At 41.4% G+C, this 72,089-nt stretch overlaps 1 protein-coding gene across 1 annotated transcript; it reads right to left on the bottom strand.

The window, feature by feature from the left end:
* Window positions 1–43,958: 43,958 nt before the first annotated feature.
* HTR1B (5-hydroxytryptamine receptor 1B) lies at window positions 43,959–46,599 on the bottom strand (the record flags this gene model as incomplete). Its single annotated transcript, XM_082302405.1, has 2 exons — window positions 43,959–44,498; window positions 45,404–46,599. The coding sequence occupies one exon, from the start codon at window positions 46,597–46,599 to the stop codon at window positions 45,466–45,468; it is 1,134 nt and encodes a 377-aa protein (XP_082158531.1). The 3' UTR covers window positions 43,959–44,498; window positions 45,404–45,465.
* Between the last annotated feature and the right edge of the window lie 25,490 nt (window positions 46,600–72,089).

The raw sequence follows: 72,089 nt of genomic DNA, 5'->3' as shown, positions 1-72,089 counted from the left end.
CAGATCATCCATAGATTGGAAGGAAATGAGAATCCAATTAAAGCCAAAATAAACAGACTGATACTTTGTTCAGTAGGTTTCTGTGGTTTCTGTTGTGTTTTGTTCTTGTTTATATCCTATCCCACCATCGCCCTTCTGGAAACTTTATTTTTTTTTTGTACACTGATAAGCAAGTTTTAAAATTCTCTCAAGTAAGTACAACTCTGCAGCGATCGAATCTATAGGACCATAAGTCTCCCTGGATAGCAGAAACAAATTTCTCTCCACCTTTGTAGACATCTACCACATTTTATTACTACTGTGGCTATTTTTACAAAACCCTTGCTTCCTGAGCAGCAACCACATTCCCAGGGACTGTATGCACATGCCAGCAACAGATAAAGTTAACAAAACTGAGGCAACTAAGGAATGGCAGTAATGCACTGGATGGTGCTTGCTCTCTCATTTTTATTTTTGGTTGTTTTTTTAAGTTTTCCTACCCAGTCCTGACAAAAACAAACTAACAAAACCTGAACTAAAACAGAAAATGAAAGCGTGTGATGCTTGCTGGGAGATAAAACACCTGATTATTTTCTGCTGCAGCTGACAATGGGCTGAGAAGGTAGTGATCATCATGAATTCATCACAGCCACAGAAGGGAAGCACTACACTTCATCACATGATCTCACGAGCTCTCAGGATCTACTGTGAAACCATTACCTGGTAGCCAACAGCAACAAGTGATTTTCTTAATGCATTTTTTGCCTTGTCTAGTGTAGAATGTGCAAGTACAGTACAGTCAATAGCAGCCAAAATGCCTGGAGCTTCTTGAAACCCAGCAATTGTTTGGACACTGTTAGACAAGGCATCCTAGAAGCAAAGGATACAGAACAATGATGAAAGGAGAAGCCGGGATGACCTTGCCAACAGTGTCTGCTCTCAGGTCAATGTTGAACAGAGCAGGAAAGGTGCTCGCATTCTCTACAATGGCAGCACTGTTCAAGTGCTAAGAGAATAGAAACCAACTAGAAATATGCTGCAGACCAGCTGAGTGAGCTGGATACTGCATCCTTAAGGGTGTCCGGGAGTATGTTTTAAATATTCCTCTACCCTATCTCTAACCAACAGGATCCTGCAATTTCCAACCACTTCCCTGCTTGCCTGTCACTGAATGTCAACAGTAGGTACAGCTGGCAAACACAGAAGCTGAAGCATTTAAAGGATGTGCCATATTTCATTGGAAGTTTATTATAATTTGCGGTTGAACTTGATTACTTAAAGGTCACCTCTCTTCTGTACATAATCAGTTTTCCTTGCTCCCAATTTTACTTTAACAATTGTCAAACTAAAATAAATAAGGAGGAATTACATATGGGGAAAGAAATTGTTTTCATGCACCAAAGAGCACAGAATTATTAAACAGTTGAGGTTGGAAGGCAACTCTGGAGTTCATCTTGTCCAACCCCCTTCTCAAGCAGGTTCACTTAGAGCAGGTTGCCCAATACCATGAGCAGATGGCTTTTGAATAACTCCAAGGATAGAGACTCTAAAACCTCTCTTGGCAACTTGTGCCAGTGATCAGTCACTCTCACAGTGAAAAATAATTTCCCAATATTTAGATGAAACCTCCTGTATTGTAGTTTGCGCCCATCGCTTCTTGTCCTGTCAATTAAAGATAACATGATATCCTGCAGTGAACAAGCTAATCCATGTATTTCATTGTAGTGTCCAACTGAAGTATGTAGTGATGCCTAAAGATGAGAGTCTCTGTCAAAAACATTTGGTCATTTCTGGGAAAGAAATTAAATTGCATGATGAAACCTCCTCAGCAGTGTCATCCTCTCATAGATGCAGGTTTGTTGTTGGACATGCCTTTAATTTGAAAACTGTAAAATATTACCTTCAGTCAACTTGACAAGCATCATTCTTCCAACATTAATCTTCAAACCTACAAATCTCAGCAGCAAGTACCCCATAAATCTTAAAAAGTGAACAGTAGGTAGGGCCTTCTTCTTTTAATTCTCTTTCAACCTTTGCTGACCTGCAGTCCTTTACATTGCTGCTACAGCTACTTAATTTTCCTCCCTAGAATTACTAGTTGCCCAGATTTTACTATAGTGATTATTCATCTTTTTTTTTTTTTTCCCTCTCTTGGACGGTGAAAAATAATAGCCATGTTACAGTGATGCAGCACCAACTCCAGAGACCAACCCTTTTGATGCCATAGCTGAGTCACTGCAGGTAGAATGCAGGTGATGGCTGTGTCACAAGGGGCATGGGTGCAGGATGGCTGCCTGGGCTGGCAGGGGACGATGTCCACTGCAATGGGGAGTGGCTGCTTCTCCTTTGTTAATTCTCCTCTCTAATACAGCTGGGTGCCTGGACAGGGATGAAACCAGACCATGTCACTCTCCTACCCCTTATCTCCTCTGACACTCAGTTGGAGAATGTTGCAAGTTTCTGAAAGGATATTGACCTAAGGATAAGAAAACACACACAGTCCCGGTCTGTACACTATCAGGGTTCCACAGGCATCTGGAAAGTCTTTACAACCTTGGAAAAAGGGAGCTCCACCCCATTCTACCTCTCTGTACCCATCCTGGTCTTACAAGGAGCTGGAAGGTCCCCAGACCCATGGATAAATGAAAGTCCTCAGCACCCACCTTCTCTGAGTGCAACTTGCTGTAAAGTTTCTCATTCAGGAACTCACTGGCTGCCTTTGGTTTGTGCTGTCTTTTTATTGGAAAACTTCTGAGCCTTTTCCTTTTGCATAGCAATTGCATAAGCCTAAATTTCTTAAGAAAATATCCCCCACTGTCAGGCTTTCCTATACAGACCAGACCCTCTCGGGTAAGGACTCACCTTTCAATATCTTTCACCTCAATTTCTATTTTCCTTTTTAGTCATATCTTTCCAGTTGGATAGAGCAACTCGTTACTTGACAGCAAAATTCCTTTTTTTTCCCCAATAAGGTGAGAGTCTCTTGCCATTCCCTTTTGTTTCATGCTCTTTGTTTAGTGAGAAAGGGCAGGTTAGGGACTCTGACCTGAGTAACTCAAAGCTATTTTCAGAAAATCTGCCAAAGATAGAAAATAGGCAGGCTATTTTGTTCCTCTTTTATAAATGCAGACCAAAAATTATTTTCTTGTATGAGAAATCACTGTAGTGGAACTGAAGATCCCTTAGAATATAGCTGTGCCATGTGGAACTTTTTTCCCCTTTGTTAAAGAAGGGTATTCAATAAATAGCATAAGGTAGGTAGCATAACTGAAAAATTATGCTGTAACAGAGACAGGGATCTAACACTTCCTTGGAGACCTACAGTAGGGCACAGCAACGTGCCCTAATTGCTACTGTACTTTTATCATCCTTACTTTTTTTATGCTATTCCAATATTATCTGGGGGTTCCAACCAAGGTTAGGGTTTCAAAACTTTCTATATACAAAATGTATAAAATAAGATTGTCCCTTCTCACTCATTGCAAGTTTATGTGGGAGTTAAACACAGCACTGCACTGACATTAATCACAACGTCATAGAAAGGTGTTCACAGTGATCGTTATAACCAATCCCTATCTAAGGGATACTGCACTTTGCAGTCTTAAATTTAGTGGAAGAAGTTGGCTCCAAAGAATAAACAGTCTTTATCTAAGCCTATCATTGCACTAAATTAAGCAAGATTCCTGTCTTTAAACACGGAGGTCTTTGCCTGCTTCTTTCTTTGGCACGCTACCGCCACAAGTAATATGAAGTTAAACATATAAAATTAGAAGAAATACATCAATAAAAATATTTGAAATATAAGAGCTTCATTTCACCAAAACTGATAAACCCCTCTGTCTTTATGTTTTATGCAAAGAACAGTTTTTCAAGATAAATAATTTCATCTTATTCAGATGGTGTTAGGAAGATAATAATTGCCTTTTTAGGGAAGAAAAGGAATGAAGTTAATTTAGGTAGACTAAATCTGTTCTCATCTTTTGCCCTCGTAGTTCTGCTTCTTTGAAGCCAAAGCAGTAAAAATCTGTGCACAAAAAGAGAGGAAAAAATACCTGCAAAGGAAGAAAACGTAGCCCTACTTTTATAATGTCTCAGAGAGAATATCTGTGTTGAAAAAATTCTCAGGCTACCTCTAAGCAACCAGCACAGATGCTAGAAGTGCTTTAATTGTGTTAGCATGGTACTCCCCTAGGTCTGTTCTCCTGCCTGAGCAGTTCCATTAGCCCAGGGAAAGCACCTTATTAACACAACTGCACTTCTCCAGGGGCTGAGCCAGCCTGTTCACCTTTAGCTGATATTTTACACAGTCTGGTGTTGGGGTTCCTCCCCTCTGCTATGGGGACCCTGGGGTAGAGGCACAGGGTTTCCCTGCTCCCTGGTCCCATGTACCCTAATCCTGTTCCCCATTGGTTATTTTGTGTTCCCCTGCCTGGGGGAGGACCCTGGTTGTCCCATGATTGCTCAGTTCTTGGGCTGGACCCTGGGCATGTGGCTGAAGAATAACGATCTCTGAAAAGCATCTCTCAAGAATCAGTCCCTATTTCTTTCCGCAGGCTTTGCTGTCTATGTATGTTGCAGAAATCCCTGCTGCAGCAGTCTAGGCTTAGACTGACTTTGACTTGCTGTTGGAGAAGAAGTGCAGAGAAGCATAGACACTGATGGATTTTGGCATAGGGTGGGGAAAACAAATTTCATAAACAAGCAGGCTAGTTGCAGTTTGGGTGGTAATGAGAGTCTCTGTTGCAAGGGTTCTTCCAGCAGCCCCTCCAACTGGATCACGAGACACTCCCCAAAGTGCTGCTCTGTTCAGTTGTTATAGACAGCTGAACCATGGTCCTGAGTGACTGCTCCAGCATGGGTATGATCCACCACTGAGTATCTTTAAATAAGAAGCATATCCTAGATATTCTAACTATCTGCATGAGATTGCCCTACACAATCATTTCAACAGCTGAAGGAACACCTTCTACTGACTATTTTCAAGTATCTTATCTTGTATAGTTTGATAATTCTGCAGCAAGAACCACCCAGGGAGTCTTTGGGATGGCCAGATTCTTCACACAGGATATTAATCTGCACACTGAAGATGTGTGCAGACTAAGAAAATTATTAATACAAATAGCTGCTACCATCTCAGTATTTTAGCTTTCAGTTTGTCTCTTGATACTCTCATACTACTCTCAGTTTCATCATATCTTACCCCAAACATGTCTTGATCCTACAGGCACTGCCAGAAGTCAGGGTTTTTTTCAGATGGCTTTAGAAAATCACATTTTCTTAAAAATATTTTTTTAAATCCCAAATTTGGATAGTACTGCATACGTGTCTTAAATTTCTTTTGATTTTGACAATTTCACATAGCAAGCTGTGCTATGGTCTATCTATGACAATAAAGCCCAGGCCTCTTCTTAACAGTATTGACTGTTTCTTACCCTGACTCCTGTGTGATAGAAGTGATCTATCCACTTGAATATGAGCATTTGGTTCAGAAAGTATTTTAGTTTTATTAGTATTTAGTAGCCAAACCAGGAAGTTGGAAAACAGATCTCAACACTTCCTTTCCTTGAGTTACTCAATAGAGCAACAAGGTTATCTTGTTCAAAAATTGGTTGTCTGTCAACTTTCACTGTTTCGCTTGCACCTAGTACGAAGGAATCTGGTCAATTGCTAAATTCTCATTTTCTGTTACTTCTGGCTTATCAAATTTAAATTCAGATATTTACTTCTTAGTTTTGATATGGATTTATGATATCTTCATTGTGGAAAAATTTGTAGGGAAATAATTTTTCTCTTACCAAGTTGGTTGATACATATTTGATGCAAGCATGTTGACAAGCCACAGTGCATTAGATTGAAATGGCTTTAGAAATGCTGAAGTTCTTCAAAACATGCACATTAATGTGCTCTTCCCCATATCCCTCTACCTGGGACATACTCAGTATGTCATTTTAAAGAAAGCACATTAGCATAATTAAATGTCTAATCTGAATGCCAAATGCATATCACACCCTGAATCACAGGATTGGTAAGGTTGGAAAGGACCGCTGGAGGTCACCTAGTCCAACATCCCTGCTCAAGCAGGGTCCCCCAGAGCACCTTACTCAGAAATGTGTCCAGATGGCTTTTGAATATCTCCAGAGAAGAAGACTCCACAATTTCTCTGGGCAATCTGTTCTAGTGCTCAGTCACCTACACAGTAAAGCTCTTCCTCGTGTTAGGGTGTTCCAGTTTCTGCCCATTGCCTCTCACTCTTATTGCTGGGACCACTGAGAAGAGCCTGCCTACATCCTCTTGGCACCCTCCCTTCAAATACTTGTATACATTGACAAGATCCCCTCTCAGTCTTCTCGTCTTCAGGCTAAAAATATATGGAGTGCTTCATAACCTTGCATATCATATTATATCACTAATGTTACTTTTTTCTTCTGATTTATTGTGGCCTTGTCCGGGAAGAACAAGATGGTTACAGTCTCTTTGTAACTGGCATTTTGGTAGAGAAGTCCCAGCTGGATCCTCCCTAGCCTTTTCATTTTTTCTGTCACATGACAGTAGATGTGGTTGGTATCCAGCTGATTAAAATTACACTTACTTGTATAGTGAACCAATCAGTACCTCTATTTAATGTAGAGAATTGTCATTAAAGAATATTAACTATACAATACTATACAATACACCTATGCAGAATTTCAGAAGATAATGTACCTCCTGTGAGCTCTGAAAATGAAAAGAAAATCCGATACTTCTGTTTCCACTGTTTTACTAACCTATATCAGTAAAGCTACTTAGCAGCTTTGTATGGTAGAAATCAGACATGAACAGATACACAGAAGAGCTTTATCTGTAGTTGCCTTTCAAATGTAATCCTAGACAGAAGGGGTGAAATTTAGTAGTCAAAATTATATTTAGCATCATTTTAAGACATCCTTCCTACTTCCTTGTTCCAGAAAGATGGAAGTCTCACACAGGTCCTATATTATCTGGTAAACTACATGCAGGTGTCTCAGATACTCCAGGATGTCTAAAATGCCATTAAAGGCCTATGAATTCAACTCCAAGTACTCCTTGTAACTCTTGGTATTATACTACAACACAGTTAAATTTCAATTGAAATATAAATTTAAAATAATGCCATTGTATATATTTTATTCTTTGTCTTAATTTTCACATATATTGTTATTTTCAACTTCTTGAGATACAACATTTTAGAAAAAAATTGGATTTGTATGCTGCTGAGGCAGAAGAGACTGGTGTGTAAAGCGCACAAAGCCTGGGCAGAATACTGGCAGCACTTTCAGCAGATCATGCATGTCTAGCTTTCTGCAGTAGTCATTCTTGAACTTTGTTTTGTTCAGCAAAGTTCAAACCTCAAAATATGTTTGAAAAGCCTATTCCAAAGTTTTTCAGGAAACTTCAAACATTTTTATCATACCCTTTTGGATTTCCTTCCTTGAACTTCCTGTGTTTTTTCCCAAGAAGGTAAATGAGGACATAGGATCCTACTTGTTCCTGGTGTACCCAGTCTACTGACTTGGAGTCACTTTCTTTACAAAATGACATTGATACCAAACAGTGAAGTCTTAATAATAACCTCCAAGACTTCTGTCCACAAATCCAAATGAGCAAGCACTTATCTTTCCTTGGCTTGCCCATAGTGGATCAGTGTTTGGAGGAAGAGGTGATATCCAGCTGCCTAGAATTTCTTTAACTCCCTATCACTGTTGAGCAGCTTCCTGTGGTTCTTGAGGAAGAATGAAATGAGGCATCTAATTGCAGTGTAGAATTCATTATCCACTCTTTCTTCAGGGCACCACAAATTAGCCAGGAAAGGCCAATGTCAAATCATCTGGGGAACTTAGCAGAATACCAAGAGTAGGAACAATTATCTGACTCAAAGCAATCATTAAGAAGTTTGCTGAATGAAGAATGTGTTACCTTAAATCAATTTCAACACTCCTTTTTGTAGACACAATTTTAGGTAGTAGTACTGACTGCATATAGTCTCAAAATAATGATTTTCGAGTTAATTTCAGTCATTTGTATTTGAGGTTTTGCACAAACTGCCAAGGAAAGAGCATTTTCCTGCAGGATTTTTTAGTTGCATCTGAAGTGTGGGTAAGCTCTGGTGTGTGCAAGTCCTGCATATAAATTAGCAATCACATTTAAAAGCAGTGGAGTGAAAGAGGTATATATCTTTTTAAAAGGTATATTTATATTATCAGCAAAATATTATCTCAGTTGTCAATAAGTTCATGTTTTTTACTACAAAATTTATCTTTGATGTATTTTTCTCATCTTTCTTGTGGAGGAAAATTGAAATAACGTTTTTTTCCATACAGCCAAGCTGGATGCATTATAAATAGAAACAAGGCTAAAAGCACAAATTTTTCACCAAAAGCTTGTTTCTCTTTTACTGACTTCACCCCCACCCCCCCGGACAATCAAAGAAGAAAGAAGAGTGCTGGAACTCACAAATGAAAATGTATTTGGGATTGTCCAGGAGAACAAACTCACAAGTGTGGTTTCATTGTTGGCTCATTTGGCACTTACTGTTGATATGGTCAGAGTGCTTGGTGGCTACACGGGTGAATGTGGAGAGATCCTGAGCTTGGTGCTGGCTTATTCAGAGCACCCTTATCCAAAACGTGTATCTGCAATTACCACTGTGTCTTCTGATAGCACCTCACTCATCTGTGTGCCATATGGACAAGTTGGTGATAGCCCAGCTATCAGAGTGGTGGGAAAGTGTGAAGGTGTGTCTGGAACACAGGCTTGACACACTGGAGCGGAGGATTGTCTGTGGTTCTTGTCTTCTTCATGAGGCTCAGGAGAAAAAACAGGCATGCCCTCAGCAGAGAGTGCAGGCAGCCTGAGTTAGTACAGACCAAGGAACAAATGACAAGACATGAATTTGCCTGTCAGCACATGCATAGTTTGGGCAGGAAATTCAGCCTTCCTGAACATCATCCTGCTAAGCACATAGCAAATCAAAATCATGCCCCAGGATGTGGCATGCAGAAATGGCAAAAGAGTGAATAAAAGGGCTACATTTAAATTTCTTCTATGTTGTACAGTTTCTTCTCTTCTATGTTGTACAGTTCTGTATTTTACAAGCTGTCCCTTTCTATGGGAATCTTATTTTCAGTTCATATATAAGCACTACATGAGCAAGCAGTAGGCACAGTTAAACATGTAAATCTATTTAAATTTGAATAACATTGTAGAACATCAAAGGAAATATTTCATGAGTAAAGTTTGTCTTGGTTTAAAGTAGGAAAAGCAATCTACATTAAGATTTCCAGTTTGATTTTTTTGCTTTTGGTCATCAGAATATACACGAGTTTTTCAACTTGTAGAGCGGTCTTAATGTGTTATGAAAGTAAAATGACTCTGCTGCACTTTGCATCCTTTTCTTCTTATCCAAGAGCCTTCTGACAGCCACCTAATACCAGCTAGATTTTCAAGTGTCCCTTCTCCTTATTGCAGATAATTGGAAGCATCTGCTCCATTGTCAAAATGTGCACTCCTGTGCTTACAGCTGAAAACTGTGATCTCAGCATATCCAAACATCTCTTCATCTTTCCAGCTTTAACATAATTTTCTTGTTCTGATCATGTCCTGGAGTAAGGAGTTGGTTATTCTAAGTAGTTATTCCTTGATTTATGTCAATTTGAAGAAATTGCTGTAATTTTCAAGTCAATTGTTTCTCCTCATGACACCTGTGAACTAAAAAGGATGTGCTTTCCAAAATATATTCAGTGCCTGATGCTCAGTTGTAGGTTCCTTGGCCATTCCTGAAATTTTTTAAGTGTTGCATCTTGGTGATACACCAGCAGCAGTTCAGTGGTACAGAAGAGGCCGCATATTGGAGGTTATGGAAACTGTTAGTATGGGCATGCCATTCTCTTTGGTTTGTGAGAATCCTCTCAGGCTGACTGCCCTACACACAATCCAAGAAAAAGAGATTCTTATACATTGGAAGGACCCAGCAGGTTTATCTCTGGTACTTCTTTTTTCAGCTCTTGCTGGTTACAAGGGCCAAGAGCCTGACTACAGGGACTGTCTCCATGAGTGTGTTCAGCTTGTGACAGGTTTTGTAAAAGTGGTAAAGAGGGGAAGGGGGTCTGAAAATCTTCAGCAGAAGTCAGTATTCCTGTCTCTGGAGGAGAGTTCTTTTGCCTATAATTGGTAGTTCCTGTTCAGAAAAGTTCAGAATCAAAATATGGATTGATGGTGCAGGGCAGCATTTTAACACAGTTAAAAGAACTTGGAGACTACTGTAGCTCTTGTTTTCCGGCATTTGATAAGTATTACAGACATTCTAACAGATTTCAACATCTCCCCAAAAATAGATATCCTAAGTACTACTTGATAATCCAATGCATTTTTTTACATTGAGAATCATTAAGATTTTTGATTTATGTCTACAAGCAAATTAAGTGTCCAGTGCCCCATACAAAACCAGTGTCCTAGAAAACCAACTCGTCTAGAAAGTGACTCAGCTCAACTTGAGGTAGAGTCTCAGTCCCTAGGCTCTCTCTACTGACTGAAGAGAGCTCAGACATCTGTGTCTGAAATCATAACAACCATAAGTAAATGGCTGGGATGGGTTGTCTTCGGTTGCAAACTGAAGGACTCCCTGAAACTCCTGATATCATTGCACTGAAAGACATATGCTTTTTTAGGAGTTAAGGGTGGTGCACATGAGTGCTTGGGGTATTCTTGTCAAAAGTAGGGGACACTGGAATTTCTTAATCTTTCTTCCCACTACTGGTCACTTATTTATGAAGCAAAGATAAAATGCCTTTTCCTTTTGCTTTCCCATGATCCTGTTACAAAACATAACCCTTTCTACCATCCTCTCTTTCTGTTTAAATCACCATCATTTTGAAGCTGCTAGCACATAGAGAGTTGTTTTCACTAGTTTGCTTATGGACTTCTGTGTTGCAAATGGAAGTTTAAAGGGTGACTGTAAACACAGTGATATTGTAGCCTGAACCACAACCAGACCCCTTTTTGGCAAGTATCCAAGCTTGGCCTCCCATCCCTCTACAATCTTGGAGGTCCCCACTACTTCCCACACAACTTTTGTGCTATCTCCCTTTAACTTTCTCTTTCAGCTTAAACACTTCCACCATTCCTTTCATGAGTAACACAACACTTCTTTGAATCCAATACCCCTTAGAGCCCTTCCCCTGTAACCAGCATTTTTATTTTTATTGAAAATAACATGACCCCTTTTGTGAACTTTTTCCTGCAAAGAACATTTCTGCAAAATAAGATTTGTTAAAAGCTTCAACCCTCTGACAGATGGTAGCAAGTAGTTCTTTTTCCTGGATGCTTTTGCCAACAGTCATTCCTGGTGCTGGGCAAGGCTGGCTCAATGATTGCTGTACATAACCAAAAACTGCACAAATCATGTAAATCATGAGAGACAAAATGCTTTCTGGTGAGAAAGGGTATGTCTACACAAGCAGATGGCTGCAGGTGCAGTCTGAAAGCTTTGTCTGATACATTCTGCTTCTTAGAAAGGTGTGACATCATAGGAGCTTGGCTATTTGATGTCCACTAACATAAAGAGTTTCTGTCAAAAGAAATTACATCAGTCTGCACAACAAACAGAAAACTACATTCATCTATCAGTTTTATTTCATTTTCCTTTTGTATTACCTAACTGTGCTGTTGTCCCTCTCCAGCTCTTGTTTTTCTCCTGGACATGCAATAAAATTTTCTATTCTGAATTTTCCCTGCTATTTGATGATTTTTTTTTTTTTTACAAAATGCATAGGCAGGTCTAGCAGCCACTCTTCTGAGAAGCAGGCTAGTACTTATTTAAGGTACTTTAAATTTCAGTGCACCAGACTTTCCAATAGCCTCTGCAATTTGAATACAGAAGTCATTAAGACACCAGGCTGATGGGCACTCGGTATCAGATCTGTTCAAATGTGATAAAAAAATGTAAAAGTGAAGACTTAGAAGGCCCATAATTGCAGTCCTTACCTATCCTCAAGCCTGCTAGTCACTCCCAATTTCTTTTTTCACAGCTTGTCTTCACTAATGGTTGGCAATATCAGACCACCGGTCTTAGTTTGAAGAAAATGTCAGCCTAACCCAAGCAGAGTGTTTAATAGCTAAGTGGCTTTTCTTGAGTAACAATGCACACTTGTAAATTAATCATGCTGCAACTGTCTCACTCTAGGCTAACTTCACATACCAATTTAACTCATTTTTCGTGTTCTGAATGTGGAAACATTAAATCTAGGTCAATATTTTCAGTAAATTCAATAAATTATTCACGGAGTCAATTATTTTCTCGAGATATTTTGTACCACAAATTTTCTACCTGATGCCATGGAACTATTTTAGCATTCAAGGAAAGAAACCATTCTTATCTGCAAAGGAACTGTGCAGTCATGCATCTTAATTCAGGATTTAACATCACTAGGTATAGCATAGCAGGAGGGAAGCAAATTTCACCCCACCACGCACTTGATTATCTTCAGACTGAGATGTACTTGTGTCTATATCTGCTTATTCATGAAGTCAAGAAGGTGAAAATTCTCCATTAATGCAATAAAAATTGTATATTCCTAGAAGCAAGTCATTAAGCAATTTGTCTGACATTGGCTGGAAAGTGTAATATAGCTTCAGATCACTTGCCTGACCCTGTAAATCAGAATGTACTCATGATTGAACAAATCCTATATTTTAGCTTATTTCCATTTTGATTTTTACAGTTTACATGTAGTATTAGTAAAATCACACTGAAGCAAAATTTGGAAGTAAAAAGAAGTAAAAAAAGGATAACAGTCTCCTGTTGTCTAAATAAAGGCTTCTGACAGGAGTTCTGACTGTCAGAAAAAGTCGAATGAAAGTATGGACATTTGACACACAAAAGTGAATAAGCATTCCTGAAAATAAGGGCTGGGCAGATGAAAGAAGGACAAAAAGGCATGCAGGACACAAAGAGATGGTTTGCAGGGAGCACTGGCAATCCCACAAACATGGGGAGAGGTGGATTTAGACACACCGTCATAAAAAACTCACAGGGCTCACCCATAGTCGATCAAAAGTTAAAAGGAAATCTTCCAGTGAAATCCTGTCAAAACTGACATGCTCAACACTGTACTCCTTACAAAGCCAACCCCAGCAGCTGTACTGATAACGAATGGCTTGAACCGAGATAGTGCCACAGAAGTTTCTGTCGCGTTGGCCGAATGATGCTCATCAGCTGTGGCAGGCGGTGTGGAAACTGGCAAAGACGTCCCACTGTGTCTGTCAAATGCACCTTCCCTTCTTCCTTAAGGGTTCCTTTTGCTTTTCATCACTGTCATGGCCATGCTCCAAAACAGGTCCTCTTCCTCAGTCGCACTCGCAGAGAAAACTCAAGAGTGTCATGCATTGCAGGACCACACAGTCAGAACCTTCACTCCCACTCACTTCCAAAAATTAAACCTTTCTCCCTCTCTGCAGCCTTGACCTGATAATTGTGCTGGTGGGAGGAATAAACTGTTAGTGCTGCTCCACTGAATTTGGATTTTAAATGTTCAGCACGCCATTCATTAAAACTGTAATTATTAATAGGTATTTTTTAAAAAGGCATTGGTGTCACACTTTTTTTTTTTTCACAGCTTAAGTCCTGATGACTAAGGAACTGCCAGAAAGAAGAGGGACTCTTCGCAGTGGAAAGAATTTGGATGTGTTTAACCACAATTTTTTATCTTCAGGCTGAACAAACAATTCCAAAGAGCCTTGCTTTTAATGGGTTTTCCAGTTATATTGACTAATGTACAGAAAAGAGAGGTCAAATAACAACTGTATCCAAATAAAATTAGATTCTGCTGAAATCAGAATCTATGACTTTCTCAGCTCGAAGTCTTTTTCCCCAGGCCATTCACTATCAGCGATTATCAATTATATAGTATTTTATACAACAAATGCAAGCATTGTGCTTTTTTGGTGTCTTTTATATCTCTATTAGAAGAAGCTAATTAGACCATATTTTTCATGTGCAGGATGAATATGCACTATATGTACCCAGATACATGGTGTTGAATGTTAGGGTGATTAACAGTGGTTCAATATACAATTAGATATTTTGGATTTGAATATCATTGGTAACAACACTAATAGTGTCCAAGGTTTTCCATTAACCCACTGAGATTTTGGGACACTGAAGTATTAACTCAAAGGTGTTTTTCCCTTCTGAGGACCAAAGGCCATACACAGATGCTAGTGTGGCCTCATTCTTGATTGTCACCTTGTGCTTCTCTAACACAAATATTAATCTCTGAAACAAGTCATCATATGCATCATGTTCTGATTCTTCCTGAAGCATGGACACATCATGAGCCACATGGCAAACACTTAATAGGATTTCAAGTACACTTGCAAACCAGGCTGCTAAAAGCAGCTGGTTGCATTTAAATGGCATAAAAGGTTGTGTTTATTCTAAGCTCTATACTATGTATGACATTTGGAATTTAAACACAAAAGAAGAGGAGCAAACTGGAAAATAGTTCTGGTACCTATTTTTAGCTGAAAGTAGTCCTTAACACATTGAAGCTTACATGACAGGGCCATTTTCTGTTGCAGGACACTCCCATCAATAACGAGAGAGAGAGACTGGGAAAGCCAAAGATGAGAAATTAAATCCCTGAAACACTTCTTTCAGAGAGCAGGACAGGAAGTGGTGAGAACAGACATTTATTTTTATACTGAGTGTCTCGGTTCTAGGGAAATGAGAAAACGCAGTGTGAGTTGTATTGGCAAGCAGTGAGTCATTGATCCACTTTGTTGATAAAAGTATGGAAAAAGTATCCCTCAAGGAGGAAACTAACTTGAATTTGGAGCTTTGCCGGCAGCAGGGGCAAAATTCTTTTTCTGCAGCTCTATTGTTGCACCAATCCACATGAAACACTGTAAAAATTATTAATTAAAATACATAATGGAAAAGACATAATCAAGGAATGACAGCTAATCAGCTCTATTTACCTATAACCCTTTTTATTTTATCTTTGTGATGCCTGGTTTGGTGTTTTTACTCAAGGCAGTACCCAATATCCCAGTTTCACAGAGTCATTCTACTGAGTGATGAAAATATTTGCTGGATATGTTATCTTTTAGAAAAATATATAAAAGCTGTAGGCGCCGTTCCCCAATGGCATAACTTGCATGTAAAGATGCCTCTTATGTGCTTTTTCTTGTCATTACTTGAATCCCCTACAGCTCCTTACAACCCTAATGTGGTGCTTCCTACTCAAGAAGCTCAGCTGTGGGCCTGCTGATTAACAAGTTTGTGGGCAAAAGAAGAAACATCGGGATGCAATCTGCTCCCTAATGCCACGAGTTTGCACCAAGGAGCCCTGGTAAGGGAGAGGCACTGCTGCAGCTGGCATTTCCCAGAAAACTGGGGAAAGGGGAGTATCAAATTGCACCGATGACTGACCGCCTCTTGGAACCTGTGTCTATCCATTCTCCCATGTGGCTGAAATGTGGCTGTGATAACTCTGTCACCACAGCTTGGGGTCCCACTAGCATTTCCTTAACCTTATTTGCAGCCTTGAAATCCAGAACACACCATTAGACTACACAGTTTGAACTTTCTCAGGGGATTGAACCAAGAGAGAAAAATAATTGGCTTCTGCCCCACCTCAAGCTTAGTTGGGTGGTATTTTTCTACATCATTTCAGAGCTGTCTAAGCCATTTAGGACTCAGAATTTGACATACAGGTTATTTTGTCCTCAAAAATTATTTACTGTTGATGCTTATGCCTTTCTTTACCACACAAAAACAGTGGAAAAGTAGTTAGAAATAAAAACAAATCCCAGAGAGATAGAGAGAGAGAAGGAGCAGAGAGGGGAAGGGAATTATCAATGCTGCAGAGATGGAGCTGTTCCAAGCCGTATCAAGGCAACTGGTCATTCAGCTTGAATTTGGATTTGTCAGGAGCACAGAGCTTAACCCATCATTCACTGAGAATACACTGTTCCTCCTCCATTGACTGCATTTTTAGAAAAGTCAGCATTTTCCATAAGAAAACTTTTACAGATGCTCTTGGGTATTGAAGAATACCAGCCTTGCCCAAAGAGGAGCCTTAGGTTTCTTGTTATTCCCCGCCTCTGACTCCTCAGAGTATCATCTTTCATCTTTCAAATAATTTTCTTGTCAGAATGTGACTTTTTGAGTAGGACTTTTTCCCCTTCTGTCCGGTTGCTTTTACATTTTTATCCTTCATATTGAAGGAAAAAGTTTTATCTTGGATCAGCACAGGTCCCTTTATGTTTTGCTTTCTATTTCAGCAGCATGTTGCATTTAATAGGAGACATTTCCAAAAAAGGCTGAGGGTCAGACTTTCAAGTTTGCACTTAACGGCTGCATGTGTTTGAACTGAAATCCACTCAGACAGCTCTAAAGGTTCCCTTCAGCAGACTGAGCATGGCCACGCAACCCAATCCTGCCTTGCAGATTCCCAAAGAAAATCCTAGTGAGCAGGATTTTCTTTGGCAAATGGCAAACGAGCCATTTGAGATTCAAAATCAGGATTTCTGTGCCAGTGTCTGGAATATATCGTCGTGCCTCTGCCACATCAATTCAGGTCAGCATTGCACTGACACCATGGCATTGTCCCTTGCAGGTGAGGAACTTATGTGCTGACTTAAGGCCGGCATGGAAGGGGCACTTTTCCTTCAAGCTTCCTGCACCTTTTGAAAGAGTGTGACTTTTGTAACAAAGCTCACATTCTAATCTCTCGTTCTGGTCTTGAAGGTTGCATGGCAGCTATGGTCTTTAAACAAGCCTGATCAGCATTTTAGGCACAATCTTTCTTAGATATGACTGGAGTATCTGTTAAGGTCAATGTGCTTCACCAGCAGCCTAACTCGAAATTTCCAGTTCATAGTTGTTGGATACTTTTATTATTGTTTTGCTTAAGACTGAAAGTGAAAATTCTACTGGCAGACCAGAATCAAACTCATCACTTATAAAGAAAGTAAACAGAGATTTTGAGTCCCAAATTACTGAATGAAGTTCTCCTTTGGGAAGTTTTCTTTTCCATTTCCTGAAAAATATGCCAAGTATCTTGTATGTTTTGTGGTGGACTCCCTGTCTGTGACAGATTTGTTACTGCCTGTTTTGAATTTTTCTGCATTTTTACTGCTATCCATGTAAAATGATCAACTTATTTTGCACAATGTATCCACAAATAAAAGCAAAACCTATGCATTTTATAAATCATCTGACATTCCAACAGTGTGCTGTTTTCTGACTTCGGATGACTCATTGTCATATTCATTTGTTAGCTTGTTCATCTATTAAATGTAACACGCTCTGTGACAAGTGACCCATTTAATTTTCAATTCTAATTATGCCTTTTTGGACCCTCCTAGTTCACTTTTTTCTTTTCTGAGTGCCAAAGGTTAATATCTTAAAATTAGATCTCTAAACAGAAGTGGGACATAGGCACTACTAAATGAATAAAGCAATTATAATTGTGCAGCTTTAAGCATTTCTTCTACTAACTTTCTATAAATAAAACTTTCCTCAAAGGTTTGAACAAAGATCAATTCTGAGCTAATACTAGCTATAAAAGTTACTGCCAAATCCAACTAATTCTGGAGTTATGAGTAACAAGACAATTACCATGGAATTCTATAGAAATGCAAATTTTTTAGATATTTTGTTCAAGTGTACCTGACCCAGGTATTCTGCGCATACAGACACAGAACACAAGCACAATGAACATTTTTATATCATATATTCTTGCTGATTAGTACATCTTGAATAGCACATATTGATGGAATGTGATCATTGATGCAGTTACAAAACACACTTTAATAGTGTTCAAGACTGTTGATGTTTGGCAAGCTCTATAATTGCTTTAATGTTTTATAGTAATAGTATTGCATTGATTTCTTTTTGGTATCTTTCTCTTCATTATCAAGCTTGTGGATCTACTACAGCTTCTTTACTATTTGTCTCCAACACCTTTCAAGATCTGTGTGCCTTTCCTCTCATTCTACACATTTGGTTTTCAGCTCTTCCACCTCTCTCCCCAGGCCAGTGTAAACAAACGATTTCTGAGGCCATGGAGGCTGTGTAAAATGTCTGAATGACAAAGTAATGAACACTCTTTGTGACTGGAGTCGGCACAAGTATTTATTGCTAAGCAACAAAGACTGATGTCAACGAGTTTTGCCAAATGCAGATGGTGAGTAGGTTTGTTGAAAAAATGAAATCACTCTAACATAACTCTTTACAGCAGATACTAATATAATAGAAATAAAATGCACTCAACTGGTCTGAGTGAAGCGCTCCACAGAGAGGAATTAGGTTAATTTAATAATACTTTCTGATGGCTTGGCCTGTATATTATGGAGAATCTCACATGTGAAAATATTCCTAACCTATCTCAGCAAGATTAAGGAAGGAAAAACATCTGCAAAACTTTCCTAAAGTGCCTACCATCTCCGAAGTTGTGGTTCAGAATGTTGTGAAGAAAGGAAGGACACAATACACTGTACCTGGCTGGTGGGGAGGTGGTGTTTGGAATATGCAAATACAGCATTACTGGATGCTTGAGACTCTCACAGCATAAACAACTTTTAGTCCTGCTCAGAAAATGCCTTTGTGTTGTCTCTCTGAACAACTTGTCAGGTATGACTGGTGGGCTGAGATTGATGATTATGTCACTGTAAAGCTGAATCTCTTCCCTGTGGGGAATGTCCACCAAATTCCTTTTATCCTTGTTTGAGACCAGATCTGTCACAGTGAAGAACACACTCTTTTATGTGCTTTGAGCACCTTCATGAAAACACAGTAATCTTTACGTGCATCCTTTAGGCAGAGCTCAGTGTCAAGATCACGTGCAATTTTCCTTCTTCCCATAGACAGTGGACAAAAGCAGAACATGAAAAGGAACAGGTGTTAGTTAGCATTTAAAGAATATGCAGGGCATTCTGTTCTGGTTCATCCAAACTGATAAAATCATTTACTATAACTCATCCCTGTTGCAAACTGCACCAGAAAGCAGCTACTACTCCCTTCACCTGGAAGTCCGCGTACCTTGCTCACCCTCCCAGAAACAACCTGCTTGAGCTCAGCTTGGAAGATCAGTTCTGCTGCCCTACTGCCAGTCATGTTCTGTATAAAGAGACCCAATGTTCAGCCTAGAATTCCTGCTAGTTCCCTAAACTGGATGATACGGAAAGACAGGCACATTCCCATGTTCTCAGCCTCCACAGCGAGTGAGTCACCCTTGTTGGCCTGTACCAATCCTTACGTTGGTGCAGAGCCTGGAATAGTAGCCTGTAGTAGGATAAGTACACACAACAGTGTGGTGATGGCAATAAAGTAAACACACACACACACACACAAAACCAACCCTACATCTTGTTATAGAAAGCAGCTTAATTTGCTTCAAAGTAAAGATGTTGCACCTCAGGCAACACATTAAACAAGTCTCTTGTGTCTAAAGGAAAAATGTAACGTGCATGAAAATTACTGTCATAACTTGAGTGAAAGAAAGATCAGCCAGAGCTCATGTGGGACTCAGCTGGGAAAAATTATTTTACTTGAAGCTATTTTTATTTCTTTTACCTGTGTTGGACAACCAGTCGTATTGTACTGTACAGTTACAACAGAAAGACATGAGTGGCTGCTTAGAATTAGGCAAATTCACCTAAAAAAGACATTGACCCATTTTGAACAGTGATTGTCTTTGGAAAAGATTTTAGGAAATACTGCATGTTTTATCAACTGCTTTACTGCTTTTATGTGTTGCAAGTATCTTGGGTTTTCTCAGGGGTTTGGATCTACTTATTCAAGGTTGGTTGCTCTGCTTGTAAATGTTCATAAGCTGGAGAGAATAAGTGATTTTTCAGGACTTGAGTTATTCAAAAATTGTTCACTTTTGCAGCTCACTACTGAACATTTGACCACATGGTAGGCTTCTGGTGTCCCATCAGGCAAGCAAAAATGGTGAAGTGGTGAAAGTGGTGGTGACAAATGCATACTAACTCAAACAACCTCTGAATTGACTTCTTGGTTTTAGGGGCTTTGAAGATATTTTCAGGAATACTGAGTCATTCCAGTATTCAGGATATTGTGAGAAATATCAGCTGACCAACGCAAATTTAATTTAATTTCAGGTCTTTAATCACAAATTTCTTTATGAATTTGTTTGGACTGGGGGGAAAACCCCTATTTTTAAAACAATCCTAGCCATTTTGCTTTTTCTCTTGATCACCAGGCATGTACACAAAGCCATAAAATTCTGTTTTCTCCATCTCTAATGCACTGCTGAAATATCTAGCACTCATGTCATTTAGCCTTAAAAGCTATTAATGCACTTGGTAAAGATGAAAAGTGAAATATGAAATCTTGTCAAGCCTACTGAAAGCTGTAGTTAGTCTTTTTTAATAAATGTTTTTCAGAAACTCAGTTTTGTCTATGATAAATGCACTTTTTCAAGTACAGCACCATAGATTTAGTATTGAGAAAAATCTGTTCACAGCTGCTGAATTCTGAACTTTTTATTTAACTGCAAAACAGCCAGAGTACACACAAAGATGGCATAAACTTTCTAAGATCATCAAAGTTTTTTGCCCATGAATTGATCAGACACATCAATGTAGATGTGAGAGGACACTGCCTTTTCCATGTCCATTCTGCTGAGCCTGGCAACAAGGGCTTGAATTAGTGTCAAAATATGACAGTGGGTCTTCAACATTTACCATTGCGGGCTTGGATGTTGAGTCCCCACATGCCACCTGAGAGCCTAGACTGTAGAGTGTCCTTTGACCTTACAAATAGGTGCTGGTTCATAAGTAAAGGAGTGACTCCACCAAGGGTCTGGAGAGCCCCATGGCCCAGCCACCACCAACCCTGGGTGTCTGCATTTGCCAGGGCTGGGGGGCATGTGCTCACAGCCCTGAAACAGGCCTGAGCCTCAGCTTCCTAAACCCCAGACAATTTCTGCAGCCATGGGGCTCCTTGAAATGGTTTCTCACCCAGCATGCCCAAAGCAGTCTCTGGTTTCAGCTCCCTGTCACTGTGAGAGGGCTGCAAGCTAAAGGGATGCTCAGCATGGGGCAAACTCTTTGAAGCTAAGGACTTAGGAAGTCTGTTGTCACACAGGGTGCCCCATAATGTCCCACTGACTGCAATCCTTCTCTAAAATAAGTTTATTGAAATAAGTGCAGAGTGTTTTAAGCTACCTTTTTTTCCCAGGCGCATTCTCCTATAATTTGAAGCCTGTACCTCATTCATATTGGTTGTAAGATTCTTATCAGAGGACCTTAACAACTTTATGGAATATAGAAATTCGTTGTCATTGTGCTCTGAATTCTGAAAAAATGGACTGCATTTCAGCTTTTTAAAAGGCAGACCTTGCAGTCCTTGGTAAAAATTCAAAATTTAAATTACTATATTATTTATTATTATTATTATTACTATTGCTACTAGTGCTACTTCTGTTATTTTAAATAGACTTCAGGAATCAAGAGGTAAGTGGAGATGAATAACCAGTCTCAATTTACTAACTTTCCAAACCTAACACAGAACCAAAGTCTTTTTAATTGCAACTACCCATAGGATTAGTTGCAGTTTGAACTACACCACAGATCAGGCAACACTTGTCTAATCAGATCCTTTTGAATTTGTGTGGTAATATGTCCCCACAGCTAATGATGTCTCAGCAGACACTACAGCTCTCTTTCAACCAAAAGCAAACATTGCAAAGGCCATTTGAAAATCAAATCTCCCCCTCAGTGTAAGGGAAAGTCTGGAAAATGCCACTAAGTACAGAAAGAGTAAGTTGCAAGGAATATCTTTCTTAGGTGTTAATTGAGAACAATGTTCGTATATTATAGTACCCTTAGAATAATCTAATATATTAAAAGACATCAAAATGTTATGAGCTATTAAAGCTCTGACACTGATTTGGTGAAAGTATGTTTTAGCTGCTAGCCAGTATTGTTGAAAAACTGCAAAATTATCCTGTTCTGGTGTGAAGATGGAAAAGTTTAAAAGCTTTATTTTATTCTGATTCTTTTGACATGTCTTACCCCCTATAACATTAATAAGGGGCTGCAATACAAACTGTATGTCTGCAAAACATGAATACATCTTCCTTGGAGAAAACAGAGAAGATAATTTGAGAATAAAGCTGTTAGCTGCTCCTGACCATGGCCCCAGAAGCCTTCTGGTAAATCTGAATTTAAAATTCAAACTTTCAGCTATGTCAGGATGTATCAAATGAAGTGCATTTATTTGGCTCCTTGGATGTGCTGTATATTGAAATGTCTGGTAACTCACCAACAAATTCATATCTTGTCTTTTTAGAGAGATGTAGGAAAATAATGGGCCTCAAAGGAACTACCTTTCAGACAAACATGTTCTCTAGTTGTTTACTTAGATAAGGAAACAAGGAAAATTAAGTAAAAGCAGATGGCATTTTATGTCAGAAAACCATCTCACAGAATCACATCATCTAAAAACTCAATAACTCAGTTACGTGTCTGCTACAGAATTTATGTTTGCTCTTAGGCCCATGAGCTCCTGTACCTATTGCTGCTGGAGGTTTGAGGGAAATGAAGTCAGGATGGCACACAAAATGGCTGATATTTAATAATCTGTCACAACAAATATTTTCCACCATTTCTTATTGAAACCTTGCTTGGCAGAGATCTAGAGATCCTCTTTGACACTCAAGTCAACTTCTGAAGGAAATAAAATACCATAAACAGAGAAGGATGGAGTATTGATCTTTATGGTGATGAAAATTAGGATACCGAAATGCCAGATATACTGAAATGCCAAAATTTTGATTGACTTTAAAAAACTAATTCTAGGGCTTACAAACTTTTTATTTCCATCACATAAAAAGGTCAACAGAATTTAGCTGCTCTTCTAAAAAAAAAAGACAAAAAATGTCAATGGGTCTTTCATATCTCCCCAAGATTCAGCCTTTAAAAATATGCACCTTGTTTAATAATTATACACCCATATCATAGTTTATAAATTGTTTGTAAGCTGACAGGCACAATTGGGTTTAAAGTTGATCTGTGTGTGTGTGCATGATTTTTCTGTGTGTCTTCTCTACTTTTTCTGCACCCAGAATTTGGTCCCTCTGAAGGTGGGACACAGGTCTACCCTTGCTGCAAGAAGCAGAGAGCGAGGAGCCAGATTTCCCACTGCTGCAGGAAGGAGGTTCCATGAAGTCACCACCAGCCCTTCCCTGGTGCAGCAACCAGTTGGATTTGCACAGCTTAAGGACAGATGAAAGGGGCAGATGGACCATGGCTGTTTACCTAATCTGGCACTGCCTGTTTTGCCCATAGTTGGAGTGGTCCCTGCTACCAGATGGGGACTCCAGGTAGCTTGCTACTTTTTGCAGAAATTGCCTCAGAACTTCATGAAGAACAAAGACAAATAATCTAGTGCTGTACTACTTACATTGCAGTAGTTGGTAAGACAATAAAGAAACAATCTCAGAAGCTTCAGCTCAGGAAAGATCCAGAGAACACTGAGGTGATGGTAGGTTTTTATCCAAAAACAGTGTGAAGAGTGATGTGCTAGGGTGCACAGTTTGTTCAGAAAAGATCTATTTTTTCCATTTACGTTAAAAAAAAATCTGGAGAAAAAAAACCCAGAATCTTAATACTCCTTTAATAATCTGAACTTTGGTATGACAATAGAACAGCACACAGACAATGGTACAAAGCTCTTAACAATGTCACGAAACTACCACCGCAAAAAACGCCCAAGCAACTCTATTAACAAGAAGCACTATTCACTGCAATAGTTCCAGTAACACATTTACTGAATTGCATGCCTGATAATTTTGAAAAACATCTCCATATGAGACGAGAATAAGACATGACATAAAGTACACAGTTTATACCAAAAAGAGAGGACTAGGTGCTTCTATGCTTGCCTGAAATTGTCTCAGCAAACAAAGCTCAGCAAGATGCTATAATGTCCTGAAGCAGGTTATGGCTTACATAATGATATAAACTTACTTCTGAATTTTCCACTCTGTTTATGGTGTCACAGTAGCTAGTTACCTGCCTTCACAGAGTCACTGGAATATCAAAACCTCTGGAGCCCGTCATCACTCTCTATCCCCCTTGGAAGTAACTGCCATGGGAGACTGCCACACATGCTTAGTAAGGAGCTTGTTGGGATCACATCAGCCCAAAGTGATTAATCACCACTGTGTCTGCTTTCAGTCAAGACCCATTTTTCATGGTTAGGTATTTGTATTGGACATTTTTGACATATACCTAATGTTAGAGAATATAAAGTAAGTTTACTATAATTTCACCATGTCAGAGTCAAAAAGGGAGGAGGAAGAGGGAGAGCTTTCCCAGCTCATAGAAGTTATTAATTAGCTAGTCAAGGACTTTGTTCTAGCAAGAGACATTTGCATCTCCAAGGAGCTGAGGTAAAAATACTTATTTTAATTGAGAAGAATGATCAGATGGTTTCTTAGATAATGAAGCAAAAGAATAAGTTTCAGGAAGATTAGATTTATCTGGGCTTCCTAGAATATTTCAGAGAAATTTCTTATGAGACAAAATTTTGTCCAAAGGGAGTGAAAATATAAGTATACACCACTAGCTAGGTGTATACACACTAGGACTAGCTCACTCCTCAGGGTATGCTGCAGGCCTGCTCTGCTAGATATGCTCTGACCATATTCCAGCTCTGTTTTGGGAGACCTGAGCACCATTCTGGTCCCCTTGGAAGCTGTGGGGATGTCCCCTTAGGCTCAGACAGATTACATTGTTTCTGAGGGCAGTACAGAAAAGGTCACCAAAAAGGCAATAGCATCACAGACGTTAGCATGCACATGTCTAGGACCATGTAAAACCACCAGATTTATGCCTCTCCTGAGAAAAAAATAAAATTAGTTGGTGGGATAGAAAATACTGTTGGGGTGAGGAAAAGCCTGCTTCCTGAGAGCAGTCACCAGCCCCATTTTCCTTGTCTCCCAGGAGCAGGAGCAGCAGCATGCCCAAACCCCAGCAGTGTCTTGCTACCACTGCTCAGGCTCCATCTCACTTCCACAGTGGAAGAAACCAGGCTCCACTCGCCCAGCCTTAGGATGTCAAAATTAACATCTGCCTGCTCCACTAATGAGCCTTGAGCTGGTGATTGAAAATGTATCGGCATCCCTAGTTTCTCATTAAAAAGGCTGCTTTTGCAGATATTAAATGCCTTATGCAGCTATTGTCTGAATTTCCTTCAGTTCTGCATCGTGCTTTCAAACTGCAGCCAGTCTTCCAGTAGCAACATCACTAATTCTGCAGACAGGGTCCTTACTGCCCCTCCGTCCCTCGTCTGCTCATATAACCAAGGAGACTTTGCCTTCACCTTAAAAGAATATTAACCCCATTTTGTTTGGATTTAGGCAGGGCAATCATGCTTATTTTGGTAATTTATTGATATATGGCTTTCTTAAGTACCTCCTCAATCTGTGTGTGGATGTGTCCTATTTAAAAAGTCTTTTTGTATTTGTTTTGTTCTGGTGAGCCTGATGCTGCCAATCCCTTCTACCAGAGAGACAAAGAAGCAGCTTGCAGAGGGCAGACCAAAGCAGTGCAAAGGCTCAGCAGCTTCAAAGTGGGGCTGGCTGGCTCCACAACATATATACGTCACAGAGATTGTTGAAGGGTCCATGAGAATAACAGCTCCAGCCACTGTAGTGCTGCTTGCTAACTACAGTATGGTCAAGAACTGCATCCCATCTAAACAAAAATGCAACCATTTATAGTGGGGGCAAGAATATAAACTGTGTCAGGAATCCTCTTTATTTGTAGTTACATCAACAGCTAAGAGATAACATACCAGGAGACAGAGTTTGAGAATATGGTTCTTATGGTTAAGATCAATAAAGCATGTACACTGCAAATGGTGATGTCTGTGGAGATCTTTGTATCAGCTTCAATGCTTCCTCTGAGAGCTGAGAGGCGCTCCAGAACATCTCGGGAATCAAAAGCAGAGAAAAGGTAACAAAGCAGAGGGGAGGACAGAGATGGTTTAAAGCAATTAGGAACTTCCCCACTATTCAGGAACCTGACAAAAGTTTCTTGGAGCACAGCAAAACTCCCAGTAGGAACTGCTTTTTTCTAGCTGGGAAAGAATTTCTAAAAAGTTGAATAGCTCTCTAAAGGTGGCTTCACAAGGTCAGAGGAATAAGAGATATCTCTAAGGAGGGCCCTGATGTTCTGTCTTATCTTTACTTACCATACTTTGTGCTCAGGCAGTGTCTTCCCAAAACACTGCATGACAACCCAGAAAAGCAGCTCTGAAGACTACAGGAAGGATGTGCTTTTGGAGCTCTACTGACACATGCTGAACTCAGCATCTGCAGGTAGCTTTTCCCCTCCTCCCACCCCCCCCCCCCCCAGCTAATTATCCATGAATTCTAAATTTAATCACCATCAAATATTTTCATATTTTGATTAGCTCGCCCTCAAAATAATTTAAATTAAAAATGAACATGTACCCCTGGGGCCTAAGCAGGTGTCCTCCTACAGAAATGGTTTAAGAATAACCTACCTTGCTGATTTAAGCTGACCCAGATGACTTTCTGCTGAAATAGGCACTCAGATTGTCTGTTCTGGCATCTTGACTTTAGGGAAGTCAACTTCTCCTGAGGGCAGTACTTCCTACAGTGCTTCAAAACGATCCCCAAGAGAGTTGCCTCACCGAGTGCTCTGACACAGGACATAGCCTTTTCACAAACAGCCACAGCTTAAGCAAAAAATCAATTAAAAAAAAATCAAGCAAACAAAAAACCCTGAAAAGTCAGAAGAACACATTCAATTGGACAACCCAGTAACTCAAAACCTTTACTTGTAAAATACTTGGACTGAAAGGTGGGTTCCTCAAAAACAGTATTTTAATCTCTTTAAATGTTTTAAAGCTCTACTGTCTTTGTTAGGGGTGCTTTAAATATTATCAATTTATGCCATAAACTTGATTTGTTACAGTGGAAACAGACATGCTCTTGTTCCTTTAAATCAGAAACAGGATTTGGCCATTTATATCTCTATAGACATGATTCTATCGAGGAAATTGGTTATTAAATGGTAACATTGATTTAGGATGCCAGGGGTTCTTTGTGGTTTGTGTTGGGTCATGTATCATATGGAGTTGACGTCCAGTTTCCAATCCACTTGACTGTCCTCCTTATGCACTTGCAGCACATTTGGATGTCAGACAGGGTGCCAGAGACTGTTTAGAAATAGTGGTGAAGAAGGTGTGTGAGGAACCCTGCTCTCCCCCCCATTACCAGTCAAACAAAGCAGCAGTCCAAGTTGCAATCCTCCACAAAGACTGGACAGGCCCTTTTCATCTTTCTTGAGTCCCCAGATGCTGTGGTTCAGATGATCACGTTGCAGATCTGTGTTGCCCACCCCAGCACGTGCAATGCAAGTCATCCCCAAAGAGAAAGCATAACAGTATGTTCACCTCCTCGGTAGGCAGAGGCTGCAAGGGGAACACTACCTCTTTGCAGTGCCGAGCCACTAAGCTGTAGATCTCTGTAGCTGTGGTGATTATTTCTAAGGATTTCACAAAACAATATTTAAGAAGGGCAAACTTGTTGACAATACATTTAAACTCAGTAAACACAAACCAGAAAAATGGTAGCGTCTCCACTCAGAAAAAAACCCCAACAAAAAAACGTCCCTGAGAATCACTGAACTAGGACTCCTCTCAGAGCAGAAAAGCATTTCATTCTTTCATGACTTCAATTCAAAAAGAAGAAAAGGTATTGCAACTTTCCTGACACTATTGAACTTTCTGAACAAGCGATCAATAGGATTTCAGACAGCTTCCCTGCGAATCTGACGCCACTGGGGAAGGGGGAAGAATTGCTGTTCCCACAGGCCTTTGACCCTACACTGAAGTTCAGGAGCACAAGGGCTGAGTTTGCTTTTCCCATTCCCAGAGGACTCTCTGCTCCAGCACAAGATGGTCCCTTTCTGTGCACTGCTCCTCTGTAACCCCTCTGGCTCTCCACAGGGGAGAGGTGAGTGTGCAATCAGGGAGCAAAGGGAAGCATGGCCAGTTTGCAGCCTTTGTTCACAGCCTCATGGAGCAGAGAGGCCTTGCAGATACTGCTGACCTGGCTCTGTCAGTGTAGGAGAGTGGCAGTGATTGCAAAACATTCTGTCCGTGCAGAACAGGGCACAAGTCTGACATTGCAGACACCAAAATCACAGCAGTGTTGCTGCACAGCTCTGCTGTTGTTTGAAGTTCCATGCCTTTGACATTATGGTGCTACTACACATCCATTGCCCATCATTGAGGCCACATCTGGAAGATGACACTGACATAATGATACAATAGAACTTGAGAGATTAAACATTTATTTAAAAAATGTTTCATTTTTAAGCTACTCTGAGCAGATGACAGCGCATATGGATGTAAGGTAGACAGTTTCTTGAGGTATGAAAGATCTTTGGTGCCTCACTATTAGGTATATTAAAGCAGTATCTAAGATCTCCATTTAAGAGACATACATGCATAAGGAAAGAGACCTTTGCCAAATGAGCATACGTGCAACAGAGACAGGACAGATTAAAAAATGTGCTGTTGCCTCTAATGCTTTAATCTCTTTCATCTTAGGAAAACTCACTCTTTACTCCAGCGTTTTCATCACTAGTGCACTATTATCTTTCGGTGCTGTCTCCAATATCTAGATGAGATTCCTCTTCCATACAAATTAATTTGTGCCTTTTGTACTCCTTTCAAAATCCTTTTAAGACAACCTCTAATCATTTTCTTGATCAAATGGCAAAACTGGTGTTTAACTCATCCTCTTACTGTCTTCCTCTTAGCAGCAGAATATTCTCACTTGATGTCTGTAACTTAATCTTCACACAGTTAACCTTCTCCCTCTGCAATTGCTCCTGTAGTAGAGCTCTGAAGGTGCTTATTCATCTTCTCCATGACCCAGCACTCAGCAAAAACTTTGCAGTCTTATTCCTTCTATGCTTTTTGCCCATAAATAAGCCATACTGGTAAATAAAAAATCATCTATCATTTTTAGGTCAGTGACCAACAGATTTATTACCCATCCGTAGACGTGTCTCACTTAACTTAAACTAAACTAATAGTCTGCTTCACTGACATTTCCTCTTAGAGCTCTGACTTAAGACTTTAAGATTAAGTGCAAAATGTTCAAAGCCAAATCCTGTCTTTCTTCCCATTACCTTTAGCCTTACCACTGGAAAATACCACAAAGACTTATGATTGTGAATAATCTTAGATGTGACCTCCTTATCCATGTCTACCTTTCAATTCTCACTGCATAACACTTCTTCACAGCAGAAACTTACAACCACATCACTCACGATCTCATTACTTGCTTCCCACAATATTCATTTCTCTGGCTTTGACAAATACCATCTTGCCTTGCTTCTAGCCTGTCAGCAGCAAAGTTAGTTTTCTTAGCTCATTGTTTTGACTGTACCATTCTTCTCCTTGTATTCTGTAACAACAAACATAAGCTGCTCAGAGTGCTTTCAAGGCTTTTTGACTGATCCATCCTCTCCCATTTACTGTTTTATCATATTTAAAGGCCACATCCCTGTAATCAACCTTCCCGCAGATTCTCTCCCCTCCCCTACACCTAAATAGATCGATTTCAATTATCCATTGGTAACCGCAGCCAGATTGCTGGCAGCCAAAGTCAAGGCCCAGCTTGCTTCCTTGGTCTTTTTGGCAGGCTGAAGTGTGGAACCACTTTTTCCACCTGAACTACAAGCCACTTCATATGAGACTGGTCAAGCCAAAGGCTGCAATGAGGATTATTAATGAATTATGTGAATGCTTCAGTAGGTCAGTCACGGTACAAATTTGCTGACCTCAAAAAACCCCCAACAAAACCACCCCAAACCCAAACTACACATATTCCTAACATTTCCAGCTATGTTCATTGGCACAAATTCATTCCAGTCATTAGAATTTCACTCGTCTCCACTAGCTATCACTTTCCAGTATTTCCCGTGGTTTAAGCACATGGCATCTTTCCAGTGATACAAATCAAGCCTTCCATTGACTCTGTGGGAACAGCAGTTTCTCTAGCTGATAATCCCAAAACCAAAGGGTGAATGCAAACATGAGACAAAAAGTTAAAATAATCTTATTTTTAGGTGGAAAAAAATATAAGAAAATCAAGAGCCCAGCTGAAACAGAGTTATTTATTAATAGTTATGGTTTAGAACAAATTTGAAGGAAAGATTTAATTTAAGGACTGTATAAAGATAGAAAGAAAGGACGGGCTAGGGCTAAATGCAATCAAAGAAAGACCAGAAAAAAAGTAAACTGTAGGTACTGATACTGAAAAAAAACCCCAAGAAAATTATATAAGCCACCTGTTGCTTGCACCTACTCAGAGTTTGACTCATGGGCAGAGGTACATTCAGGCAAATGTTACTCTTTCCTCTCTGTATCATGTTCTTCTAAACACTATATATTTTTTGTCTTTCATAGATCTTCTATAGTAGCTTTTGAGGGAAGTGTAGCAGCTAGAAAAATCTGAGTGCTTTTAGCTGGTAGCACCAAAACAAGATGTTTTATTCACTGACAAATACTTCCTCTTTGGTTTATGCGCGTGTCTGCAGTCTGGCTGCAATATGTTGTTGTCCAAGTAGTTATTTTCAGATGACATCCTGAATGATTTTTAAACTCTCATTTATTCTTTTTTCTTTACCAAAAGATAGTATGTATCTTCTTTTTTATTTCTTTTAACCTTCATAATCTGCACAAATTGTTACCAGCACTGCTCTTCTATTGATGAAAAGGTAAGGCCCTCTTGACTTTTTCTGTGGCTCCAGGTTCATGAGTTTGGCTCTTTCCAAGAATGCACAGTGTGCACCCAGCTGACAACAGACATGTAGCCATGCAAGTTGTGTATTCAGGGGATCTAAGCATGATTCTGGCATAACACTGTGACATCCCTACTCACTGGAAAACAGGCACACCAGTTCAACATCTCGGTCAATTGTATACAGACCTTATACTGTTTTGGCCCTTAAAATCTCCACTTGAAATTCAGTCCTCAGATGGGGTAATCTCTGTGATAATGTACAGAAGAGGACATTTCAAAAGACTTTGCAGTGATAATAAATAAAGTGTAGGAGAGAAAGAAGACATACAGAGATCAAAACCAACATTATGACTTAGAGTATTCTCAGAGGTGAGAGAGATTGGGTGTTCAGTTAACCCCAAATGCGCCTTTGCCCCAGAAGTCATGTCTGGTCTCATTTAAAAGCCATTAAGGAGCCTACCAGTCATACTTCCAGCATGTTACTGCTGGTCAGAGAATTTCACTAGTCATCACTGGTCCCAAGAAAAATTTTTTCTCTCCTAAGTCTTGTGATAAATTGCCACAGAACCTCTAGAGGGATTTATCCTACTGCTCTTTAGATAAGAGAAACATAATATACTGTGTAACTCAGCAATTTTTAAAGGTGTCCAATGCCACAGTTTTCAGATTTGTAACTGGTTGGGGTAAGAAATGATTTGCTATAAGTCAGAGAACCAGCCAGGTTTACTTCTCAACATGATTACTGATTAAAACTTACTTAAGAAACATAAGGTTTCAGTCATGAAATAAAGTCACAAAAGATAAAATTACAAGGGCACAATTAAGATTACATTTAACAAAATGTTCTCCCTGACTGAATTCAACAGCAGCTATGCTGTACTTCATTTTCTCTTAGGTTTAATTGAAAACTTACCTACTGCTATTGAGTTAAGATGGGATGATTTTGTCACGATGGCTCTTGCGTCTGCCACAGACCTTCTTTCCCACACTCACATCCCCTTGGACATGAGGAGCACAGGACAAAGGGTGAGAACCCCTTTCCAACTCATCTCAAAGCAGAATGTCTCATCTCTGGAAGAAAGTTTTCCTCCTCTTTGCTTGTGAGTGATGCCACACAAAACTGAGGGACATGGAATTACTTTACTCTTTCCCCACCTCTTCTCCCAAAGTTTCCATGAAGATTTTCACTGTATCTCTCAATTAGTGGAAATATTTATAGATACTATTTATTTTCAGCTCTATTAGTCTTATTCTAAATGAATAAAAGTAGATAACAATTTCAGTAACACAGATCCAGCTTCATGCTTTAGGTTGCATGGATTTTCTTCTATCATATCTATTGTATTTGTATTGCTGGGTACAGTATGATGGTTAATACACAAATATACAAGAAAAGCAAGGATCAGTGGATGAAAAGGCTTCCTTCCTTAGATTACCCTGTTCAATAGGAGTACTCTCAGCAGATTCATGATTCACTAGGGGCTTAGACAAGCAGAGAAATCCCAGTGAACTTTCTTTACTTACTGTCTAGACCAAGCAAAGAACTGCAGCAACTCACCCAAAGGAAAGTAGCATTTCCAAAGCTAGAGGGAACAGATAAGAGCTTTGTCAGGAAGAAAAAAGGGAGTAATGACTCTTTCCTGGCTGAGTTGAGAATGAAGCCACTGCCGGGAGTGATGAGCATTTGCCTAACTCAGAACTGACTGCCGAGTCCAGGTCTATGCCTGGAATACAAAAAAAAAAACAAGTGGGACCTGACACTTTTGGAGTTTGCCGAAAGGCAAGTGGATGCCAGCCCACAGCAGGGATAGTTATGAGTCTCCTGTCTGAAAAATGTAGGGTAAGAAAGAGTGTTAAAACTAATCAAAGGGACTTGTAAGTGTGGAGATACTTACTGACACTGCACACATGCCCTTATTTCATTCTGTTGTCTAATGTTGACACATATACGTGAAAATACTTCTGTTAAAATTACTTTGACCTTTAGAGTTTAAAATGTAACTCTTGAATGGCAACACATTTTATCCCTCCATCTTTGACGTTCCTCAAAATCAAGCTCCTGGCATACTTAGGGATGATTTGAGAGCTTGTAACAAGAAAACACAGCTCAGAAAGCTTTGTAACACCCATCAAGGTAGAAGAGAGCATGCACAAACCCTGGGAGTTCTGGGAAGCAAGTGGCACTCATACCTGAAGATCAGGGGCATTGCTATGGAGTTGCAAGCTAGGGGACTAGTGGGCTGCTCTGCCTGGTAATGAAGTCAGGCTGAACTTTCCATCACTTTTTGAATTACAGATGGATATTTCTGCTCAGGTTTAGGGTTCTGATATCTTCTCTATTTTGCTGTTTCTCAGTCAGATTATAGGTAAATCACCAGCTACTCTCAGTAGCATTTTGCACTGTATCTTGAAACATGGAAAAAGGTAACTCAGGGCAGAGAAACTTGCTTTGAGGTACTGAGAAAAGGGATGTGAGTTCTGAACCTTTAGGACTGGCCTGCAACAGGCCAGAAAACAACATCATCTGATTAAAAATCTCAGCTGTCATCTTATATCACATTTTCTGGAACTGTGGGTGGGGTGGGAGGCTGCAACTCATCATTTTTGTTTCTGAAACACTAAGGGCCAAATCATGTGAATACTCTGATGAATTCATGCTCCTTTGGAAAACAGCTCTCCTAGCACTGACACAAACGTATTCTTTAAAGTAGAGGATGATAATAATGCTTATTTTACCAAAAGAAGATTGGTATCATTGGCTTCCTTAACAGAGGAGATCTAAGGCACAGAGTTACTCAGGGACACTTAACAGCTCAAAACAAACTCAGTGTTTCTTCTTTTTCCATGTCTAGTTGATAGTCCCTCTTGGGCAGCAAACTGCTACACGGCCTCAGGGTAATCACAGCATGGGGCAGTGCCCATGACATGGGTGCTGTGGAGGGTGATGTGGCCTTGGTGCAGGGGAAGAGCACTGAAAAATACAGCTTGGGCAACCACTGGGGCTAGTGGAGAGTTGGGGCCCCTTGGGAAGGAGAAGAGTAGCAACACACGGGGAGCAGAACAAAAGTTATTTTCCCTGGGATAGGAGGTCTCAGCAGGTATGATGAGAGATTGCCTCACACTGAATTTGAGCATTTCAAGGAAGAATGAAATTCATTTAATACCTTCTTACATGCAGTGAGGATGGGAAAGTGAGCTGTTAGGCTGCTCATTGAGGTCAAGCAACATAAAAGTATTTATCTATCTATTGTTTCTTTTGATCATAACATCGTGAAGTGTCCAGACACTCAAACACAAGGCTTGCTTGTACTAAACATCAGCTGTCCTTCAGATAGGCCCCGTGCCCTGCCTCTGCCAGATGCTAATCAAATGAAGGAAAAAGCATTTTTCTCTATCTTTCTTGTTCCTGGGCTGCTCGCCAAGTCCTTTTCCAAAGCCTCGTGACTCTCTCTCGAGAAATGGGAGCTGGTTGTACCTCTTCCCCAGGAGCAGCGGGAGCCATCTCAGGCATTCCCACTGATGGGCTGCTGTGGCAGCGCCCTCAGTCCCAGTCCTGCTCCTGGCAGCATCTCACAGTCCTTCGGAGCCTAGTGTGGGGCTGCCTGGCTCTGTGGACCAGCTCCTGAACTGCACAGTCCCAGAGCAGTCTTGCCAGCCCCTCCATGGTGTGCAATGTGCAGCCCAAGAGCAGCTGACTGGAGGCCATGGCTGCTTTTACCCCTGAATGCCCAGAGCTTTCTGGACAGAGAGCTGACTGATTTACAGATGTAATATCACTGTCTACTGGCAGACAGGGGTCTAAAATCCTTCCCAAAGAGTGATGGTTGGTCACTAATGGAGCCCACTCTCCCTCAGTCAAAGCGAGTGGTATATCCTCCACTGCCTCCAGCAGCCTTTTATGCAGTACATTAAAGTAAAATTGCAGTAATTTCAGATATTAAAGGAAATAAATACACGCCAACATGAACTCCACAGCAGTACTGAAAAACTGCACTTCTTTACTAATACAGTGGGTCAGAAAATATGAAGTTTTGAGCTAAATGAGACTTTAGCCCTGCAAGTTTTCCTTGGGACTTAGGAAGTATTCATGTTGATAAATGCAGGTCCCTCAAATAAGGAGCTGCTGCCACAAGAAGGGAATCTCTTAGAGAAGATGTAATTTTCCTTGCCAGTATTGAAACTCCTTTGTGTTATTCCTTTCTCATAATTTTCAGTTTCGTAAGTCATTTTTTTACTAATACATAAGACATTTGGACAGGGAAGGACACAAATCTTGGGTTTGAAAAAAATAGCTTCAAAAACTTCAACTTTTCAAACAACTGAAAACAACACTTAGGATTACTTTAAAAGCATTAAAAATCTCCACTTTTTTTCTTATAAAACTATATGCAGCTAAACAAACACCAGTGTTGCTCCTCTGCTTAGGAACAGCTGCTTCATTAAACACCAGGGGAAACACTGCATCATTCTTTCTACTGCCTTTTAATAACAGGTCTGAATTCTTATCTTTTAAGCATGAGTATTGCCTCCAGCCAGTTCAAGGATTTAACCCACATATATTACTCAGGCAAAAGTCGCATATGTAAAGGAAGTCGAAAGAATGTGAAGAACCTCCTTCTATTAAATGAACTAGTAACCATGCAGCTTGGAAAAAGCCTGGAGGAATCCCTTTAGGATCTTACCCTAAGCCTGATTAAAGGAACTCAATTATATCTGCTGACAAACCTCTCAGAATATTTTGTGAACTGTAACTGAAGTGTGACTGAAACTTGTCATTCAGGCAGAAATCAATTCACTGTTCCTACAGCAAAATGTAAAACTCCCAGTACTAGTAACTTTTATTTAACTGAAATAAATAACTGCAATTTTAAAGACTAGCTGGGCAAGAGTATCCTACAGGGTGTTGACAGCCAAATTCTTTCTGTGGAAGCTGAGTTACAGTAGTGACAATTTATGAACTAGTGAGAAGGTCTGTGATTTAATTAAAAACAGAAGAGATAAAATCCTTCCTTCATAAATGAAAGCTAATGCCCTCTAATTGTGTATAGCTGAGGAGGAATACAGAGGAGCATGTGTGAGCCTTCTTTCCTTACAATACCCTGGAGTCTCCAGTTCTGGGAAATTGCACAATAACTACTATTTTTTTTTTTTTAATATTTCATTCTTGTGTATGTGTAGAGATCCACTTTATAATCCAGAGTATCAGGAACTGGGCCCCAGATTTTCAAAGCAGTTTACCAGCTCCAGAAAACTCATTCATTGGATGCCCACTCTGCAGAACCTAAGCTGATGCTTCATTTGAATGCAACCATCCTTGTACCATCCAGTGTCCATTTTTTGGCTGCAACTTAACATATAATAGAGGAGTAATGGCTGGAAAATTGTCAGAGTAGTCAAGTGTCTTAATTCCTCTCGACCTAATGCAGAAGCAGGGCAGGATGGGCTGGGGAATCAGCATTCATCAGTACAACTCAAGACAAGAAAAGCATCAGAAATGCTTCCTTCCTTGGGATTTTCAGACAGAGTGGAATCAGACCAAACAGAATTGCATTTGGAAATGTGTTGTTTCCTATAATAATGATAGTACTCTGAAAGTGCTTTCCCTTGCTGTGCTGTTGAGTTGTCCTTGCATGGCATGAAGAGGAAGCCTCAAGCACCATCTCAGCTATCTTGGCAGCTGGAATATGATATTCCTTGTGTTCAGATGAGGCTCCAGACACACCCTAAAGATACTCTCTGTTTTCCTGAATGTTTTCTATTCTACTGTATCATTTTTGAGGCAGATTGACCTTCTTGTAGCATGCAGGCTACAGGACAGGAATTTACAAGTTGAAGCAATGCTGTCTTCTGCTTTGTTTTCTATATGCAACCTTTTGTTTGCTCTTTTGACTGCAGTTGTTTTCACGGGGAAGTGTTCCTAGCGTGTCTAAAAAAAAGTCTTCATGATTTCATTGTGCATTCATAAGTGGAATTTTTTCCCCCACATTTCATTATTTTTTGCCCTTCTCAGCATCACTTGCCTTTGTTCACTGATTTTCCAAGCCTCTCTAGTGAAAATGTTGAATATTCTATGTCTCATATACATCTGTGGGACTTGGCTGCTGTCCAAGAGGAGCACAGTGCTTCTCCCGAAGGTTCCTGTGAGGCCCCAGATCACACACTTGAGATCATCTGTTCTCTTATTTGAAAGCAAGGAGGTTATTGGTTTCTTGTTTTAGTTGCATGTAAATATACTGCTCTGAAGTATATTTAAGTATGTGAGTACATTACCCAGGCACCCGTACTTGACCACTGCCTTACTGGCAATCTCATAAGAAACTAAGGATGGCTCCTCCTAAAATTTTAGCCAAAGCACAAGTATATATAAATGAAAGAGACCAATTAACTTATCATGATGACTCCTTCAATCATCTTTTCCATTAGTGTGGATCAAAGTACAGAACCTTGTACAAAGGCTCTTCAGAACTAGCTGTCTGATATGTAAGATCTAAACCTGGGAGATGAAAAATCTGGTTCTGACCTGACACTCAAAGATCATTATTCTTCAAGGTCCCAAAACAGAGAATAGCCCTGAAATACGCATTTGTGAGCTGCTGAAGATTGCTTAGTGGCCATTTAAATAATCACCTATGGTGTCTATACATTCATTCATCATGAAGACTTCACAAGAGATTTTTTTTATGCTCTTGCTATATTTTGGTAGGTAGTTTCTGACATCCTAATTAATTCAAATTAAATTAGACATTTAGTCTTCTGACATCTGGAACAGTGGCTGCCAGCTATTTTCCTTCTATTTTTTTCCTCTGAGAGAGAAAATCTTAGGTTGCATGTTAAAAAGCTCATCTGCAAGCCTACAAAGGAGCACATGGACAATGGCAGATGAAGCAAGCCAAATAATACCCTCCCTCAGCTCCTCCCAGACCCATTATGGAGGGGCTAAAGGGCCATCAAAGGCCCATCTGCACAAGCCCCAGAAAAGCACAAAGGCACAGTGGCAGGTGGTTCTGGGGGACACAAGCCCCTGCGTCCAGACATAAAACCCATAACAAGGAGTCAACACAACAGGAGCACTTTTAAGACCAGGGGAGATAATTACCAATGGATATGGGATGCATTATGAGATGCAAAGGAAGAGCATTTGGGGATAACACAAAATTTAGAATGCGATGTTTGGTACTGAAACCAAAGCTGAGGAATGGAAGGGATCAAGACGATTTGCAGAGGAATAAGTTTAGGAACAAATGACATGATGAGTGATAAAAGGATAAAAGGGACTGGCCCTGTGTAAAGGAGGGATGCTTGGTATCAATTGCCTGGTCACCTCCTGTGTCTCTATCTTGTGTCCATATGCATGGCTGGAGGTCTAAAAGCCAGTAACTGCGGTGGGCTCATGGGTGGGAGGAGTTGCACGTCTGCAGTGCAAAAACTGGTGAGGCCAACATGAGTAAGTGCGTGATCACTTGCAAAAATTGAGTCAGAGTATCCAGAGAGGGGGTGAAGTGCCCTGGGAGCCAGGTGCATGTGTGTGTGTGCTACTGTGACACCCCTACTGGGTGTATGTGCACATGTGCATGAATGTGTGCCGTGTGTGTGTATGTGCGATGACCTGTACCAGCAGCTGCAGTGCAGCTGCAGCACTGGGGACTCGTATGTCCAGGTGAAAACACTGGACACTGGGATTTGGTATTTGAGCCCAGCTGCTAGAGGGATCCACCATATACATATACATAGACAGATACATGTAATTATTACTAGTGGACCTCCAACCCGATTAGCCAGAGAGGTGAGGACCATGAGGCCATCGGTACTGTTTGTGTTGGTGTGAGCACTGAGCGCCTCTGTCTGTGCTGTGTGTAGCTTGCAATGAGTATGTGTACATATATATGTGTGTGTGTTTTGCACATACATACATGTCTGCTTGTAGCTGGGGAAACAGACTCAGCCTCACTACTGATTGGACCTGGGGCACAGAGCTGTGCAGCCTCACCTCTACAAGGCTACTGGATTTGGCTCCCCTAACACTGTTCTCCCAGTAGCCCGATCCATGGCCACACAGCTCCCGTGTCAGAGCTGCTCTGAGCCAGGGTCACACAGGCCCAGGGGAGACAGAATGTGTGTTCCTTCACCATCTCTCACCTATATACTACCCCTTTGAATCTTTCTGGACCCAACTAAATGCAGAGTTTTGGTATGTCCCTTGTGTGTCAGAGAGACCTGTCTCAGTATGAACTTAGCGCTGATGCTTTACTTCTGCTGCCCGAACACCTGGCTGTTCTCTATGTCTGCACTGGTTTATGGTCCTACTTCCATCATATCTGCATCTTCCAAATCTACCTTAGATTCTTCTAGGAACCAAGTTCAGGGAAGAACAGCCTTCTCCTGAAGATAGGAACAAGGAACCTTGCTTGTTTTTGCACTAATTCTCTTAAATGTACTTATCCCAATATTCCTTTTGAAAACAGTGTTTCTCATCTTTTCAGAGACTGGATATTAGAGGGCTGAGTCCAAATGAGATTTATGTTCTAAACACAACACACAGGTAGCAAAGGGCATGAATTGAAATTTTAAATCTACAGGAAAAAGAGTGGATGAGCTTGGGAAGCACATGCTTTAATATAAAAGCGGACATTAATGTATTAAAAAATGTTAATTTGAACATATTTGGGAATACCAAGATTTTTAGAAATGGTGTTATACAAGTAATATTAGGAAAGTGGGACCCCTGAGGTATCTGGATGGAAGAAAACTTCTTATTTCATTTTCACTTTTCTGAATTCTGGAAGTGTATTTATTCTTTTTTGCCCCATTCAGCCCTAAACATGTTCCTGAAATCTGATATAACACCATCAATGCCTAAATTTTTCAGATCTTGTTTTTTCCTTTTGGTCTTATTTTTGCCTTGGTTCTGCACAGGGAAATACCAAAAAGGGGTTGTTTTACATAATCATCCTTTGCTCATGTCTTTCCTATTTTTCTAAGGCCATTCAGCCTAAAAGACAGAACATATGATTACTCAGTGAAAGCCCTGTAGCCATGAACTCCATCTGTTTGTGGCCTTCAAAGTATTATTTGTATAAAGGCAATAAAAAAGTCTTGTTCCTTTATAAGGATGACTGCAAGTAGTTTGATCTCTGAAAAGAACAGCAAAGATTTTCTCTCTCCAGCTCTTGAAAATGACCCAGTATGAGATTTTGATCTCTATATTGTAAATTTGATATCCTGGATCTCCTCCTCACCTCACCTATTGAGTTGCCTGCTGTATTACATCTTTCAAGCTTAACACATGATTGATTAAAAAGCCTCATTTTCTGCTTGCTTCTCTGTATGATTATACTGTGCTTAAATGTTTCAAGCTCATTATCAGCCAGACTCACTGCTGTAGGACAGTTCACTTAAGCTGCTTCTGTGTTTCAGGTACTAACTGCTGGCATGTAAAAACTCTTAATACAAACCACTAATCATTGTGTACTGACATAGAGGGGGTTTTTAAGGATATCTCAAATACATTTGGTTCCTCTAAAGACAAAAGGGTTCCCAACACACGAAAAGGAGTTGGCATCTACTTCATTCCATAAATGCACACCTGTAATTTTCTTACATGTCTCTGGGCATGGTTCTCCTCTCTGAAACTGCCTGCTCACCTGTCTGCTGGGGTCATGAGATGCAGGGGTAGTAAACCTGGGTTTTTTGCTTATACCCTGGTAAAGGCTTGGAGATTTTGGATGACTTCCTCGAAGTCTTTCTGTGGCACAGCCTCTGTTTGGTGGAGAAACCTGTTCTTCAATCTCTGCTACATTTCAATTTGAATGGAATTTTACTGTTTGCCTGCAGAATTGCTCTCAGCCACCCTACTCAACCTGATTTGCTGCTACAAACCACAATGCTTGTTCTCCAATGTTACTACAACTTGTCATTTTCGCTTTACTTCCAGAAAGAATAGCTTTAGACTGAACTGGATTTTCATGTAAAAGTGCTTACTTCTAACAATATCCAGTCCTTTCTGACCAAGGGAACAGAGGAGCAGCATTTTAAAGTCAGAAAGCACTTGGGTGTTCTCCTGATGGAATGTAGATTGGCTTTTTGCAGGCAGGGGCAACGGAGGGTGGAAATCAGCTGCTTCAAATGGAGTCATCCCTACTCTACATGGCCCTGCTGGAGGCTGAAGGCTAGGCCAGCTTCCTCAAATGCTCTGGCAGGGAATATGGTGTAAATGTCTAGACAATTATCTGAGATCCCTTTTATCACATAGGGATTTGGCACATTAGTCAAGGCATTTTATTCTTCCTATTCATGCAGAAAAGGCAGAACTTTTTTGGCTGCTGCATGGCCATATGAAGGTTAATTGCAAGGGATTTCCCCTCTCAATTTCTATATTCTGCATCTGTGTTTTATTAATTGGAAAAGTGAGAAATGCCTCTTAAATAAAACTGAGAAATACTAGGGAAATAGTGCAGCTTTGGGGCTGCCAACAGCTGTTCACACCATGGCAATGACTGTTGAACTGCCACGTATCTCACAGCACTTGGAGTCAGCAACACTGTCACACACATATCCCTTACCATGAAATGTAGGAAACATAAGGTTTGCAAGCGTGTGTTCAACTTCAAACCTCAGTGCCCAGCAGAGATTTGTATCAAAAGCATCATTTGAGTGTCTGAACTCAAGACAAGAAATAGATAAAAGAAAGGCATGCTGCTTCTGTAATGAAAGACTGGAACAGCATGGGCTAGGCACCTTTGGAGTTTACCTGCAGAGTCACGAAGAGGCTCCCGTGAGAAAACACCCAGAGGCAGGATTCACTGAGCCATTTCCACAGGAATACAGATATAGGGTGGACAGAAAGGACAGCCTCTCCTATGAAAAATTTCAGATGTGCCATCCTCGCAGAGGCAGAGTGCAGTGATCAGGCACAGCAAGGGAGCAGAGAAGCAGCACAGCAACATTCTCAGACCTCTTCAGAGAGAGTCAAAACTTTATCACCACATCTCTGAGCATCTTCTAAAATCTAGGTTCAACCAGGACACTCTGCCAGTCACAGAGATGCTAAGCTCACACAGGACACCCTTCCCACCCTAAAGCACTCTACATGAATCTTGGAACATGCTTTACATATTTATATTTTCCGGCACTGAGCAATGTTTGCCCTACATTTCTTCTCTTTCACTGTGAACATGTCCTCATGCGTGTCCTCACTCTACCTATGCCCCTGTGTGAATGGTTTTCTGAAGTAGATGCTGCTGCTCCAGTAGCACAAGGCCTTTAAATACCAGGTACCTCAGCAGGGCTCGAGTCAGCCTCCACTCCTCTGTTCCCAGGTCACTCAGGGCAGCTTCCACACTGTCTGTCTTCCCAAGAGCTAGTGTGGCTATCTAAATGTCTGCTTGTGCAGAAAGTTCAGAGCCTCAGCATAAAATTACAAGGATATTTTCCTGATGAATTAGCTTCTCAGCAAAATCCTCACATCACAACAGGGAGCTGGGAGCACTTGCTGCTGGTGAAGATGAAGGTATATTCTGCACATGCTGAAGATGAAGGTATATTCCAACAGTGTGAGGAACACGAAGTCCAACTACTGAACCTCCCTGTTTTCCACACCCCCTAACTCTGTAAAACTGACAGAAAACTCAGCTCTCTGGAAATGCTGAAAATACTCACTTTAAATCTCATTTTCCATTTTTCACACATGTAAGAAGCTTAGTAAGAAAGAATTTGAGGTAAACAAAATTCATTCTACAAGATCAGAAAATGACAGAATTGGTTAAGCATTGTTTTATGTTATCTTCCTTGCTTTTTATCCACACCCTCTATGCAAAAAACCCCTTACATTTAAAATTATTGTAGGCATTTTAATCAAGTAAGACAAAACTTTAGAAAATTCTTCTTATCACATTTGTCTGTAATAATTTAAGAGGGTATTTTCTAGAAGCATAGTATAGCAGTTCTCTTTTTGAGAGGTATGGAATTTTAAGGCAATTCTTTTGGATTTCTTCAAATTACTGAATACATTTATTTTCCACTGCTTTAATTTGTATCTTACAGACGTCTGCCTATGAGCAGCAGAAGCATAGAGGGTCACGTACTTTCTTTACCATCCAGTTAAGTAAGCAAGTCCTTATTACTTGAATAACTCTGAAGAAGAGCAGAGAGATAAATCATGTAAGATTTTTCCAGTCTTTTAACAGTCCCCATCTAGAATACCTACACACATCCTTAAAAGAACATTGATTACAGTGTCCACTAAATGCTAAAGTAAGTTTTGTTTGCTTTTAAAGAAGTAATAAAAATATTTGGGAAAAACTCTAAACATCTATTCTGACATTACATGAAAATAGTAAGAATTATGCCTACCAGAACTAGCTACAATGAAAAGTAAAGCTGACTGTTTAAAAACTAACAACCAATTGAAGCTTGTAATTTCAACCTTCATTAAGTGCTTTCTTGAGTGACTCATCAAATCAGTGTTACCTAAAAAGTCAATACTGAGAAAGCAGGTAAACCAATAAATACTCCTTTCAGTCACAAAATTGTTACCACTCTTGAGAACACAGTCAAGCGTTTTATTGTTTATACTCATTTTCATTTACACATAAGAGGAACAATCAATGCAGTTCTATCACAGCAGGTGGACCATATCCTGAAACTCTGCTGAACACGCGTAGACCTGTCTTAAGGTCCAACCAGGAGAAAAAAAAGAGAAAAAAACAAAACAAAACAAGAAGAAACTAAAAAAACATAGGGGGGAAGTAGGGAGGCAAGAAATTTCACTAACATCAGTTAATTAATGATTCATGGGTATTTATTTTGCAGGTGAAATAGCTCTTCTGAAAGAGCGAACTGCTTCACTTCTTTACAAAATACACTAAATAATGTTAAGTACTTAGAGAATTCTAAATTTCGCAGTGGTTCATGCGGTAAGGGTGTGCAACTGACACAAAATGGAAAACATGGTTACAACATCAAACTGCTACTTCTATTCCCAGCTGGTTTATGGAAAAGGTCATTGGACTTCTTGATTTCTGCCCTTATGGAGTAAAAGCAAGAAGTATTTACTTTCTAAAGGCAACTATGAGGACAGACTACAGATATGCAGTGCAGTTGAACAGGTCTACAACTCTTGTTTCTAGAGCATTTGCTATTGTTTTGAAATACAAATATAAAACTTTTGCACACTGTCACTTCTCACGCATGTTCAGCTGGAGAAGTCATTTACAGAATGTACTGCGATGCTCCTATTTTAAACATGATTTTTTTTCTCCTCTTGGCCTTATGAGTGAAGGGAGCAACTCTTTCCACTGAAAGAAAGAAATTACAGGTGTGCAGAAGTACAACTATGCTACCAACATAGACAGAGACAACTGTGCTCTTGTGCACACCCCTACAACCGGCCAGAGAACAAATTAAGAAGTTAAGCCTGCAAAATAAATGGAGTTTACTCTCAAACTTTTTTTCTTCATTCCAGATGAATTATAGACCTTGATTCGAGGCTGCCCTCTTTTTTTTTTGCAACTGATCTGCGTGCCTATTGGAACAGCATCTCTGCCAGAGTCATTACACTGAAACGCAGAGCTGAGCAGTTTGGTGGCAGAATGTATTGACGTTTTTGCAGCATCATGAGTCTGGCAACTGGGCTTGGGGAAGTTTCAAGCAGTGGGTCTTTACAATAGCAACTTGATTCTGCAGACAAAAAGCAAAAGATTGGCAGAATTATTAAAGTATCACAATAAAGGCATGAATGCATTCTGCAGAACGTGGCGCTGAGTTCAGCGATGAGCTGGCAGCCACTGCTGTCAAGAAGCGCGGAAAGGCAAAGCGCTTCCGCGTGTGAAGAGACGACACACCAAGGTGTCGAGTCTCCCACGGTGGCTAAAGGGCAGCTTTCCCCTCGGGACGCCTGCTCGCAGCCGGCTCCGCTCCCGCAGGAGAGCCGGCGCCGTGAGAAGGCCAGAAAGAAGTAGGGCTGGACTTTGTCAGCAGCCTTCATCTGGGGCCTGTCCTACCTCCCTTCCTCGCAAAAAAAACCAACCAACCAAAACCAAAACACAAAATACCACTGGTACTGGGGGTTGCATCGACTCCCTTCCAAGGGGGCTGTACGCCCAGCTGCCCAGCGGTGCCTGCAGCTGCCAGCGGGGGCCGGGAGGAGGCACCGGGGAAGCCGCCGCGGGCGGGGGGACCGGCCCGGCCCCGGCGCTCTCCGGGGAGCTCGGCTGCGGGCTTGGAAAGCAAGTGTCGTTTAGCACTACTTGGCCGAAACATGGGTATTTTAATACGAAACGGCGGCAGATTGGTTTAATCGGTGGAATAAAAAGCAGATTGCCGTGAGTCACTCCCCGCGAGCTGGGAGGAGGGGGGGTGGGGGGGGGAGAGACGGACGGGACACACGACGAGCGCACACACACCGTGAAATGTCAGGAGCGTGGAGCATCCCCAGTGCTCGCCGCCACTTGCGAAGGGTCTGAACACCAGCTGTTTGTGGGCTCGCATCCCCCCCGACCCCATTTCCGATCCCCCGCCTCCCCCCGGCCCGTCGCGCCCCGAGTACCGCGGCTCTCCGGGCAGGGCGGGGTGCGCGGACCTACCTGTGGCGCCGGGCGCGGGCGTGCATGGGGACTGCCCCGGGGAACACATCGCATTCAACATTTCAGCCTGTGCATCGGAAACGTATGAGTTTGTGGAAAGCTTGTTTGAAGTCTTCGTTAGACATAGTATAGATGACGGGGTTGATGAGGGAGTTGAGATATCCAAGCCACGTGAAAAAGTCAAAGATGGCCATGTGGAACCAGCAAGCGTCCTTGCAAATAGGCAATACCAGGCTGATGATGAAAAAGGGCAGCCAACACACGATGAAGGCTCCTAAAATAATCCCTAAAGTCTTTGTAGCTTTCCGCTCTCTAGCGGCCGTCAGCTTCTTTTTCTCCAGCAGGGCGTCCGAGACCTTCACCTTCACCTGGTTCATGTACACGGGCGAGCCCGTTTCGCTGGATCCCTCGGGAGCCTTGGAGTTTATGGACGTGACGGAAGAGGTCGACCCGGGGGAGTCTGTAATTAACTGTGCCCGCGTTAGTCTTTTACCTGCTTTCTTTGGCGTCTGCTTCAAAATCCGCGACCTGGCTTCCACGTAGATCCTCCCGTAGAGGGCTATCAGCAGCAGCGTGGGGAAGTAGAAGGCTCCTACTGTGGAGTACACGGTGTACAGGACGTGGTCCGTGTTCACCACACAGCGAGATACTTCCTCGGCCTTCGCCTGCCTCCAAAACAAAGGGGGCATGGAGATGCAGATGGAGAAGATCCATACCAGTGCGATCATGCCCGCTGCCCGCTTGGGAGTCCGTTTTGTGGAGTACTCGACGGCGTCGGTGATCGCCCAGTAGCGGTCCAGGGCGATGAGACAGAGGTGCAGGATGGACGCCGTGCAACAGGTGATGTCCGAGGACAGCCAGATATCGCAGACGATCTGACCCAGCGTCCACTTGCCGGTCACAGTGTACATGGTGCTGATGGGCATGACAAGGATGGAGACGAGAAGGTCGGTGACGGCCAACGAGGCGATCAGATAGTTGGCCGGCGTGTGGAGTTTCCTCGTCTGGTAGACCGTGGCGATGACAAAGGCGTTGGAAAGCACCGTGGCCAGGGTGACCAGCGCCAGGACGACGGCGAGCACGATCTTCCCGGAGAGGGGGGTGGCATCTTGGTAAATCACTTCCTCGGCGCTACAGTTTCGGTAAGAGTCGTTGGCGGAGCCCAACTGCGCCCGGCAGGGGCCGGCCGGCTCCATCCCTCCGCGGCCGCCGCCCCCGCAGACGGCGGGGCTCGGCGCGGCACGGCGGGGCCGCTACCCCGGCAGGACCCCGTCGGCGCCGGGGGAGGGCTGCAGCATCGCCGCGCCGGCACCACCTCCCGCCCGCCTGCCCGCCCTTCCGGGAGCTCCGAGCGGGCTCCGCGGAGCCTCACTCCCCACGGGCGAGGGAGCAGGGCAAAGCGGGGGCCAGGCGCGCCCGCTCGCCCCGGCAGCTCATCGCCCCGCCGCCTGCCCGCGGAGCGCGGCGAGCCCCGGACATGGGGCTCCCGCCCCGGCCGCCCCTAAGCGCAGCCCGGCCGCCCGCAGCTCCACACCGTGTCTCGACGGGCGCGGTGGCAGCGCCGCATGCCCGCGGGCGGCGGCCTCGCCCCCCCGGCTGCGGGCGCGACGGCGGGGGCTGCGAGGGCAGCGGAGCCGCCCCGCCGGGCCGTGCCTTCACACGCAGCCCGCCGCAGCAAGTTTGCAGCAGCCGCCGCCGCGGGTGCAGAAGGAGCAGGAGGAGGAGGAGGGTCCGCGGGAGGCAGGGGGGGAGACCACCTCCCATTGCGCCCGGCCGCGGGCCATGCTGTCGGGCCCCGGCCTCCGCCCAGCGCCGGCAGCCGCGGGCAGGGACCGGTGCGAGTGAGCGGCGAGCAGCCGCCGCCCCTTATATAGCGGGCGGCGCGGCGCGGCTCCGCCGGCACCGAGCAACCGGTGCCGCTCTCGGGCGGGTTGCCCGCCCGCCTGCCCGCGGAGGAGGAGCCGCCGCCGCCTCCCTCGGCCCTCCCTCCCGCACCCACGAGCCGTCCGACGGGGGGGGTTCGGCGCGCTCCGGCCCCGCGCACCGCCCCACCGCCCTCCCCCCGCCCCTGCCCCTGCAGGCGTCGGGAGGAGCCCGAGCTCGCCCCCCGCCCAGGCGGGGAGCAGCCCCTCCCCTTCCAGCCCGACGAGGGATGCCACGGCACGGGCGGATGCAGGTGTTCCTTGGTCCTGCCGGTTTTCTCATCCTATCTCGCACCGTGCCCGCTACGCCGTGGGGCTGGGCGATGCCAGGCTCCCCAAGGAGCCCGGCGTGGCCGGGGTGTACTGCCCGCCGCCACGTCCCTCGGCGGCATTACAAGTGCCGCTCGGTGCCGGTACTTGCCGTGCGGGAAAGACCGGGGTGACCAAGACGATGCGCGACAGGGGCGCAGCCAGAGCGGGCAGGCATCTCGGGCCATCCGCCCTGACCGCCGGGCGAGGGGCTGCGCAGCGCAGCGAGCCCCGCTGCAGCAGGGGTGCGCGGCCCACCGCATCACATCGCCTGTTTTACAGTTCTAGTAATCCCGTGTCTTCTGGGCTCAGGCTTTCTTATCATATCCCTCTTCTTTTTATATATTTTCCTTTATTTTTCTGGTGTGCTTGGAGAGGCACGCCCGCGCCTGAGCAGCCCTGATGTGCCCCACGGGCTCCTCCGGCGCTCGGCAGGCGGGGACAGGAGCAGCGGGAGCACACATTTGTCCAGGTCCCGCAGCTCCTGCCAGCGTTTGTTCTCAGCAGCCGCAGGAAAGTTTTGCAAACAAAGGGAAGTGCGAGCTTGCTTTTTGCTTGGTCAGGATAATTCCAAGCTCGGTGAGATGTCTATGCTCCAGCCCGATTAAATCTCCCGAAGATACCACGAGAAATTCAGTTGAGGAGACAAGCGTTTTCAGTCTGCAAGCATGTTTGTGCACATCTCCACGTGCTGCTATATGCCTGAGTTCCCTGTAAACTCTAAGGACTTCCCTCTTGGATATCTCCTCCTGGCTGGTTTCCTCTGTGGTGGAAAAGCAAACAGTTCCCTGTGGTTCCGTTCTTTCTGGGCTACGCTCAGCACCACACAGCTATGGGCACTGCAGTGTTCTGCCTGGGACATCGAGCTTATGAGCAGGGTGAGAAACCTCTGCGCCCTGTTGGTCACCCTTGAACCAGAGGGACTGGCTCACCTGAGGGGATGCAGATCAAGGAAGTACCACAAGAGGAGGCTGGAGGGGACCCATTGTGGCCCAGAGGGGTTAGGAAACTCTAGGAAGAGAAGCATTGAACTGAAGAAGAGCCAGGGCTGCGCAGCAGTGTGGGAAAGCCAGAGCCCTGCATGGACAGCCCCTTCCTCCCTGCTTCAGCACAGGGCAAGGTGCCCTGATCTTGAGATGTGCTAAGACCCACTGATCTCCTGAGATAAAAAAAAAAAACCAGTGGTGGTGCTTGAGATTTTGTAAACTCTGTCCCAGATCTTTAGTTAGACTCTCTCAAGAAGTGATGTAGGGGGAAGATTGCCTTGGATTAAAGAAAGTGTGGCAGTCAAGGTTTGCTTACATTCACTGAACTGACAGGAAGATAAAATGTCAATAAAGCCTTTCTGTTTTCCCGAGAGGGCATGGGGATAGGGTTTGGTCTGTTTTTATTTTGTGGTGCCTCCTTGTGTTCAAGCAGGCACCACCTCCTTTCCATGCCTGGTAATTGGTTAGAGCCTCTAAACTTTACTGCATTAAATATAATAATACAGAGTTGTCTGCATTCTTCTGATCTCTTTGATAGGCAGAGATTTCATAATCCTGGCTTCTAATACACTGTGATATTGCTTTTGCTTCTGCTCAACATTTCTGGCTTAATTTAGTTGTGCTTAAGTTGGCGACTGCCCTCAAGCCTCTGTAGCTCAACATTCTTCCCAAATAGGGCTATGTATCTGAGAGGGATTTAAATTTAAAACACCAATAATAACAAGAGGAAAACCTAGCCCTTCATTCAGTTTTGGAACAGCTTGCCTCTTGTGCAAAGGCTCTTCTGATAAAATTATAGAGCTTCCAAGGGCAATGTTCTAGCCCTAGCCACTGCTAGCAGTGATGGGGTGCAGTGTAGACAATTATCATGTGAATTATGTGAATTATGGCCACCCTACTAATGTCACTGTTTATCCTCATTCTAAAATATTTGTGTACAGTGCACAGCTTTTGCTGTTGCCCTTCTCCATTAATTCTGAGTCATTATTCATCAGTAATCATCATTCATTGCTTCCCTCTTTGTCTTGCCAAGAAGATGATTTTTTTCCTCCCTCATTTGTTTTCTTCCATTGTGCTCGCTGGTTTCCCACTCAGTTCTGTAGCACTGCTGTGAGTGGTCAGCAAAATGTTCACCCAGCACATGACAGGTCTAGCTGTGGTGACCTCACCTGACTTCCTATAAGGACCACCTGGTCTTCCTGGGCAGGTTCAGTAAGCATTCCCCATGCATCTCTCCAGGGCCTCAGGCTTGGGTTTTGAACAGCTGCAGGAAGAAAATAAAGCCAGCTTCCTAAGAGTGCTTCATGTCATGGTGCTGCCATCACTGCTGGAGGAGCGGGCAGAAAACGTGTCCCCACCCAGGCACTGGAACTGCTGCTTGCTTTAGGCTGTGCATGCTGGTTCCAAGGATTTGTGTCACAACAAGGGGTGCTCAGGTTCTAAAAGACTGCTCTTCCTCTCTGCACTGCCAGGCTGTACATAGACCCCTGTCACAACTGGACTCCCAAAGGCCAAGGCTTGATGAAAGCACTGGATTCTTCCTAGATCACCAATAAATACTGGAGTCTTGGAGTGCCAGTCAGACACGTATTGTGAATCATATGTATTATCACATGAAGGATCATATTTCACTGCTGTGCTGTTGCCCAGAAGCTTGCATTTCATTGTTTATTTTCTCCTCTCCTAACTGGATCTGAAAAGATGCTTATGAGAAGAGATCTTATTTCCTGAAGCTTTTGGCTTCTGTGCAGAGGCAGGCATAAAATTAATTTCTTTCTGCTGGCATAAGACTGTTGATACTTCTTATATCCAGATTTTGATGTACTAAAATACCCAAATATAGAAACTGCAATGAAAACTGAACCTATTATTGGTTTATTGCTTCACAGACTGCCCATGTATGGCGTAAATATCTTATAAATAAATTAGAGAGAGAAGACAGACACATAGAAACAAACCTAAGTATAGAAAGGAAAAGTCCTCATTGTACAGTCAGATCTCTCTTGGCCACACATAATGTTGTGTGGGTTTTGGCTTTTGGATCTTTTAGGCATATTTGAACACGGGGCTCAGTGCACAATATAAACTTCACCTCTGCTCTCTACTCAGGTGGTAAGCTGTGTGTAATGGCATCTGTAGCCTCCTGTACTGTGATGAGATTCATACTCATGTTTTAAATAATGAAATTCTGAGTCCTTCTGTTAGCAAAGATAACCTTCGCTATGTAAATCAACACAGTGGTATTTTGTTGAGTTTGCCAACAGACAAATAACACTAATGTCTGTGTGAAGTTTCTCAATGTTAACTTTGAAATACAGCTAAGGCCATTTAAATGTCATCACTTTTAAGTCACTAGTCAAAATAAAATCACCCAGCTTGAGTTACTGATATTTAATTATAAGGAACAGCTGGGCCTAGTTTTGATTTTTACTCTAAGGACCCAGACAGAGAAACAAGCACATGGGCTCAGAAGGCACAAATACACACTGAGTTTCTCAACCCATACTGGTCAGGGACAGTTGCTGAAAAATACACTCAGATACCCTCCGAAGAGTATTCAATTACCCTGAGTAGGCAACTGAGGTCAAGCAAAAAAAACCCCTCCAGTTCTCCCTTACAGTGGCTCTAGCAGTTAATCTCCACTCACTGCACTGATCCTCACACATTTCGGTTGTGGTAGTGTTGAGGTTGGTGGAAGTCGAGGTTGGTGTGTCTGCTCCTCATTCATCTACAAGGAATTTGATTTTTAACAATGTTCCTGGAGATACTCCACAGGAAACCACTTCAATCCTGCCTTGTCTCCTCTCCTTCCACGCTGGCCATAATTCTCCTGCTTTGTTACAAATCAGAAGAATTGACTGCTTGTGTGAAAAGGGCTGTGGTTTCCATTTGAGGCTCCTGGAGCCTCTAATTCACACTAAAATCAGTGCAAATGCCTGTTTTGGTGCCAGAGGATCTGGCTCAGTGATCATCCTTCCAGTTCAGGCTGTCTCCAGTTATATACCTGAAGGGATTTTAACCTACCTGCTATAATATGTGTGGATTATAACCTGCTATAAAATACATGCCTACCCATTGGGGAACGATCTGTAGAAAATAGCCATGACAGTATGACATAAAGGTACAGCTGTCTAGGAATAAAAGTCAATGGCATAACCTTTAGCACCTGTTCAGCATGAAGGCAAAGGACAATGAATGCATTTAGACTTTGTAGGGATTCAAATGAAAAAAGGTCTCATCTTCTCATCTGCTCAGAACTGGCAGAAGATAAATTCTTCACTTTCAGATATGGACCTATATCAGTTTTAAAGCAGTGTCCCACTTCAGTATGTTCAAATCTTTTTGTCTGATTTAGAGAATGGAATCTCTAAAGGTCTCCTTTCAGGATCCAGAGTTGATTTTAAAGGGGTCCCAAAATACCAGGTTCTCAGAAATTAAACACTGAATTTTGTGTTTAAAAAAAAAGTCTGCACACATTTTAAAGCAACAAGCTACTAATGCATAAAGCTTGATGTAAACTTGTGCAATGCAGTGAATCACTGCAAAGAAGTAAAACTGCTGAAAATTAAGAATCAAATATTTTCCTAGCGAAATCATCATGTCACCATTGATCTAAGGGAAGCCACAAAGATTTCTTCCTATTAGAGATCTGGTTCTTCTGCATGGATAATTAATATTTATCTAGGAAAGAAGGTAACATATGCTAAGCCCACTGCCACTATTTATAAGCGTGCTCTAGTCTTTGTTCCCGGAGGTAATCAGAAGCTAGGAGCTTTTGCTGGCATGCAGATTTGGGCTGCTAATTTAATAAAATGCATCATCCATTAATTTGAGTCCTTTTAGGATGTTTACTAGTTGACAGTTTCTTTTGCAGTATGAGACTTAATTGCAAAATTTAGTTGTCTGTTCTGCTTAGCGAGAGGCTTAGAGAGGGATGCTTCTTACAACATGCTGAAATTCAGGAACAGAAGCAGTTTTGAAGGCCACAAAAGTCTTGTAGGCCTACTTTCATCAGCAGATTAGTGTAGCAAGACTAAAGGAGTAGTGAATGATCATAGCATCATCCAAATATCAGAACTTTGCAAGGTCAAGAGGTCCTTGAGAGATTCAGGGTATGTACAGTTATTCTCAGCAGCACTTTGCAAGGTAGAGCACAGTGGAAGATTTCGTTCTGGCGACAGAAGACAGTTTCTGTAAACCCCTTAAATCCAACATAATCTGATCTTGGAGAGAGGCTGTTATGAAATTCTTGGTCTATATGTTGCAAAGTGTGAAATCCACAAGTGAATCTACTAAAAGATAATCAAACCAGCAAAGGCCATCAGTATCCAGCAGTGCTCTATAGGTAGGTATTTGGGGAAGAAAACAAAGGCCCAGAAGAGATAGGTAAATAAAATTGTGTCACTTGAGGCTTCTGCCAAACACAAGGCAGTCATGTGTAGGAGCCCAGAGAGCAGAGAATATTTCTCTTCCTGTTTTAAAGGGTTCTACCCCCCTGGCCAACACTGTTTTTGACCTTCGTCCTTGGACAAAATTGCCTACTTTCTGGGAAGAATTAGAATCTACACTGGTGTGAACTAGGTGATAGAATATTATGTAAGATTGTCACAGGAAGAAAAATTTAGAGGATTTGGGTTTGTTAATATAGTAAATAGGTAAAAGCAAAAAACTTTAAAGTGGAGGATTGTTGTTGTTCTCCAGACCTTCTTCTTCTTCTTCTACTACTTCATATTCTGCAGTAGAAGTAGTTTGGGACGACTGGATAAAGAATTTCGCACTTCCTGTCTACGTGACTAGATGATTTCTTATACATTGGTGGAAAAGTAAAACTAATGTACTTTTTTAGTGACCATTGGTTAATTTACCTTTAAAAGACTGTGTAAATCTTCATAACGGGGCATTCTCCTGCATTCTCTGCTCTGTGCTATGTCTGGGTCACGTTAAGTGGCCCTATTTCTCTGATAAGACTTAATCAACAACTATCTGAAAGCAGAGAAGGCTGAAGGTCCGTCCGTTCGTCTCTTGGACTCCTGGCAAAGACTCTAAAATTCTTCCTCATCAGGGGAGGCGTAATTACAGCACGGTTAGTGTCAGTCATGCATCCCACTTCTTGGAAGTAGAATGTGTCTCATCTGGCTTTTCTCAAAGTAACCAAGTAGAACTACAGAGCCAGATCAGCAGCCCAGATCAGCATTGTCCCAATTGTCAATCTTTTCATATTTCTTTTCTTATTTCCCAATCTTTTCATTACCCAAAGATTGTTTAACTAACCTTCCTAATAGAAGCTCTAAAAGTGCATGCCTTCATGTCTCATGTTTAAGGTTATTATTGGGGAAGGGAATACTTAACTGTAAAAGATAAATGTGGTCTCTATTTAGAAGGGTATGTTTTACTTCTCTTTACAGGAGGAAGTCAGTCTTGAAGGATTCAGATCTCAGGTAGAACATGCCCATAACAAGGTTTTGAGGTGATCTGAAAAACACCTTGGGTTCTGGATGTAGCCTTTAAAAGATTAGTGGACTTTAAAAAAATTGAGACGTGGACTTTTGCCAGGTGATCATGTCTGTGTTTGTGGAAGCAGAATCAGATAATTTTATTTTGTAGCTTTTAAATTCCAGTTGTGAATTTCATGGGTTTCTCTTTCTTTCCTTGGGCAAACCTTACTATATCCCTTCCCCAGTTCTTACTCTCCATGGTTCCATCTCTACACTCTAGGAGCTCTGCAAAAGTACACATCGGGTGCACAGTTCACCTCTTTAAGAGCAAACCAAGGCTTCCAAACCTAAGGAATCTTCTTCTTATGAACTACTATTAAAATATGCATCTATTATTAAAGAGAAAAAAAAAAAAAAGCAATCTGCCGCTCACTCTGGGTTTTTCTGGGTTTTCTTATTACCCTCAAACATTTTTGGACTTGGCCCAGATCTGTCCCCACATCCCCATTAAAGTTCATGACTTTTCATCCTAGTGATGAACTTTCTCCTCCTCATTTCCAAACTGCTTTACCGCCTTGTCCATGTCTTGCTCCTTCAGCTTGGCACACATCTGCATGGGAGCCTGACCTGTTCCCTCACTCTGCTCCCACTACTGTCCTTGCAAAGGAGGAGGAAGAATATCCTTGCATGTCCCCTCAAGACCCACAGCCTCTGTCATGTTTAAAACAGAGCCCTAAATCGTAGGGGCTTTCTACACTCCAAAACCATAAACCCCATCTAAGAGTCCAGAAGATACTCAGGTGAAGTTATCTCATTGCCCAAGTTACCCCTTAAGAGCAGATTGAAGCTAGGGAGGTTTAGCTGCTAAAACTTCCAACCTGGTTTCTGTAATGTTTCAGCTGTGTTTTCCTGATCTTGAAAGTTTCACTATACCTACCTAAATGCTACCACACAAATGTTGTGGCCATGACCCTCTTCTCTCTTCATCCCTTCTTTGTGCATCCTTTTGCTTATCTTATTCCTCCATTAAAACCTCACTAACGAGCAAATTTTCTTTACATGACTTTCAAAGCCTTTGGTAATTCATCTACTTCTCATCACATATTCAGGTTAATTATTGCCTCCCACTAGCCTCTGATGCTGGCCTCTCCCAGAGTATTATTCGATTTCAGTCAGACATCTTCCTGCCTTCCCAGGCTTGAAATAAGTTTCCTGTAGTAGGTACAGATATCCTCATTATAAAGGATAAAAATCCTCCCTTGCTGTGATGCCAACAAAATATATTTTACAAGAGTCAGGCTGTTGATTAAACTATGACTGCAACCTATTATTCTTCCTGATAGTATTTTGTTTGCTGATGTTTTCCCACCTGTGTGCCTCTGCTAGCGCTAATCTTAGACTGCAATTCTTTTGAGCAGAGACACTGTATTTGCTACTATGAAAATAGCTTTGAGGGTCCTGATTCTACACCTTGAGTGGCTTGGAATAAACTCTCTGTCAATAGTAGCTATTAACAACGTCTTCTCCTGTGTTGTTTTTCATCTGTACTGTTCAGAAATTGCTGTCAAGATCCAAGCTGGGCAGGGGAGAGAAAATATAATGAAAGGCTTGTGGGTTGAGATAAGGGCAAGGAGAGATCACTCAAGCAGTTACTGTCATGGGCAAAGCAGAGTCAGCTTGGGGAAATTAGTTTAATTTACTGCTAATCAAATCAGAGTAGGGTAATGAGGAATAAACCCAAATTTCAAAAACCTCCCCACCACCCCTCCCTTCTTCCTGTGCTCAACTTCACTTTTGATTTCTCTGCCTCCTCCCCCTAGGCAACTCAGGGGGATGGGGAATGAGGTTGGCGGTCTGTTCATCACACATTGCCTCTGCTGCTGCTTCCTCCTTGGGGAGAACTCACACTCTTCCCCCACTCAGCGTGGCGTCCCTCCCATGGGAGACAGTGCTCTGTGAACTTCAATGTGAGTCCTTCCTATGGGCTGCAACTTTTCACAAACTGGTCCAGCATGGATCCCTTCCACAGGGTGCAGTCCTTCAGGCACACCCTGCTCCAGCATGGATCCCTCACAGGGTCACAAGTCCTGGCGGCAAAACCTGCTCCAGCATGGACTCCTCTCCATGGGTCCATGGGTTCATCCAGGAGCTGGCTCCAGCACAGGCTTCCGCTGGAGTCCCTGCCTCCTTCAGCTGCATCCATCTGCTCCAGTGTGGGGTCCTCCAAGGGCTGCAGGTGGATATTTGCTCCAGTGTGGATTTCCATGGGGTGTAGTCTCTGCTCTGGCACCTGGAGCACCTCCACCCCCTCCACCTTCACTGACACTGCTTAATGTAGAGTTGTTTCACACATTCTCTCACTCTGCTCTTCTGCTACAGTTGCAGATACACGGGGCTTTTCCTCCCTCTTAGATATGTTATCCCAGTAGTGCTACCACCATCACTGATGGGCTCGGCCTCAGCCAGCAGCAGGTCTGTCTTGGAGCCAGCTGGAACTGGCTCTGCTGGACACAGGATAAGCTTCTCTCAGCTTCTCACAGAAGCCCCCCGCTACCAAAGCCTTGTCATGCAAACCAAATACAGCAACAAATGACTGATCCACATAAACTGACATGATCAGCCCAGTGGAAAGTTCAAAATAAGATCACCCAGAACCTACAAAATATAAAAGTTCTTTATTTTCTGTTTGAGAAAACAGTTTTGCTATATCTTTTGTTATATTTAAAAGATAAGGAATGTCCCTTATTTCCCTTATGCAAGTAGCCAGAAATAAACAAAAGTAAAAGAGCAAACTATTAAAATGTAATGAGCACCTGGTTGTTTGCTTCCATTTCAGCTCTGAGTTCTGAGCTATAGAGATAAAAGGGGAAAAACCCCCAAACCTGCTAGAAATTATGTTCTTAAAGACTGAGTTTGGAGAAGTAGAGAACATGATTACTCTTTCCCTTCTGCATCTGCTTCTTATCTGCCCTAAAAGACTAAGTTCTACAAAATCTCCCCAAAGGATGATATCTTGCTTAAATTTTGATTATAAGAATTGAGGGTTTCATCTTAAGTGAATCTACCTAACCTCTGCCTAACATGCATACACTTAATATAAAACTTTAGGCACCTGGTCGTTGCAGACAGGACTTCTATTATCAGTAACTTTCCCGGCCTCTTTCTCTCTCCTTTGGCTGTGGTGAAAATTGTGGCATTTATTGTTGGAAATGTCTTTTATTGGGGTACATTTCTTGCCTTAGCAGACTTTCTTATTGGCTTAGTACTATATGTAACATTAGGAGTTAATTTACTCCTGTCTTCTTCTGTGCTGCCCTATCAATGACCTTTGGACCAGTGGTGACAAACCCAGTAATGTAGATTGCTCTTTTACATGATTCTGAATATGAATCTGATAAAACCTCAGCAGTGCTCCCACTTCCTACATCTCACATTTACATTTACACTTTGTAAATTCCTGAGAAGAAGAATTTTTAGTTTCATGTTCTCAGAGAGACCCGCAAGAGTTCAGTAGTTCCCTTCTCAAAAAGCAGCATTTTGGTAGCATTGTTCAGTCCTTGACATTTTGATTGCCAGTAAGTACACAAAGTCTTCTGAGACACCATCCTTTGAGGAGCCATGAAACGTGGGTCAGTCAGTTGTTGACAGCATAATATTATCTGGATGAAACAGTATGAGGAAAGCTATTCCTGGAAGCCGATGGTTGTGTGCACTCCCTTTCTTGGATTTCTTTCATGGAAATTATTAGAGCATGTTTAGATATCCTCCTTTCCTTAAGGAAGGGAGTGCATTAAGCTTGTTTTGGAGATTTTAAGCATACTTTAAAATCATCTGCTGTCTTCTCAGTACCTCACTCCATTTTCTGTACTCAATTCTCCTTTCATTTAAAAGGGTCAGACTGCTGCTTATCAAGGATCATTTGGGCTGGAAAAGGCTGTTAAGATCATAGAGTCTAACTTAACTATTTTCAACCCCTCTGACATTCCCTGAGATATCAGCAATTTCTTATTGATTGCCAATCAGATTTACGAAAAACCAGAGAAATGAAGAAACAAGTTACTTGGATGTCTAGTCACAAGCATGTTTAATATGACCTTGAGACAGGAAGACTTGATGAAATGGTTCTAACACTCTTTTGTCAAAGTCTCTATATTAGGATATATGTGAAGCTAAAGGGCACAGTTTTACTTTTTGTAATTTTAAGAACACTTGGTGGGCACAGCCAGATGAAGGAAAGCAACAGAGAAAATAGAGGATATTCATTGAACAGTTTTAGATAATTTCAGTCCTTGCATCTTGATAATAGTAGCTTATACAAGCAGTAGCTTCACTAAATTATACAATATTCAGATGAAGGTGATTTGCAAATAGATGTGTCTCTTTAGGAAAAGTCTGTGTGTGTTACTCTAAACGCCAGAAATGTGAAAACACAGAAAATTAACAGCAAATGATCTCAGAGATCAAAAACAAATTTTGACAAAATAAGGACTAAACCCCACTGTCATTTAAGCAATGTAACTATGTACATTTACAATTAAATTCCACCCACACTCCTTACGTCCTGGGTAGCATTTTTTGAATATTTGAAACTTGCTGAAGAATTTGAGCATCTACCTATTGCAGGCAGAAAAAAGTAACAGGTTTTTAAAGACCCAAGAAGTGTTAGGGATCTCTACCATGATCACAGGCCACACAATTTTACCAACTCTGACTCAAGAATTTGTGACTGGAGCAAGAATCAGGCCATAGAGGAGGAAAGCAAGCAATACATTTTATCAGCCCATCTGAGATAGCAGGAGAAAAAGCAGAAAAATCCTCAGGGACACAAGAGAGGTCTTCAGTAGGTCACACATTCTGACCCATCCCAGTTCATTCTTCCAGGTCCCTTTTTAGTCTATTCCACAGGTAAAATGCTTCCTCTGGTAAAAATTTCCATCTTTTTTTAGCATGAATTTCTATGCTTTCAGTTGGTCTTTCCATGCTTCCGTCTGCTAAATTTAAGAGTACTTGGTATCGAGTGACTTGTGCCAGTGTAGTTGTTGATAGCCTGCAATCAGACAGCCTGCAGTCAAGATTCATTCTTAACCTGTTCCTACTGGTTAAAAAGACTTGCTGTCTTCAAGTCTTTCTACTCTCATGCCTCTATTTTCTGATATTTGACTTCTCAGTCCCATTAGTTCTTCCTACACCATTCTCCTGAGCTGTTTCTCTTATATAACTTGAAGTTAGTGTAAGAAGACTGACAGATACAGATAGATATCAGATAGATGGTATGCACATATATAATTATATATAATAAAATTATATATATGATAAAATATGTAAAAATATATGTGTGATATATATAAATATATGTGAAAGGCAGTCAAAAAAAGGAAGGGAAAAATCTGTTGTTCATGATCATGATGGTTAGTATAAGAACTCACATAAAATCAGAGCTGCATAATTTATTTTAAAATATGCATATATAGCCTAGCTGGTCACTAGTAAATTGCAGATGTACTCTATCATTTTATAAACTAATCCATGGAAGCAAGGTAGGGGACAATTTCAAATGGAAGCTGCATCTACCTTTGCTGCATTGGTAAGGCAAAGCCACAGGCTGACCTGATCCAGCGCTGGCACCGCTGTGCTCCCCAGAGGATGTCAGGCTGGATGACTTCCAGAGGATCCTACTCCTGCCAGCATTTCTATGCTTCTTTGCATTAATGCAGCAGGATTTCTGGACATAGCCACGAGGGATTAATAAATAGTGATGACTGAATTTTGGAAAGGTAGCTTTAGTTATCAAGGCAGTGAAGACATAGACTTGTCCTTTTAAGTATTGTATGTAAATGGGAGCAGGGACAATCACCATTTGTATTAAAATCCCAGCAGAATTTGTATCCTGCTTTGTCATGCCACTGGCCCACACCATATGTTAACAAACTAAGGGTGAGGGTGACCTGATTTTGGCAGTGTGTTGTTTGACTTTCAGAATGAATTACTGTAAAATCACAGGAATTAGAGAAAATAGGGATTGGACTAACGAAGTAAGAAATATGACGGATTGCCAGGAACATGGAAGAGCCCAGCACAAAACATTAACAGACAGCATGAATGGAAACAGCAAGCTTTTCACCCATTCAAGTGTGGTTGCAGGAGGGATACAATGTTCTGGAAAGTAAAATTTATGGACTAAACCCAATCTGCTTAGATTATTGATTAAGGAAAAGTTTTGCCTTAGCATGTATGAAAGCAAATGTTACAATTCTATTACTATTATTGTTGTTCTATTAATTATCCAATACCATTTCATAAAGATTCATTTTGTACTAGGCAAGCCCCATGGATCCTATGATTTTCATAAGCATTTTCATTTAGCAGGAATACTCCATGTCTTTTTATGCTGATAGAGCATTCATATGACAGTACAGCTCTTACTAATCTAAGGATTTAATAAAAGGTTTAATTGCAGAGGCATTTTTCTGAAAAGAAGAAGGATATTTATTTGTTCCTCAAATAGCCATGAGGAATGTTAAATTAAGAGGTTTATAGTATGAGATTTATATTGGGTTTAAAGGATACCTGGCCACTTCAGCAGAAGTGGGTTTGGAATAATGAGAGTGATGAAGTAAAGAATTGCTTCATTTGTTGCAGACAAGTCAGAAATTCGGGACTTTGGGAAGCTTGGAAATTAGCTTGAAGTAACATTTGAGTTCAGCTTCTGTCTGATAACCACCTCTCTGATGGGTGATGTGACTGTAGGGTGCCAAATGCATTTTTGTGGTGTGGGAGTCTCAGCGAAGTCCCAAACCTGTTCACCCTGTCTTGCTCCTCATTAGTGAGAACAAAAGACTCACAATCTCTCTCTAATAAGAGGAATGTGGGGTCAACATTCAGGCAGCAGTACATGTGGAGAGCCTGATCTGTGCTAATGAATGCTGTTACCATCTGTGCTGGGGCAGGACACAGGACTTGGTGCTGCACGTCAGAGTCTCTCCTGCAGCAGCAAAAATCAGGGGGGCTGCCTTAGTCTAGTTGCCTTTGCAACCAAATATTTGTGGCATACATTAGATTTTCCCTATAAAAATGTCTCTCTTGTCAGAATGATATAAAGAATCCTAATGTAAATGAGACAACCCACATTGCACACTACAGTAATGCTGATTTGTTACAAAAGGAAACACTGCTATTCAACACGGTGTTAATGAATGGTGAAATGTATTCATTTTGAAGTGGGGAAAGGATGCCAAAGTAATTGATTAGGAAACAAGGAAAATTGAAAAGACATATTTCTTATAAAGCAATGTTAAATAGGGGCAGGAGGCTTTGGCTGCAGCTCTACAAAATTCAGATTTACTCCTCATTAAGGAAAACAATATAAGCATTATTTGTTGTCACCTAAGTTGATACCAGAAGAGTCATTTAATGAATCCTAATTAGGTTTTCTTAGATCTAAACTAGAAAGGAAAACAAAACTGCAGCACCTCAATAGTGTGGGCCATAGAAACGTGATATTTTACCCTGCAAATTCTCAAGATTTTATTCTGTTTGCCAATTGTCCTTCTGTTATTCTGTTCTCAGTTGCTTTTGCAATGCAATTTGCAAATTCTGGCCTTACTTTATTTAATGTAATACTTCCATATGGCAATGGCAATCACAGTCAGAAAGTAGGAAGTCATAGTGCACCGCACTTGAGATTTACGTAGATGATAATAACACAGTTACTTGTAAAATGGTGAATGGAAATAAAGGCATTTCTTACATGGTGACAAAAAGGCAGTGATGGGTTTGAGAATCAGGATATTTCTATTCATTTGGAACAGTCAGAAAATATTTCAAACCTTTGAAATAATCTAAAAAACATTAATTCCTCATGTAAGGAAAATTGTGGGTATCATAAATCATTGCTTATCTTAATCAAACTACTAATTTGTTTCTTTTGAAACTTTTATTAAGAAAAAGGAACTAACACATGCTTCAGATGTCTACTGTTTTGTCAATCTGTGCTGCTTTGGGATCCTCCTCAGAACAACAAACTGAGCAGATTTCTTTCTATGTGATTAGGAACTTCTAGAATTCTGCACTCTTCTTCATCTCCTCCATTTAAGTGTGTGCTGTTTTGCTGAAAACTCCTCCCTCCTCTAGCCATCTCACTACTGTTTCCTCCAGGCTACAATCTCCTTGTTTCACCTTTCAGCTATATCTTTGATTTTTTTCTTCCTCATTGGCTTTTTTGCAGTCACACAATTGCTTTTAGAAAAAGTCTCCTTGGCATATGCCTAGTGTGTTCTTGAACTTTCCATCCTCTCAGGTCATTGCGTCATTCCTCTCCCTGTTCTTCCATCTGCACATTCAGAAATCAATCAGCACCGATTACCCACTACATCTACAGGGGGTTCAGAGCTGCAGTTTTGAAAGAAAAATTGTGGAGGAGTTCAGACTTCAAAGGGGGTCTCATTCTGTTGGATCAATTTGGACTGAGAAGATTGGAGTAACTTACTGTTCACTGAAATGAATGCTCCCACCAGTCAATAGATGAATAACTCAAACCTTGCATGAAACATGTCATTTCAAACCAGTAAAATGCCTGCTTTGACCTCTCTGGAGAAAGGTAAATGGTATCGGCAAAAGCAAGAGAAGGCTGTTAATTTTATTATCATCATTGCTGGCAAATGAAGCACTGGAGGAATCTAAAGGTTCATGTTCACAATCTGGTATATTCAAATAATGCAGATGCTATCACAGAAAATTATTTAAATGCCTAATCAGCCTATAGCCCCAAAATAATAAGATATTAAGCCAAGGAATCTTTGGGGTCACATTGATTTGTTTAATAGTTGATGCACTTCATATAATCACAGCAAGCAAACAGAATTGATTTAGAGCTTCTATTTATGGAGATCAGCTCACTAGGAGTTGTAACCATTCGGTCTCCAGGAGGACTGTCTCACACTCTATCACTAATGCACAATGCAGACTGACAAACTCCCGTGATTGCTTACCCTGTTTGTGGCACCAAGAGATCTGTGCCACTGTGCTTTTCTGGTAAACTTTATGATCCTGCTTCTTTGCTTACTGTCAGCAGATCAAAAAAGAGTTTCTTATTGTGGGAAGTCCAGCTTGAATAAGGAGAAATCAAAATTCAGGGGGTGAGGGAAGTTAGGAAAGCAAATTTTGAGAAGAGTGAAAGTTTGAGGATATGAAAGCAGACCACCAGAGCATGTTGTTCTTAGCACACACCTAATGCTTAGGAACTCGCACATCACTAATAACAGACATATTTAAAAAGCAGTGCAAACTTCTAGTGCTTTGTTCTCTCAGATAATTTTGGAGGCTTCTTGAAAGTTTTGGAAATTGACCTGTCATTAAAACAAATATGAAATACAGAATTTTATAAACAACAGAAAAAGTGTGTCTGGTATACTGTATTATGTTGCCTTCGAAACTCAGCCATAAGGGAGATACTGTAATGGGATGTACTGCTTGTCTAGCTTGGGAAAAGGGTAATGTGCACTTGTTCTTTTGTGTGCTACACCAAAAAATGCTAACACATCCAGCAGAAGCATTTAAAAAACACATTCTTTGAACTGCAGTTTGCAAAAACAACAGTTGGTGGCACTTTGAAACAATTTTTATTTCTAAATGCATTTGCTTATTGTAGGTGTGTAGAAGATTACATTAAAATATTAAATCACCAGTCTACAGTGATTCAGATTATGGTAACCACACAGAACTCATCAGCCGTTTCTGCACGGAGCACAGACAGCTTTCTTAAACTGAATCTGAAGATCTGCATTTGTAAAAACAAGGGAAGGTGTTCAAGGAGATTAATTCCTCTTAAAAAGAGTCATAGAGAAGGTACCAGAATACAAGAATGGCAAATGGAGAACAGGAAGTCACTGCAAACAGCATGGCTTGCTCTGGTCTGCAGAGGCCCTGCGGCCTGAAGCAGGATCACGTGGTTCTGTGGGCAGCTTGCTCTCACCGAGATTACATTTTGAACCATTTTTTGCCATGGCATTGATGTGCATGGTATGTAATGTGTATAGATTTCTGTTTTAACTAGTACCAACTAGGTAAATAGGCATTTCCCAGGATTTTAATCCCCAAGAGTGAGGATGAAGAACAGAGAGAGACTGCCATGGCCACTCTAGAAGAATCAAGCATTTATCCATAGTGATCCTAGGCATTTCCCAGGATTTTAATCCCCAAGAGTGAGGATGAAGAACAGAGAGAGACTGCCATGGCCACTCTAGAAGAATCAAGCATTTATCCATAGTGATCCTATCAACCAAGTGAAATCACACCATCTGCACAGGAACTGCAACGTGTTTGATATCACAGAGGAACCCTGGGCATTACTGGAGAAAACTGATGGTTTGAAAGATATTCTCTCTGTTATCGCACACCTTGTCTGAATACATGACATTTAAAGCAGCTGACAAGCAAAACCTCTTTCCCTAGAGATTGTATTCGAGCCTTTCTTTCACGGGCCAGTTTCTTTCGAGTCATTTCAATTCCAGAAGGGGCACATCACCAGTTGGTCACAAAAAAAGCCCTGAACACCAGGATGACTTGCTGCATTAGCTGTGGCCATTTGTCCAAAGAACAGAAAGACCAGACTACAGCTGGTACTTGGCAATTTTTACAGCTTGGCCAAAGGCATTTCAGTGCCTTCTGTTTTGTCTCTAATTCTTGCATATTGGAAATTAGAAGTCTCTGTCAACAGAGGGTAAGAAATCTGGAACCACTGCTGTTGCAAATTATTCCTGTTTGCCATCTTGGCCCCGAATATGTTGGTCTTGACAGTATAATCCGTAAGTGATTCTTACTTAGCTTACTAAATGACATGTTTTCCAGTTATTAGCTGTTCTTTATATTGGCCAGTTTGGGTTCTGTGGCAAAACACTTCCCTCAGCTTCAGACATGTTTCTTGATGCATTTACAAATACGGTCTTTCCTGGGAATATTTTGCAGCTTTCCCATTTGATTCCACAGGGCAGTTTGCACTGAGGGGAGAGTTTGCAATATCCAGTATGCTAAGGCAAACCTCCTTGTTGTGAATAGTAATGCTGCCTGGCATTCTAAATTTTCCATAATGTGCTGCTAGATTGGGTGTAAGTGTGAGCTAAATACTGATTTGAAGTGTTTGCTTTCATATAGTTCTGCGTACCTCAGCTTTTGCAATGTTCTTGCTTCAGCTATATTCACGTGGTGCTCAGGCAGGCCAGCAATGCCTACAAGTTTTGTGCCTTAGTAACTTTCTGAACCCTTGATACCCCTGCACTCCCCTACCTGTAGCAGAATACTTCTTTCAGTCTGAGAGCACAGCTCTGATTCAGCTTGAGATAATGTTTTGAGGCTTTTCAAAACAGTTCTCTCCCGTGCCTAATCCAGGAATCTGCACCTGGCACATAAAAATGGTTCTTTGCTGATGCTAATGTGCCAATGCTGATGCTGTTCTCTTTTATGCCTGATCTTGTGCTTGCAGAGGGTTCAGGAATCACTGTTTAGGTATTTTGTATACCTGCCTGCACAGCTGATCAATTTTCACACACTGCTGCTTTTAGTTCAGGTGTGGATGCAGAAATACCTATTTCGTGACTTTTACCTGCAGATAGACTTATGACCCACTCTTTATCTTGGCTGCTAACCAAGGTAGTAATTTTGGGCTCAGCAGTTACTATCCTTCCATTACATTTCTGACCTGCAGGCTTGATTGTTTTTATTATGCTAGGTATAATTCTTTTGGTCACATTCTCTCTTTGAGCAGCTGTATCAGCTGTACAACTGTGTACCTGTTATTAATGCTGGCTCTGAAGTGCCTGTAGATGTAAATCAGTGTCCCCACCAGGAATTTCTGTCATTATATTAAATGAACTGGATCATGTTCATCCTCTGTTAGCCCTTCTTTCTCTTTGTCCTTTCTTCTCATTCCTTCCTCCCTAGGCCAGGTGCCAAAAATGCTGGAGAGGCAGTATCTCAGCTATCAGCTTAAATTGTCAAACTGGCATCCACCTCTTTCATTTCAGGGAGCACTGTGATTGAAATTCCTTTTATTTTAGGCAGTGGTAGTATTTTAAACTCACAACTATCTAAAGAATTGGCGATAATGCTGAACTGCTTCGCTGTGAAGGGGTGGTTACAGACCAAGTGAGGAAATGTTTGCATAAATACTATGTAGGCAGATTCCCACCTAGAAAAAGCCGCTGTTTCTGCCAAAATATTCAGAATCTCTCTGGCATCCACCACAAGACAATTGTCAGACTTTATTGGTCTGATCAGGAAAGGCTTTCGCTTTCATTTGGTGCCAACATATTTCCCTGACAGTGATGTGAGAGGTGACCAGATGTGTTTGTTGACCATGGAGATGCCTACACAGGGAATCTCTTTCCTTCTTCTTCAGCAGAGGTGAGTGAAAGTCTGCAGTTGCTCCCAAGAAGGCTGGGTTGACAGTGTGCTCAGTTTTTATCACCTCTCCAGGCTGCATGAGCTGGCATCAATGCTTAAGCATTGCAGGTGGCAGAATGGGTGAGTCCGGGCTTTGCTCTGGAGCCAGAGCTCTGAGATATGAACCCCATGTCCCAGCTGGGGAGGCTCAGCTTGAACTATGCTTTGTGCCACATTTCTCTCTTTTTATCAACAAGGCTAAAAATCAGGGATTTCAAGGACACAGGACTCCCAAATTCCTGTTTAACATTTTGTTAACTAGGTGAAAAGTAAAACTCTGACTCTTCATTTACTAAACCAGAGAAACTTTATTAACTTGATGCACACTTCTGTTTTGTCAGGCTTACGGGGTAATAGCAGGGTAGAGGAGAGAATATAGATTCTAACATTTCTATGTGGACCTGGCTGTACTTGTTCATGGCTAACTTCCAGATGTGAATGTTCAAACTGGGGGTCTGGAGTGGGAGATGTGCTTGTTTTTGTTCTAAAGGTGAAGCATTATAAAGAAAGTAGGACTCCAGTGACGCATGCTTCAGTCCTTACAATGTTTTCCTTTTTCAATTTTTATCAACTAATCAAGAATATTCAGAAGCCTAGGGATGAGGCTAAAAGGGAAATGCTGACTGGACACAAAGATGGGACTGGTTTGCCTCAGATAAGCGATGGTTTGCAGTCTGAGTTATTGGCAAGGAGAGCAGTGAGGCACACTGTTATGTGGTAAGGCTAAGGGGAGTGTTTTCTGAAGGCTGACTGTGGTGTTGCTGACCTTATCAAAGGTTTTCTTGTACCATACTAAATGTGTAAATTGAAGTTTATCAGACAACAAAAAGTGAAATGCGATCTCTTTTGATTTGTTAATGGGGAATTGCTGCACAGCATGGCTCATAAGCAGTGTAGCAAGTGTCACAAAGCACTCAGAATGAGAGGAAAAGCAGAATTATCCTTTGGCAGATGGAGCTATTGGGCAACTGAGCATTTCTCATGTAGGAAACCTTTCATACAGAGTCAGCATTGATTGGTTTGTTTGCTTTCAGTGTGAAAAGATTTTCTCAACATTCATATTTTTTCCAGAACTGATACTTAGTTTCTCAGCCAAGTCCTCAACTGCTGTGTTCTCTGTCTGAAAGTATCTAAACTCTTTGTTGCACCCTCCCAGCAATCTGTTCTGATGCATATCTCCCTGTGCAGGTGATACCAGAGATATGTTTGGCTTTTGCAGAACCTAGAATGAAATACAGAGTTCTTTTTCCATTTCATCAAAAATTCAGCTGCCAAGGCCAGAATGTTCATTACCCTACTTTAGCATGCATGAATGCTAAATTCATTATTTATAGGCAAGTTTCTGATGATGACTATTTGTATGTCATTGGTGGAAATTCGCCTATGTGCTCCCTCAGAAATAGACTGGCATTATATAACTTCATCTAACCAGCTTTAATACTATCAGAACATGTATGCAGTGCAGCTCAAAAAGAAATTAAAACATTTTTATGGAACATTTATTTTCAGGTAGCAGCATATGTTACGGTTGTAAGTCTGAAAGTATTAATAGCTGACTTATGAGGTGACATGTTTTTATCGCTTACTCTTTGGGATCCAGTCTTAATTGTCAAGAAAACAAGCCACTAATGTTGTGCCAGTAAAATAACACAAAGAAATAATAGCTGGTTCTTATAGGTGGTCATACATTAAAAAAACTAGAACAGCTTCTTCCAAAAAAGAAAACTGTCTACGGAATGTGTTGACCTAGCCTTAGAAAACATGCTCCCAAGTCCTGTTGTCTCATCTGCAAAGGATTTCCTTCCTGGGGGTGCAGTGGCCCTGTCCTTCAGGGCTGCTCACACAAGTAAAGGGCTGAGTGATATCCAGTTGTCTCTTGTCTATCTAAAACCCGAACAAGAAAACAAACAAGTTATTTGCATAGAAGAAGGCTTTAAAAAAAAACCAATTAAACAAACAAAAAACCCACACACATATGAACAATATTATGAGTTCTGTTAACCCCACTGAGCCCAAAAGGTCAACAAAAAAAACCCTGAAAAAGCTTCTGATGTCTCTGAAAAAGCACAGGTTTTGCAGACACTGACAGATTTTTCATTTCACTTGTCTACTTGGGTGAGACAGTCACTCAAAAATGGGATCAATGACTTTCATCAATGCCTCACCCAATATTGTGAAAGGTCATCTATCATTGTCTCCCAGAGCTAGGGTAATTTGCAAAAAGCCATTCCTTGAGTTGGAGTCATGCCCAGAGGGTTTTAGCAGGAAGGGAATACCTCTCTGCTGGTCAAGCACAAGATAAAATAGTCCACACTTACTGCTGAAACAGGAATGAGTTGTGACAGGAGTAAAACACAGGCACCAAAGGCTTGAGAGGGAAGGGGTGAGTGAAAATAATGGCAGAGAAATGGCCAGGTAAGGAGGGCCTTTGAGCCACTGCTCCCTGGAGCTGAGAAATGTCTGTACGAGGCAGCTCATTAGAAGACCAAAGCTGTTTCCAGCACCAAAAGCAATAAGTGGATTTTTTAGAGGAGTTGGTGACTGAATATTTCTGAAAATCTCCTTATAACTTGACTGTGGGAGCCACAAGCTCCTAACTGCTACTGAAAACATGGCTTTTGCTTAGCTGTTAACATGGAAGCTAAAGCCACCCAAAAGACTCTGTTTTGGTATGGCTGTTTGCAGTGTGAGTCAATGCATGTTCCTCCTCCGTGTCCAATACCAGACCCTGTTGTGCCCTAAATGTGGGAATTACTGATGTCATCAAAGGTTAATAGCTAAAGAAATAATTTCATTTGTAAGTACCCCCAGCTGACAAGCTGTTAATCATCTCCCAGGAGAGCTTGCCAGCTTGCATTTTTGAGGACGCAAGGAAATGTTATTGCCTAGTATTTGTTTTATATCACAGTGTAATGAGACTCGGTGTCTTACTATTTTATATATTGTTCAGATATTAAATATAGCAGTGCCTCTCTTGAGGTGTTACTCTGCTTTGGTACAAATTTCAGGAAAATGGCATAAATTTATTATAGTCCATATATATAGAAAGTTCTGATCTTTGATCAGGTTGTTAAATTGACTCATGTGCCAAGGGAAAACAAAATGCTTGCAAATGAAGATAAAAAATGAAATTAAATTGAGATTCACAGGATAGGATGGATTTCAGGGCTGGGAAATCAGAACTTAAAATTAAACATTACGTCCTGAATATTATATTAATAATTATAATTGCTTTAAGTATAGCATATCTGGCATAGTGGTATTGTTGTTTTGCTTTAGGAACACATTTAATTTCTCAATTGTCTCCTGAAAAACATTTTCAGTGAAGTCAACATAAGACTATAATCAAGAAGGAATCCAAAATAATACAATCCCTTTCATCAAATGCCATGAAATGTTTATTGTCTATGCTGTGTGCAAGTACATTCATCTGACTGTCACCAGGATGCAGATACACCACAGGATAGGTACTGAAATTGTTTGAGTTGCCTTATTTCCAAATTCCTCATTAAATATTTCTTCTTTTATGAAGAAATCTTCTGTAAAACTGGAGAAAGCAACAAGTATGAGATACTGCCAAAGCAACACCAACTCCTCTGCACAGATTGTAAGAATTTTACATTTCTTTACATTCATTGTGGATAACTAAAGCTGTGATACTTTGCAAATAAGGAATTATTGTGGCAAATCCATCAGCTGAATCCTTGGCTCACAGGAATAACTATATTCCCACAGTTATATAAGCTGAGCTGGACTTAGTTCTATTCAAAAGTTACAAATAAAAAATAGATGTAAAAGGGAGCAGATAATGGAAATGTACCTTGCACATACTCCTTTAGGTCAGTGTAAGTGTGAATATGCTATAGCAAATGGACTATGAATGTTGCTGTCTTAGATTCTTAAATACATTAGATTCATAAGTAAGTTAGGCCTATAAGTGAGTTACTGTTGTGCTAGTAAATTATATAAGAATTTTTTGTTAAATTGTTTAAATTAGTCTATCAATTAAGTGCTGTTAAGTTTAAGTGCTGTTAAAAACTTTAAGTGTATACTGTTGGTCAGGTCCTGGGCTAAGTTTGGCAAGGGGGTCCACTCTGAAACTTACGATTCAACAGGAGTGTCTCCCTTATTCCTTTTCATCCTTACCCTTTCCCATCCTTACCCTTTTTCTATCCCCAGCCTCCACATAAATAATTTTAGGTCGATTTTATGTTTAGATTTATTGATTTTAATCTGATCATTTTAGTCTGATTTTCCTCTATGTGCTTTAGCTGTGTATAAGTAATAGAGTGAACTTTGCCAATGAACTTTGTCATACTTTCTCTTTTACATTGAACCTGCTTTTGCTGGTACATTTGCTGGGGCTTCATTGAGCAACTTCAAACACTCATTCACAACAGTCTTGAAATCTCACATGGTTCTTCAAAACAGAAGTTCTTCACAATGCAGTTATTAAAGCCTTTTAAAGATAAATGAATGGAAGCCTGAATCTACATCCCAGTCCTAGTCCAAGATGCCAACTCAAGTTCACATTGTTAATCTCCTATTTTGTCAATATGCATCTACTAAAACATGAAGGTCAGTTTTAAAAATAAGAATCCAGTTATCTCCAAAACTGAGTAAGTAATCCCAAACTGATGTTTGAATAATTCAGCAACTTTAAAAAGAAACTTATTAGATACTTCCAGATATAGAAAATCCTTATGTTCCATACATTTAAATTGCCTAAGAAAATTTGCAACAAATACCATAAAACTCTTAAGAGAATCCTTCACCATTGCACCAACATGTTATCCAAGAGGATTTTCTTTGAGGAAGTTAGAGGTAAGAACTTTTTATTTAATCATGAAAAATTTATTGCAATGTTAACTACAAAGAGCCCACTCCTACTCCATAACCATTAAAATGCAGGAAGTCACCTATTCAATAATGCAGAATTGTTGTGTATTAAAAATTTAAATCTATAAATATTAATAGAACACAGGTCAGTCTCTTAACGAACAGAGGTAGTTGTATACACAGCTATTGTTGTAAGCCTTAAGGGGTGTTCATTAGTTATGACAGAGAAAAAAACAGACATGTTAAAAAGCAGTTGTCCAAAAAAGGAAGTTTTGTTCCTTTTTTTCAGATGAAAGACAAGAACAATAAATCCTATACTAATCCAAGTGTCTGTGATTGTCCTTTGGGAAGGCAAAGTTCCTATTTCAATCTAACAAGTCAATGTGTTGGAGTCAGCTTTACAAGGGCATGGCATAAAGGGTTTATAAGCAACAGCAGCCAAAGTCACCTTCTGCAGCCTTGCTCCTTTACACCACTTTGGCTGTTTCAAGAGGTCAGAAACATGATACTGCTTTTCAAGGGATGGAAAAGACCCGGACAGTGTATGCCAAATGTATCCAACATCCACAGAGAAGTGATTGCCATGAAGAAAATTCCCAGCTTATCACAGTTTGGATATTTATAACCCCCAGGAATGAGGAAGCTAAGGGGGCTGTGAGAGGGCTTTCACTAATGCCCATCGGCATAAAGCAAACTTGAAGTACTTGAAGCTACATCTAGCTCCTCAGCAGTGAATCCTCTTAGATGTAGTCAGCTCTTG

The sequence above is a fragment of the Coloeus monedula genome (genome assembly GCF_965178545.1).
Source record: "Coloeus monedula genome assembly, chromosome: 2".
NCBI classification, from domain to species: domain Eukaryota; kingdom Metazoa; phylum Chordata; class Aves; order Passeriformes; family Corvidae; genus Coloeus; species Coloeus monedula.
This window is presented reverse-complemented; position numbering and strand designations above follow the sequence as displayed.